The 61,713-nt window shown below is 44.2% G+C and overlaps 4 protein-coding genes and 1 pseudogene across 17 annotated transcripts; 3 read left to right on the top strand and 2 right to left on the bottom strand.

Moving 5' to 3' along the window:
* Positions 1–7,912: 7,912 nt before the first annotated feature.
* FAM200A (family with sequence similarity 200 member A) lies at positions 7,913–12,398 on the bottom strand. 3 transcript variants are annotated; one of them, XM_057695327.1, is made up of 3 exons: positions 12,297–12,398; positions 11,483–11,935; positions 7,913–9,834 (listed from the first exon to the last, which is right to left on the bottom strand). In XM_057695327.1, the coding sequence occupies exon 3, from the start codon at positions 9,732–9,734 to the stop codon at positions 7,998–8,000; it is 1,737 nt and encodes a 578-aa protein (XP_057551310.1). In that variant the 5' UTR covers positions 9,735–9,834; positions 11,483–11,935; positions 12,297–12,398; the 3' UTR covers positions 7,913–7,997. The 3 variants fall into 3 exon arrangements, with proteins under 3 accessions (XP_057551310.1, XP_057551311.1, XP_057551314.1); XM_057695328.1 differs by having other exon boundaries at positions 11,483–11,863; XM_057695331.1 differs by lacking the exon at positions 11,483–11,935.
* A 4,529-nt stretch (positions 12,399–16,927) lies between these two features.
* On the top strand, positions 16,928–21,809 carry LOC130829276 (zinc finger protein 205-like). Of its 3 annotated transcripts, none has more exons than XM_057695625.1 (5): positions 16,928–17,073; positions 18,060–18,222; positions 19,401–19,486; positions 19,882–20,008; positions 20,976–21,809. In XM_057695625.1, exons 2-5 carry the CDS (start codon positions 18,087–18,089, stop codon positions 21,170–21,172), a joined length of 546 nt encoding a protein of 181 aa, XP_057551608.1. In that variant the 5' UTR covers positions 16,928–17,073; positions 18,060–18,086; the 3' UTR covers positions 21,173–21,809. The 3 variants fall into 3 exon arrangements, with proteins under 3 accessions (XP_057551608.1, XP_057551610.1, XP_057551609.1); XM_057695626.1 differs by lacking the exon at positions 16,928–17,073 and adding an exon at positions 17,080–17,292; XM_057695627.1 differs by lacking the exons at positions 19,401–19,486; positions 19,882–20,008.
* On the top strand, positions 18,093–61,059 carry TMEM225B (transmembrane protein 225B). Of its 10 annotated transcripts, none has more exons than XM_057695624.1 (8): positions 33,128–33,263; positions 48,464–48,656; positions 49,869–49,949; positions 51,570–51,719; positions 52,387–52,597; positions 53,510–53,656; positions 54,393–54,530; positions 60,684–61,059. In XM_057695624.1, the coding sequence occupies exons 2-8, from the start codon at positions 48,519–48,521 to the stop codon at positions 60,854–60,856; spliced, it is 1,038 nt and encodes a 345-aa protein (XP_057551607.1). In that variant the 5' UTR covers positions 33,128–33,263; positions 48,464–48,518; the 3' UTR covers positions 60,857–61,059. The 10 variants fall into 10 exon arrangements, with proteins under 10 accessions (XP_057551599.1, XP_057551598.1, XP_057551597.1 ...); XM_057695621.1 differs by lacking the exon at positions 51,570–51,719 and adding an exon at positions 38,149–38,254 and having other exon boundaries at positions 33,149–33,263; positions 48,464–48,593; XM_057695623.1 differs by lacking the exon at positions 51,570–51,719 and adding an exon at positions 38,149–38,254 and having other exon boundaries at positions 33,149–33,263; positions 60,746–61,059.
* Positions 25,657–30,238, top strand: LOC130861066 (zinc finger protein 655-like). Its single transcript, XM_057749557.1, has 3 exons — positions 25,657–25,675; positions 25,947–26,051; positions 26,506–30,238. The coding sequence occupies exons 1-3, from the start codon at positions 25,657–25,659 to the stop codon at positions 27,942–27,944; spliced, it is 1,563 nt and encodes a 520-aa protein (XP_057605540.1). The 3' UTR covers positions 27,945–30,238.
* LOC130829277 (ragulator complex protein LAMTOR5-like) lies at positions 55,074–55,554 on the bottom strand (annotated as a pseudogene).
* Positions 61,060–61,713: the final 654 nt, after the last annotated feature.

The raw sequence follows: 61,713 nt of genomic DNA, 5'->3' as shown, positions 1-61,713 counted from the left end.
GAATGCAGTTATTTAAAGCAATAGAGAACTTAGTGGTGATTAATTGTAATAGATAGTAGGACTAATTAATCTTTTATATGATTCCATATGTTTAATAAAGAAGAAAAAGTAAGAGAGAATACAGATTTTTTTAAAAGCCTGTACCTTATTTTCCATACATGTAAAGTGAGGATACCAGTACTATGAATTTCATAGAGTCTTTATTAGTATTAAATGAGTTAATATATGTGAAGTGCTTAAAACAATGCCTGGCACACAGTAAATGTTCCTCACATATTAGAGAGAAAACCTTCAGTTTTCCAGATATCTTTGGATGAATACAGACATTCATTGACTCAGTGTTGTAGCAGTTTGAACTTCCATAGGAGAATTTAAAAAATCAGGAAATACAATGAAATTCATTAATTCAGTTAATGTTTATTGAGTGCCTAGAATGTGCCAGACACTATTAAATTTTAAATATTACACATTTAAATGTTACTCAAAGCATTTAGGACTTGGTCCAGGCAAAAGGCTGTTGATCTCAGACAGAAAAATGCTCACACGGTTGAGCTTTTGACAGTCATGCTGTGCTAAAGTGACAACGTCAGAGGCCTGGGGGCCTCAGACTCAGGGGTAGTTTCCCTATCAAGGTATTTACTGATATCTGAAGCTACGTAGAGCAGAAGGCTAAAGAGCTGTACTAGAACATTGGGCAAGGAAGAGAGGAATTTTCCAGGCTCCCCCTGTTTACGAGATAAAGACCACTGTGGAGAGGAGATCAATAATTGTAAGTCTTATAAGCAATAGTTCCTGTTGCTACTCTCTAAACTTACTGATCCTTTCAGATATTGGTGCTTTTTAATATCTCTACAAGTTCTGTTTATTTCTTTTTATTATGTTGTACTTTTCTGTTCATTATGTTTATGCTTTCTTTTAAATCCTTGAGCATATCCATAATAATTGTTTTAAAGTCCTTGTCTCCAAGCTCCATAATTTCTGTTCTTTCTGAATTTGCTCCTACTGACTATTTTCCTCATTTTGGATTATATTTTCCAGCTTCTTTAGGTATCTATTAATTTTTTAATGGATGCTAGATATTATGAATTTTACATTGCATGTTAGAGTTTGTCATCTTCCTTTAAAAATCATTAGACCCATACAGTTCAGAAATTCCACTTTGGGTAAGTACCCCACAGACTTGAAAGCAGCAACTCAGGCAGATATTTGTACACTCATGTTCATTATTCACAGTAACCAAAAGGTGACAGCAAGTGACCTGGACAGATGAATAGATAAACAAATGGTAGTCTACATAAAATGGAATATTGTTCAATACTAAACAGGAAGGAAATTCTGACAAATGCTGTAACATGAATAAACCTTGAGGACATGATGCTAAATGAAAAAGGCCAGACAGAAAAGGACAAATATTGTATGATTCCACTTATATGAGGTACCTAGAATAGCCCAATTCATAGAGACAGAAAGTGGAAAGGTGGTTGCCAGGGGCTGAGTGGAGGAGGAAATGGAGAGTTGGTGTTTAATGGGTGCAGAGATTCAGTTTCTGGAGAGGAAAAAAGTTCTGGAGATGGGACCATGTTGGTGGTTGCACAATAGTGTGAATGTTCTTAATGCCACTGAACTGTACATGTAAAAATTACTGAAATGGTAAATTTTATGCCTTTCCATAATAAAAAATTTCCCCCTGGCCGACAGTTCAAAGTACTTTTATATCACCTGGATTCTTTCAAGGCTTGTTTTAAAGCTTTGCAAGGGTGCATCACCCCCAAGAAAGGTGTGATCTTGGCTGGAAAGCTTGAGCAAATCTTTTTTTTTTAATTAATTACTTAATTTATTGGCAGCATTGGTTCTTTGTTGCTGTGCGAGGGTTTTCTCTAGTTGCAGCGAGCAGGGGCTACTCTTCGTTGCAGTGCATGGGCTTCTCATTGCGGTGGCTTCTCTTGTTGCAGAACACAGGCTCTAGGAGCAAGGGCTTCAGTAGTTGTGGCGTGTGGGCTTAGTTAGCTTGAGCTAACCTTGAAGTACTCCAGGCCTGGGTTAGTCCTTTTACTAAGATCCTTATAGGGTCTTTACTGGATGCCTCAGGGGTTCAGTGAGGACTCTATTACAGCTGGTCAGGACACGAACACCTCCCAGCTCTGAGTGAGCTCTGGGAATTACTCAGCTCACAGCTTCCTGTTCATTGTTTGCCTGGTATCGATTCTGCCAGAAACAAACCCAGGAGAACCCCTTTTGGAGATCCCCAGAGCTTTTCTTCTGTGCAGCTTCTGGCTCTCTAGGCGTCTGCTACCCAAATCCCAGCTCCCTCTGCCTCCTTGAACTCAAATCTCTGTCTCCTTAACTGAGAGCCTGCTGTGGTCTGATTGAGTTCCCCTTCCCTTGCACTGGGGTCTGGAAAGTGCCTCCAGTTAGAAAGTTGTTTCCTTTTTCCCAGGGATCACGGATCTTCCCTGCCTGTTGTCCAAGGTCTGGGAAAAGTTTTCATATACTCTGTCTAGTTTGATAGTTTTTTACAATGAGTCCAATAAGTCAGTCCAGTCCTAGAAACTGCATTGCAGCCAGAAGAGGAAACTCAGTATTGTTTTAATGTGTTTCTTTTAATATGAGTGCACTCGAAGTTTTCATATGATTAAATTCCATTTACACTTTTTAGTGAACTGTCTATAATTGTATTTGGATATTTTTCTCTTGGGGTATCAGGTTATGGATTTTGGTCTCAACACCTCTGATGTTTGCTCAGTATTCCAACCCCTCCCCAACCCATTGGCTGAAACGTAAAGGTAGGAAATGAGAAGTGAGAAGCCACACTCTTATGTGAGGGTGCTGGGCTACCTATCCAATACCACGCTGTTTATCCCAGGGTAAAGGAAAACAACAGAAAGCTTTGTTCATGTGTTATTTTATTCACAAGACAAGTCACCTGTGGGTCGTGGATTCTCTCCTTTGCCTGGTGTAGTTGCTTATGACCAAGGAAATCTAACCTTATAGAACTTTTCCCTGTCAAACCATTCCTGAGCTGTGAGTTTTCTGGTATCTTACATAGAAGAGCTACCATCACACCTCTTCTCCTATGTACAACACGGGTAAGTTTTCTCTCCTGGTAGATTCTGTAATGTAAGATTAGGCCAGTGCCATACATCCACCATAAGCAGGGTTTCTCTCCTGTGCATCAAAAAGTTATGCTGAGGTCAGAGGCCTTCTCACACCCACCGCACTCTAGGGTCTCTCCTGCAGTTGGTTTTTCTGGTGCATGGTGAGGCATGAGCTTTACCTGAAGCTTTTCCCACACTCCCCACAAGGATGGATTTCTCCTCAGTGTGGCCACCTGGAGGCGATGAGGGTGCTGAACTGTGCATGACGCTTTTGCCACTCTCGCTACAGTTTGTGGTTTTAGTGTGGATTCTCTGATGCACCTTCTGGGTGGTGCACGTGAGTTTTTCTCACAGTCAAGGCAATGATGTGGCCTCTCCCTGGTGTGGGGCGTGGCCAGGCATGAGCCAGAACTAAAGCTATTTTTGCGCTCACCGCATGCTCAGAGACTCTCTTGGGCGTGGACTCCCAGCTCTGCTCTGGCTGGGGATTTCCCCACATTCCTTACAATGATAGGGCTTCTCTCTGGCGTGTGTCTTCTGTTGGCACCAGAGCTGTGTCAGAGCCCTTCCCATTCTCCCCTGTGTGGTTTATGAAGACAGCAAGGATCCTGTTTCTGGGTTGTTTTCCCAGGTGTCTCTGTAAGCATCTCCACATGCCCAGGCTTTCACAGCCTGGCCCATCATCAATGGCATATTGTTTCGTTTCTCCTAATAATGTCCTGGAAGTTTCACTTTTTTTTGCCCACCATTTTCTGCCTTGAAGCCTTTTCATTTGTTTTTTCTTTTTTTCTTTTCTTTTTTTTTTTTTCACTTTAGAATCTAAAGGAAAAAGTAAGAGGTAAAGATGTTAGTCTTGAAATAGGATTTGGAACTGGAGGGAAAGGATGGTTGGAACAATTACATTAGACTAAGTTAAAGTACAAGTTCCTCTGAATACAGGAATTTACAGAGTTCAAAGGCAAAGACAGCAGAAGGGATGCTTGGGTGACTCTGTCCAAACAACCCCTGAGTAAGGTCTTTTCATATGCTGTGTTCATATGGACGGTTCTGAATGTTCAAACTGATGGTCTGTTTTGTATTCACCTCTTCTATGAAGACTTATTTGGTTAATTCCACCTCATTCTGCTCTAAAGTCTCTCGTTTAATTGAAATTATTCATTTGTAATCCTCCCTTCCTCCTTCTCTTCCTCTCTCTCTCCCTCCCTCTCTCTCTCTCTCTCTCTCTCTGTGTGACATGTGTATAGCACTTACTGTATGTCAGGTACTCTCCTAGGTGCAATACATATATATTAATATTACTATATTAATTCTTATGGCAGCCCCATTAGGTAGGGCCTATTACTGTTCCTATTTTATGGAAGAGAAAACTGAGGCACACACATGGTTGAGTATCTTGCCCAAGTACAGGCTAATATGTATGAGACCCAGGATTGCATCCCAAGCTGAATGGCTTCAGAATCTGTGCTCTTCAGCCTTCCTGTTTGGGTGGTCTTGATCTCTCAAGCTTAGAAAGCAAGTTTTGAACACCAAGCATCACGCCTCTGATTTTTTCAAGTGCTTCATAGAGTCTGAATATATATTTGCAGAAACCCTAGGGGAAAAGGTGTATTATGTGCTTAACAGGAAGGGTGTAGAATCCTTCAAATTGGTTGACGAATAGATGTTCTCCTGTTGGCTGAAACTGAATACTCAGAAGCAATGGAACAATTTGGGCTCAGGCAGCCCAGCCTGGGACTCCTGCTTACCTTTTTTTTTCTCAGGGGAGAGAGGCTCACGGGCCCTCTCTTAATTCTATTGAGAATCATCTTAAAGCTAAACATTTGAGGATCTGGCATTGTGAACTGGCCACGGTGTCCTCTGTTCTGCTACCAACCTGAGGTCTCCAAAGTCTCCCTTACTTTTCTAACTGCTCTCCACCTATTTTTCTACCCTTTATTCTCTCTCCTCAAAGACCCATGTCTTTCCTCCTACCTTCCTACTAATTTTTGTGTATGTCTACTTATTTATGTCAATTTCTCTGTACATCGTCATAATGCACATCTCTGAGAGATACCTGCATACCTGGGGGAGGGTGGACATAGACATAAAATGTGACTGTAATTGTATTTATTTATCAAGAGGTATTTTTTTCTTCCTTGCAGAGACTAGTGGCTAGGAAAATACTGGGCTTATGAGTAGATATAGTTGCATATGTCAGATTGTCAGCTATTTCTTTTTATTTTCATGATAAAACTAAAAGTAGTAATAAAACCAATTGATTTTTCAGTTATACACTAAGCCATACAGGTTACCTACTAATCAATAAAAGTGTGGTATAAGCAGAAAAATGGAGGGAATCGATGGTCTAGAAGATTGTTGTAACGTGATTTTTGACGTGTATCATTATATATTCCCTGGTCACTGTTATACTGTAATTTCCAGGTGTTTTCTCGCCATACAGTGTAGGCTTTTGCATCAGGTAGGCCTTGGTCTGAATCCTATCTCTGCCATTTGGTAAATGTGACAGTGGGCCAGTTATTTAGTTTCTGAGCATTTTCCTCACCTGTGAAAATACAAAAATAGCTTCCTACTGTGTTACTGTGAGAACAAAAAAATGAAAGCACCTAATGTGGTGTGAGACACGTAGTAGATGCTTGGTAAATGTGAGTTTTCTTCCTTCCCTCCTGTCTCTCTTCCATGCTTGTCCCCCATCAGCTTCTGGCTTTGTTCCCATAAGGAAACAGAGCAGCACTGGTATCGCCATCACCCTCAGTTGATTAGGGAGTGAATCTTGAGCAGCGGGGCATCAGCACTAAGATTGTTGGCTTGGGAGGAGATCTCATGTGTCCTGGAGGGAAATACGTTAGAGAAATGTCCTATAGTTGATTCTTCCCTCAATCCACAATGGTGACCCAGCTTACCTTCTCAAACCCAGAGGGTAATCACCAACCAGGAGGACAGGAACCCCCAGGCTACAGTCTAAACAAGCCAAAAGACTTACCTAGTGAGAACAGTTGTTTGGGTGCTCCTTCTGCATGGTGACCTTGATAAAATCCCTGTGAGGGAGAAAGCCAAAGCTCCTGCCTTCAAAACCTAGAAAACCTGGAGACAGATTACATGGCAGATGGCCTTTGAAATCACAAGAATCTATTTTCCCAAAAGTAACAAGAACCCTAACAGGAAAAGGGGGCCAGTGTGGTGTAGTGGAAAGGATGTCTGCGTTGTCATCAGATTTGCTCACCCTTACTTCCCCTCCCCCATTGTTACGGTCTACTGGCCCTTGTATTCTTTTATTTCTCCTTGGTTTTAGCTCCTGGATCCCCATAACTCTTTAAAACTAGTTCTGTCTGAACTCTTGGTAATTTCTGTATAGACATGAATGGTTCTCTAACATCCTGGTCTGTCAGCCCTCTGAATTCTCTCCTCCATGACCTTGTCCTCCATCCTACAACACGCTCCCATAGTCAGACTTCAGACCTTGTCATTACCTGAAACTGTGAGAATGTAAGAAGGGTCCCCCCCCCAAATAAACCCCCCAGTGTCAGTGTCTGGTGACAAGAACAGTAATCATCACAGCATGTAACATATGGAGATCATTTGCAAAGCATCCTTAGATTAAAAGGATAGGCTCACAGCAAACCTGGGCCAGTTCATTTAGGGAGTGGACTGGACTGGTGTCCTGACTCTCATCTGTGGGACCTTCTGCCATCACTCACCTTCTAACTCCAATTCCATCTCTCCTGTTAAAAATTCTCAATTGCAGCACAGCCAGGCCAGGGCCAGGTGCTGCATCACCACTTTTGCGTGAGTCCAGGTTGGGTGCACTCAGGGCAGCCATTGGCAGCGCTCGCTGCCTCGAGGCTCGGGAGGAGGGGGCTCGGGAGGAGGGGGCTCAACGGGCAGGGGGAGGGGAGGGGAGAGGGAGGGGAGGGGGAGGGGGCCGGGCATGTGTGGACGCACCGCCCACATTTGCTTTGTTCAGACTTGACTGGGAACTGAGGGTCGTGCTGGAAAGCTGGCAGACCTCCGGGGAGGTCCCATCTGGCTTGGCTTTCAAAAGAAAAATCAATGTCATGATTAGAATAGTTTCATTCCTAAAATAGTTCTCTTTCTAGTCAAAGAATTTACCAGAGTACAATGTGATATTCATCTTCTGCTATAATGCAGTATTATTATCAGGGTCATATGGTCAGAGAGGTGTCTGGTATAGAAATAAATAAAACAATTCGTAGCAAATTGTTAAAGTGACAACCTTTTAAGAATGAACTATGAAAAAGTTGGGGGAATTTTAATTTTTTACAATTTTGTACTGGGTTTATGGTCGCTGTGTTTAGAGATTAGTGTTATTGTTTTATTTTACAACAAGCATATTAGTTTTATAATAAGACCTCATAAAATAATTTTAAAATAAACTAAAAATCTATAGGGAAAATAACCTAAAATATTCAACTCCAGAATCAATTCTGAATTTTGTCAGTGATTTTAACTAGTATTAATCAGAGTTTGTTTGGCATTCTGCCCTTTTTCCACCTACTTAACATTATATGTAAATAAATGAATGTTTATTACTTAAAAAAAAAAGCACATAAGCACATAGATGGTGAGAAACTGAACCTGAATGGGGCTTTGCCTACAAGAAGCAAGAAAGCAGCAGTGGACAGGGCGACAGATTTGAGTATAAAACCAAGAGTGCTGGAAACAATGCATAGAAATATATTTTACATCATTATCCTTCACACACACACACACACACACACACACACACACACACACGTATTCATGTAACAAAGTTTCGCGAAACAATCCTTACTATATAGGAAAATGAAACCTAGTAAATCCCAACCATACTTTTATTAATATTTAAATACAATATACAGAAAGTGCCTAAGAATGTACAAAAACAAAATTGCATAAAGATTGCATTTAATGTGATGGGTGTGCCTGCCTGTTCATGAGTTCGTTCCAGTCAGGCACACATGAAGATAAGGCGACACGCATGTCAGGGGCGCTGTTGAGCCTGTTTCTTTTCTTTGTTTTTAATCGTGTCAGGATCGAAAATCCTAGTTCACACAAGTAGGTGGATGTGAATGGTAATAATAGCAGTATACTCTTTCTACTTAGCAGTGGGAATTCATCTTTAATCTTAATCCAAAATGCTGATAAACTTAATGTCTTATAATAATTCCTCAGTGTGAAAGACGAACTGAGCTGCAGTAATTCATTCTCTTCTTCAGGCACCAAGTTTAACTCAATGATTGATTCTGGCGTTTGAAAAGCAAATGGATCTTTCATCCAAATATTTTCCTTTAACGATGCAAATTTCTCTTCTGGAAAGTAATGGTTAAAGGTTTGAGACAAAGAAGTGAGATGAACTAATATCTCTAATTTTATTTCTCGTAAGCTGTCTTCATGAATAATGTTCTCTTCAACATGTTGCAATAGTGTTGGGAACATATAGTAGCTAGGACGATTGCTTTTAAGTCTTGCTTGCCACAACAATAATGTCATTTGGAATCCTTGAATGTGTTCAAGATATTGAAATATATCATTGTTTTTCCCTTGTAGCTTCAAATGTAATTCATTTAAAATGCCAAAAATATCACTTAAATATGCCAGTTTGGTTACCCAAATGTCATCTTCAAAGATATTTGCCAAATGAGATTGCTTTTCAATCAGAAAAACGTAGATCTCATTCCTGAGTTCATATACTCTGCTCAGTACTTTTCCTTGAGACAACCAACGAACTTCTGTATGAAACAATAAGTGGGTATGGTTCACTCCGATCTCTGAACAAAATATTTCAAGAAGTCGGCTATTCAGTGAGCTTCCTTTAATAAAATTAACAATTTTCACTGCATTTTTCAATACATCCATTAGGCTCGGTGGAATTTCTTTGGATACCAAAGCTTCTCGGTGAATAAAACAGTGATTCCAAACAGCGTTGTTATGGGTGGCTTCTAACAATTTTTCAATAACTCTGCTCTGTCTCCCTGTCATATATGCTGCTCCATCACTTGAAATTCCTTTACAATTTTTCCAGTTTAATTTATATTGACCAACAATGCACTTTTCTAATTCAGTGAATAAATCTAACCCGGTTACATGTGAATTTAAATTTAAACAACACAACAGATCTTCTATAAAACCATCTTGCCACACATATCTGACATATACCAAGAGTGTGGGACAACTTGCGATATCTGTGCTCTCATCAAGTTGGATTGCAAAATCTATACCAGACTGTAGCCGTGTCATAAGCATCGCTTCTAAGTGTTTCGCAATAGTACAGATTCGACGAGATATCGTATTATCACTAAGAGGTATGGTTCTTAATTTATCAGCTGATTTGTCATCAAAGATGGTCCGCACCATATCCATACATGCCGGGAGAATAATTTTTTCAGCAGCTGTGTGAGCCATTTTCTCTTTTGCCACTCGATACGCCACTAGATAGGATGACAATAAGGCTCTCTCGTTCATAGTTGTGGAATGACTGAGAAATTGTGGTGATAACTCTATGCTATTTCTTTCTGTTTGAAAATGGTCTTCCTCATCTTCTTCCTCTTCCTCTTCCTCCTCCACTTTCACTATCACTATGCTTTCCATCTCCTGGGGAGCCTGGGGAGACAAATCTGTAGCATTCCTTGATTCAGGAGTCATCGTTCAGGTTCAAAGATCTGGCTCACTTGATCCAAACAGGGTCTGTGTGCAGGACTTGCCTTTTTGTCCTAGATGTCTTATGAGATCAGCTTTTGCTATCCTGCAGGGTAGAAAAATTTAGTAGCAGTATTAAAAGGTAACATTGTATTGTTATGCTGCTTACACCTCATCCATGAAGACAATTCCCTACCTCCATCCGTGTGAGGCAGTAAATGCTGAGTAACTCTCATTCATGTTACCTGTGTACCAGGCAGATATGGTACATTACATACACAGCTCATTTAATTCTCATGGAAACTTAATGAAGTACACGATTATTATTCCTATTTTAAAAGCTGAGAAATTAAATAATGTGTCTAACAACATAGTGTAGTGGATCCAGTACTCAAACCCCGAGTTTGAAGCCCAGGGTCCTAACTACACTGCACACTGCCATGTAGTCACTCTTAAAAAGTGATCACCAAAGTACAGTGTACACGACCATCCACCCCGGCACAGGGGAACACAATTAAGCTTGTATTTGTATTTTAAAAACACTGAAACCCAGTTAAGCTTTCCTCATAGCCATCTTACAGCATTTATATTCTGTCAGCATTTGTGTTGCCGTCCTTATTTTCATCTTCCAACTATTTTATTTTCTTTCCTCATTTCCCTTCATTTTTAGTGATACATTGTCTGAAAATCTCATTCTTTCTCAGATATTGTAAGATCAAGGAAAAGGAGTCTTGGTTTTTGACATCTGGAACAAGGACTTAAAGGTGGGCTGTGGGGAATAACACATTCCTAGAGGCCTTCCCTCCCACTGGCAGTATGAATCAAAATGAAGTGACTCCAAGAGAGTGAAACTCAAAGACACAGGGCTGAAGTCAGGAGCTGGACAGGCCCTTCTGGAGTGTTTTCCTGCTCATATTCTAGGCAAGTAGCAGTAGAAAGACTGGGTTTTATTTTGCATTTCTTGAATGATTCCAGCAATCATCTCTTGACTTTAAGCTCACTAGCTGTCTCCATCACCAGTCTGGTATATAATATTTTGATGGTTTTCACCCTGAAATTTAATTTCTAATGCTTTCATGCCTTATCTCAACTAGACTACTCCTCAAGAATAAAGACTGTCTTTTACTTTCATTGTGGCCCTTAAGTCACTTAATGTAGTTCCTTGCAACCAGGAGACATTAAAAAAAAAAAAATTGAATGAACACAATGTCAACATTTTTTTGCCCATTTGTAGAAAGTTCAACAAATTCATTATAGGTCTGGTATTTCAGTACTTGGGAGGGCATGTCATTTAGAAATTAAGAGATTCTACTCTATTGCAACTGTCAGGTTATTTATGAAACATCTGAGTAAGAATGGGAGGAATATTATAGCGGCACAGGTTTTACATAAATAAATAATGTGTCCATAAGTAAGTTACTTATATGCCTCCCAAGACAGTGTGTGACCAACCTACTTCTCCAGCAAATAGTAAGGAGGTTTCACTGATCTGCTTACAAGGTATTCTCCACAACTTATTGATTGCAAATTATCTGTGTAGCATGGGCCTGTGTAAGTGTTTTCTTTGGTCCTCTGCCACTTAACAGCCTCTCTCAATAATGACACTGTCTTTGTGTATACTGCTGGCACTTCAGGAAATGGAGGTGGGGCATTAAGTTTGGCCTAGCTGGATTTTTCAGTTAATTTTCCTCTACCAATGAACGTCCAAGTTGGAAGGGCTCTTTGAGATACGTAGTCTAGTTTATTTTACTTACGATAAATTTGAGATTTGGTGTTTTGTCTAAGAGCATCCTGCTTCATCAGCGGCAGAGAGAGTGCTGGTGATCAGTCTCCCAACGCCCCAGCGCACTTTCCAGGGCACCGCCACAAACTCCATTCACTACTCAGCCCTCCAAGTCAAGCACAGTTGCCTCCCACAACTGAAAAATTCACATGATGTCCGAAATCACTCCTTTAAAAGAGCCTTCAGAAAGTTCACAACTGAAAGGAAGACGGTGAAGTGTATGTAATCTTTTCCTATCGCACTCAACTCATTTCATTCACAAGGCTTCCAATAGTCTTTAATCACCGCCATTAACGGTGGCGGATTTGGGGGTGAGCAGGTGATCTGCAAACACGAGTCTTGAACTTCTCCACTAACAAAGCAAAAACAAAACCGTGGAGCTTGGTAGCCTCTCGGGTCTTCCTCATCTTACACCTCGAGGTCCCTAGGAACCCAGGAAAAGAGCTCTCACCAGAAGGAACGCAAATGGGGACGATCGGGGAGAACAGAGATTAGACTAGGATCACTGGTTCGCGACCCCGTGGGGTGAAAAACGAGGACCAGGCGGCGTAGACGGGGCGCGCAGGCTGCCCCCTCCCGGTCCCAAAGGTATCTCGTCCCAGGGCTGAAACCGAGGGATCCAAGGCTGTCTCTGCAGGGAGACGGCGCGTCCTACGGCCGAGGCTGGGACACGGACCCTCCACCCCGCCTGGGGACGCTCGCGGGGAGGGGATCGCGGGACACGGCCGTACAGTACACATCCACCTGCGTCCCCGCCCGTCCTCCCGGCCGGACCCACGTCTCACCGTGAACCCCGGAGAAGCCTGGGGTGCTGGGACAGAAAAGGGAGGGGACTCCGGGGATCAAAGGCGGCGGGCTTGGACCCGGGCCCTCGGATCGCCAGAACCCAGTGTCACAAAAGCCGGAAGCGCGTCAACACCCCCCTTCCGGGCCTGCGCTGCGCTTTTTTTGGGGGGGGGGGGGGGGAGTCGTCCTCTCTAGGAAAGCGGGAGGACTTCGGTCCCTGTTCCCCAATTCGTGGCTCCGGCTTTGGGGATGCCTTTCCTTAGCTCCGCTTTTCCCATCCAGGATGGGGGGTTAAAGTTCCCTCGGTAACGTCCTGCTCAGATACACAATTCTCCTACTTTTTCTTATTGATGGCAGTAATCGTCATAATTCTAGTTATCATCAAACAGTAATAGTGACTGTGTGTCTGTGGCAGAGGAACTGAAACAAAAATGTAAACAGAAGATCAAAGCGAAGTCAAGGATGAATGGGTGCAGGAAACCGAAGTGGTTGCTTCTCCGAGGACTCTGATTGTGTATTGCCACTTGAACGGACACACTGATGCAAATTTGCTGCCATAGCAGTAAACAAAGGGTGCTACGGCCATCGAGCCAGCAGCCACTGCAGCTGCCCCCAGCTGTGCTCCCTGAGGGGACTCAGGATGGAGAGAAGCAGGGTACTGGCCCCAGACAGCTGAGGTGCACATCAAAGAAATGATTTCAGTGAGCCCAGGCTCTGGCATCTTCCCATATATAGAAAAGCACTGAAATCATTAACTTGAAACGTCTGGTTTTCTTCAATTAACAGTAATCTTGATGTTCTGGCCACATGGTTTTTGTTGCAAAACTCATATATCCCGGCTCCTCCCTTACCTCTTCGGAGTAGCCCCTCAGAGCTGAGAGGCTGTCTTCGGGCGTGTAAGTCTTCAATTTTGTCTGCCAAATAAAACATAATTCTCAACTTTTAGGTTCAGTCGACAGACAGTATTTTCAAATATTTGATAGGCAACATTCTTTTCAACACTAGATAGTTACAAGATTTTGAACTTGGCTAATGTTTCCAGGGAGTTTTGAGAATGATAATATTGGAATTACTATAGTAATTCAAATTTGAGGCATTTTTGCTGTCAAAATGTTATCACAATAATTACGGCTTTAAAAAAAGTTCGGCTTAAAAAAATTACGGCTTTTACTATTACTTTACCTTCTATGAAACAGTAACGGAGACCTTGAATGACTGTGACATGGCTCTAAAGTTCCAAGACAAGTTTGAGGGCAACAATGGGAAGCCCACAAAAGGAACAGCCACCTACTACAGAGGCTACCAATGACTAGGTGATATTCCGAATAATCTTCCAAGCCCTGAACAATGTTCCATTCCCAGTGAGGGTTGACCCTGCTGTGGTTGCCATTGTTTTCTCCTTCTTCTTCCCTGTGACTCTTCAATAATCCACTTGTGTAGGTCTTTGCTCCTTTATCACTAGCTGGCTCCGACTTCCCTGAATGGTCCTCCTTGAAAACATATTCCCAGAAATTCTGCCTCCAGATACTTCCTTGTATTTCCTTCCAGTGTTGCAAGTCATCTCTAAGAGCCATTACGTTGTTATACATTGTATTTTTCTTTATCTAAACCTGCCCTTTCCCCTACATTCCTACCCCATTACTACATCCAAGTGCCTCACGGATCCAGGAAAGTAGGTTATTGAATGCAGCCAGCTGGGTATGTTTTTGTATTTTTGTATTGCGTGTAGAAGGGACTTTATGATAACTCCATTCTTTGCCTGCTGATATACTGGCACAAGGAAGTGCCCTGGTGGCATTCTCAGTTTCTAGTTCAGTGGACCACTCAATGTATCTCCTAGAAGAAATGTTCTTCCTGAGAATCAAGACCATAACCCGGCAGACTCTAGACTGGAGACAGGAAGCAGCACTTCCACAAACAGGTTGCTGGTTGTGATGGTAATAGGGGCCACACCTGTTTTGACCCCTTTGTTCCTGTATCCATGTAGTCTTTCTATTGGAGACACAATACCATATATATGTTTCTGGTTCAATGCATATGCTGTATCCTGGAGGACAGCTCTCCAGCTTTGCAAGGTACTGCATCTTGTATTAGCAATTTAGCTGAGTCTTCAACATGCCATTCCACAGTTCAACCACGCTAGCTGTTTCTGGCTGAAGAGTAAACACCGCGAATTCTGTGGTTACAAGCTCATTGTCACACCTCCTTGACTATAAGATGGGTTCCTTGGTTTAAGGTCTGTCCAATAGATAAGGCATCTTATAAGCGATCAGATGACAGTGCTGATGGAGGCAAAGCAGTCAGGGAGGACAAAGCCATATTCAAAGCATGTATCAATTCTGGTGTGATATTTTCCTTCTTTTGTATCTATCCATGCCTAGTGCAATGGTGGGCATGTGGGAAAAAGTAGTGAAGTGTTCAATCCCTTGGGAATAGTTGCTCATCCATGTTCTTTAAAGCAATATAGTTTAAGTTAAAAATCATAAATTTTGTGAGTGGGTTGTTTCCATCTGTGTCATCTGAAGAGCGGCTGAAAGCAAATTTTGCTCAAGAGCAAAACAGTAGCTGCTGTTTCTTACCATCCTTTGTTAGGGATTGGTGCCTTTTGGTGGGAAGTGGACTCTTAAATGGGTGTCTCCCGTGGTCCCCGCGCTAGAGAAAATTGCCCGAGTCAGGCAAAACTTAGACACAAATGCACCATTGTCATTGTCTGCTCACCTCTGCTGTACAAATGCAACACTCTGCTGAGAGGTACAACTTGTGGGGAAATGGCAACTCAGGAAAGAACCTCAAACTTATACCTATCCTAGAATATTAGAAGAGCTTGAAATGGTGCCCAATTCTTGAGCTTGTTTTACAGAACAGCAGCTGAAGGAACAGCTTGTTTAAAGAACCCTCTGCCTTCACCGAACAAGCATGCCTAAATTTTAATTTTTTTTTAATTAGATACCCTCCAAGCTTCATGTAGCCTAGATAATACACCACAAGACTTCTCACCTACCCCTACAGATAACACCTCTGACATATAAGTCGCTATGGTAACAGGGGCTTAAGCTGTTTTTCAGAAACTTGGAGTCAGCTCTTGTCCAGTTCAAGCTGGCAAAGACTGGTTGGGGCCACTGATCCTAAAACTAGACCTGTGCAGGTGTCTGATGAATGACTTTTGACATGAGAGGGGCAAAAACTCAACCCTCTTAGATCACGCTAGTTGCCTGCATTTTTGAGTATGCATCCCATTAAGAAGCCTATTACTCAGATATGCCTGTGCAGGACACTGATTACCTCACCTTTTCCCTGCCTCCAATCACCTTTCCCCACACCTAAGACCAACCGACTTCTTTATCCCATAGAAATCTCAAGCCCTTCACCTTCAGGGAGGTGGATCTGAGATTTGTTCTATCTCCTCACTTGGCTGCCTTGTGAATAAACTCTCTGCTGCAAACTGGTCAGTCTCTCAGTGTTCACTGCTCATTGGGCAGACGAACCTGGTTTGTAACAAGTTAGTAACAAGCAGGAAGTAATGTCATCTGTTGTCCCAGGGATATCAACAGGAATACCACACATCACCAGGAGTTATAGTTCTGTTTAACACAAAAAAGTTTCTAACTGGATCTGTCCAACAAGCAATTGACTAAGCCGTGCACTTTTTTTTTTTTTTTTAAAGCAGTGCATTTCCTATCTGTGATGCTGACTCCATTGTGACAGAGATACTGTAGGTAGATTGATTGTATCATAGTAGAAAGTTGCTTAAGATCCCGGAGATACTCAAGGAGGAAAGAAAGGGAGGGCATATCAGAATCTCCCAGAGGCTCATGTAGATTGAAAAAGCATAGAGAATGTCACACTTCATTTTTCTTATATTTAACTGAAAATGTCAACTATCATTAAAGGGTAATATCTGATTTGTGAGCTTAAACAAAGGATTAGTATCTAAAGTCCCTTCCAGATCACTATTTGGATTCTTTAGGCGACTTGCCAGTCCCTGGCGGACCTAGTTCCAGCACAGGCCATCACATTCCCTACGGACGCAGCAGTCCTAACGCCCGAGGGGCTTCTGTGCTAGCCCTGGGCCTGCCTGTCCACGCACCCCGTGCTCCACCCATCCCTGCGTCCGCACAGTCCCGTCTTCCCACCAGGAACACAGCTCTATTCCAGTCTGTTTCTCTCTTCCACAACAACTTGCTCAAAGCCCCACCTTCCCTCAGGAACCGTAATATGTTTCGATCCTACGGTTTTCTCAGGTTCACATATCACAGAAGCGCCTTCAACCCTAGCTTTAATCAACATATTTTCTACCCCTGTGCTAGTCCCCGGCCGGCTGACTCATGGAAGTCAGCGCACCAGGTCGGCCATTCGTCCTCATCCTCCACACGCACCCCCAGCGGAAGGTGCACCACCCCGCGGGGAGTCTCGAGAGTTGGCTGGAAGCAGGGAAGAGCCAGCGAGGGCGCCTTCCCAAGCCCGGGGCTGTCGCGGTCACTACCGGTGTACTGGCTACACAGCGGCCAGCCGGGTCGGCAGGGAGGGTGAGACCTGCAGAATGACGTGGGCAAGCGTCTCAAACAAGCCTCCGCAACTGCCGCCTTTCATCCGGGGCCCTTCATCCGGGGCCCTTCATCCGGCCCTGCCCCCCCGGCCACTGGACTCCGCCTCCGGAAGTGCCGCCGAGAAGCGCCGGCCTCCGAGAGGTCTAGAGCGACCCCCGAAAAGCTGGGGTTTCCCCGAGAGCCCGGTTGTCTGCGACGGGACGGCCTCCTGGCCCTCCCCTCCGCTCGGGTGAGTCCCCGGAAGGCGGTCTGGGGTTGCGGTGGGTCGGCCGCTTGTTTAGCCTCCCGTGGAGGGGGCGGAGTCTCCCGGCCCCGGCAGACGGCGGTTCCCGTCCGCAGCAGCGCGCGGGGCCGGGGCGCGAGGGCCCGTTTCTCTTCAGCCAGGGTTCGCCCCGACGCTCCGCGGACCGAGCGCCCCGCCATCAGGAGCCGGTGACCGTGCCCTGTTGTGAGCTGGGTTTCTGGGGTCCGCTTCGCCCTTTTGGGAGCGTGTCTTGACCTAGCAGGGAAGTGGGAGGAGGGCAGCGCCGGGCGAGGCCTTCTGAGGGCCGGGCGCGAGGGCCCTTTCTGAGGGTGTGGAAGGGGACGGAGCCCTGCCGCGTCCTTGGGTGTGAAGGACAACCAGTCAAACCTGTTTGAGTCGCAGCCCTCCCCTGGGTTACTGTTAGGGTTGTGGGAAAGGCCTGCCCACCTGGTCTGAGCTATTAAAGGGTCTGACCGCCCCCCCGCCCCCCCCGCAGAGTGGAATTTGGTTATCAGTCAAGGCCATTCAGTAATTCAGAATGGGCTGGCCGAGTGTTCACCAAGTAAGTCCTCAGCGGCCTGCTTTAAAAACATAATAAGTAATCGAGACTAGGAAATTTCTCTGGGTACATGGCTTGAGCCTTGAGAGAAGTTTGTAAATTTCAAGTATTTTCAATTTCCAGAGGAATCTTTATTAAATTGTACTCTCTTGATTAAAAAAAAAAATTCCACAAATTCTGACTTAGCGGAGTTCAAATAAACCTGCATACTTGGACCATGTGACTTGGTTCTTAAATATCTGAAAGTGAATAATGTCCATTTTTCTTCCTGCTGTTTATTTTAGGTGGTTAATCATTATTAAGTGTTTTCACCATGTCTGCAGTGGGCAGGATACTTTGCTAAGTCCTGAGGATGTAAAATGATGGGCTGTCTTAACTTGTTACAATAATTTCTCTTCATCTCACCCCACAGTGATGGTCATTCTCCTCCAGAACAGGGATGGAGGAAATATCGGCTCAGGAAGCAGCAGGACCTCCAGGGGTCCAGTTTCAGCCTTTGGAGACCCACTCTGAGGGTCTGTCTCCAGAGCCTCAGTTCGTGCAGGACACCGACATGGAACAGGGACTCACTGGGGGTAAGGCAGAGAGCGCTTTCATCCAGGAGAACGGGAGTGCCGAGGGGCTCCTGGGCCCAGCCTGGTATGAGAGAAACCAGGGACTTCAGTGAGAGATTGGCCCCTAGAGGGAGGTCTGGAAGGGAGGGACAGACATGACTCAGCTCAGTCCTGATCTGGGCCCCTCTGTTGAGGTCAGCCTGTCCTCCTTTAATAGGCAGAGTGGTCGTCACTCACTCTGCTCTGGCTGTTTTCCCTTCATACGACTTTCACTTCATCCCAGTTACCACGTTCAGAATAGCTTCTAAAAAATGCTGCTTTTGCCGCACTTCACAGTCCTTGCCTTGCTTTCATTTCCTCTTAGGTTTAGGGCCTGTCCCTCCCCCTGTTCCCTTAACTTAGTTTCTTCCCTCTTTGACCTTTGTGCTTTGCCAGCTGCCTTTCTGTTGCAACTGCAGTGTTTATGACTAATTTTGATCAAGAAAACAACCATTTAATTCCTTGGTGGAGTCCAGGGCTTGTAACAATGTGTGCATATCACATATTGATTATAAAAACATTTTTATGTGTTGTATAGATAGGTTGATCTGTCTTGTACTTCCTTTGTTTTGTATGAAGTTTGTCTGAGGTTACTTGTGGTTGCCTGAAGCCCCTGAAATAGCTTGTGTGTCAGGAACACCAGTCGAGTGCCATGGTGTGTAGAGTGCTGTCGGGCATCGTGAGAGTGTGGAAAGGATCATGAGGAAACAGATGACCATTGCTTATTCTTGAGGGCCTTACACGCTGGTTGCAGAGACAGTGCCCAATCTCAAAAGAAAGGCTTAATGAAGTATACAGAATAGTGTCTGGGAGAGGGTCAAAAATCTGCTAAATAACTATGGCTCCGGACGAGTCATTGCAAATCCTTATGCTTTGCTTTGCCCACTTGCAAAACAGGTAACAGTCTTACCCTTCTGTCAGAGGAATGTCATGTTATGGGAATATAGTGCAATATGAGATTTCCTAATAAAATCCTGTATCACGCATCTAAATATGTGTGAGGAGGGCATGCAGGTGCTGAGAAGGTGCAGAACATACTCGGTAAATGTTCATTGGTTTCACTATAAAGTTGATGTGAGGAAGGGTCCCACTGACTCTCTTTTGTAAGGGAGCCCTGGGGAAGGGCTGCTCTCACTCTTGGCTCCTTTCTCCCCCCTCAGCTCCACCTGTTCCCCAGGTGCCTGCTCTTCCCCACGAGGGAAGCCCAGGAGACCAGGCAGCTGCGCTCCTGACAGCCAGGTACCAGGTGAGCTGAGGAACCCTCTGCTTTTCCTCAGGGATTCTTGCTGCTGATTGAGTGTGGCCCTTTCCTCATCCCATCCGTAATCCTTGCCTGGATTTTTTTTTTAATAGCAGACTCCAGGTTGGGTGCTGATCATCTTCAGAGACCTGGACTTCAGAGAAAGCACCTTGTCACCTCCCCAGTACCACCAGCAAACACTGTTCCTTTATCCTTGGTGCTATCATGGGTGCCTATTAGATATTAAAGGGTTGTGGAACCTTTTCCCTGGATTCTACTCTGTTCTGCCTCCTTTCCAACATAAATGCACACTGCAAACCCTCTGTATCATCTCCTTCATTCTCTGGCCATGATGCTATGGTGGCCTCCTTCCCCAGAGCAGCCAGGCTGTGTTATTTCAGGAGTTTGTGACATTCGAGGATGTGGCTGTGCACCTTACTCGAGAGGAATGGGGATGCCTGGACCCTGTTCAGAGGGCTCTCTACAGAGAAGTGATGTTAGAGAATTATGGGAACCTGGTCTCACTGGGTAAGGATTGCCTTTCTTATTATTTAGTTTACCTGTTAGGATTTCTTTACTTCCTTTTTGTTGAGTAGGTGTGAGGTCTCTGAGTGTGGCTCAGATTCTGGGTCTTAGAACCTCCGATTCCTCCTTTTAGGTCATCTCCTCTGGGAGTGGGTTTCCTTTGGGGGTTTCAGGAGGAGACATTCTACTCCTTATCTTCAGTTAATGTTTCTCTCTTTTTGTGGGGCATGTGTTCCCTGTTAGAAAAGGGAAACTTGCTGGTGCTTTGCAAGCTCTTACTTTCCCTATCTTTTCCTTTTTTATGAGAGAAACTCTAGGGCCTCCCAACCCACAACCAGACAGTTTCCTTCCTGGTAATTCAGTGCCCCTGTATCTGAGAGTTTCCCATTTTTCTCGGAAGAAGAAATGCCTTTTTTTTTAAGATAGGCCAAAGTCTCTGTTGAATAATTCCTCCCCTCTTAAAATCCCTAAATTCATCTGCAAGCAGGCAGAATTTGAGAGACTTGACTTCAAGGCATGACTCACTGTGAGTACATTTCAGTGAGTCACCCTGACGGTAATCCTGCGTAATCTCACCCAAGCAGCAGAAGTCTCAGCCTTAGACTGAGTCTCTCCTTTGCCATTTGGATGGTGCAGTTGGCAGCTGAGATTAGGCGACCTGTAGTGCTGCAGAAGAGCATCGGTGGGAGTTGTCGGCATCCCTCTCTGCGTGAGCATTGCTCCTCTCTTTTTTTTGCCTCTTTCTGCTACTCTTTTCTTTATTATGTATGTATGTACTTAATCACAGGTTTTTTTTTTTTCTTTTTTCCCCCTCTTTTTTGCTTTGCCTATGCTGGTGGCATCCAGGGTGTTATTTTGTCTCCTTGATTACACTCAGGATTAAAGAGGTCTTCTTATCTGTGGGGAGGCAGCCTGCCCACTGGCAAGGTTTTTAGTGTGTTTTCCATTCCTGGCTCTTTGATCTTTGTAGGCATACTTCTCCGCCTTCCCACCACCCGGATTCATAGTGTGAATTCCTGCCCGGCCCTGAGTCATACCCAGGCAAGTGCTTTCTCTGGAGAAACACTTGCAGTCCTTTCAGCAGGAATCTCCAAGAGATGGCCCAGGTATCGGCTTCCCATCGATAGTGCTCAGCCCTGCTCGGAAGCTCCTTTTCCACGATTATGAGATATTACACTTGATTGATGGAGTAGATGCTTCTCAGGATACCACCACTATGTAAAATTGCAGCTCCTCAGATGACCTTTGATAAATTTCAAAGGGCCAAAGAAGCCCTCCGTTGCAACCACAATTTTGAACCCTGAATTCTGAGTTCAGTCAGAAGCCATGGTTGGTGGTCCTCGACTTGTGTTCTCAGAAACCACAAAGTTCGACTCCAGCTCTTCGGTTATGATCTTTTCATGTTAACTTAGACTGTGAAACATATACTGTGTGCCCCTCCTTTTCTGTATTGAACTCGACCTGCCCCTTCTGTTGCCTAGATCTCCTGAGACCCCTGGGCCTTTCTCATATTTAATCGTTTAGTCTTTTGCTTCCTTTAAATCCCCGTGGCCCCCTCCAGGGTCCTGCCTTCATCCCCTTTATTCTTTGTGGTGCTGTACAGATTGATGCATTTATATGACCTTTCCTGATCAAGTGTTCCTTAGCTTTTCCTTGATGGAGGGGAAATGGGAGGGCAAAAGCGTTCAATTTCTTTATTTCAAGCTATCAAATTGAATGTATATTCAACAACTTGTAAATTGTAAAGTGATATGTAATTGTAAACTACTGTTAATTTTATCTGATAATTACATAATTTCCAACAGTTAACCTGTCTACTTTTTGGAGTAAAGAAACTTCTTAGTAATTCAGTCAGCCTACTAGCACAGCATGCTGTTAGACTGAACTGTATCCCATTTCCTCTGTCATCTCTGCACACACATACACGTATGTACACTCACACATGCTGGGCTCAGTTACATACAAGAAACCCTCCTACTCAACTTGCTTTTGTGACCAAGTCAGTAGCCTCTCCTTAGTAATTATTTTTTACAGTCTTTAGGAAGTAATTTTCATATTTGGGGGTTCAGCAAACTTCACCTGAAATTTAAGTTTATATACTTAGTTAGCTTAGTGTCTGGTGTTGTAAAGTAAGGACTTTATAATTCAGTCTCTGACTTGGCAGCCCTGTTTTCCACATCCTGTCTTTTTCCCATAATAGTAGCCCTGAGTTGTATTTGTCACAGGTATCAGAACTTTGGTCTTTTGGTTAAGTGCTTCCACTACACAGTAATAAATATACACAGTATGAACAGAGTAAAAGAATAAAAAAGTAGGTAAAAATTTTTATTACCCAATCTAAAAAGAAGCGAATACTATTGACAGTGAGTGAATTACTGGCTTGGGGGTCATACCTGAAGGGAAGTTACCTGTGACTTAGTGCTGAAGATTAAGACTGGAGAAAAAGGCCTAGATTGCATTTCCCATGGGGCAGTATGGCAGGTGCCCTATTAGTTGACAGCATTAGAAACCTGCTCACCAAACTCCACTGGATGACGAGTGAGTTGGTAAATCAGGACTGTTTGACACACCGCTTGCTTTTTGAAGTTGATGTCATGAGGACAAAAATGATTTCGTATAGAATGTCTTTCACTACGACAGCTGTTTACTATTTATTGAGCCACCAATATGTTACTAGGTACTTTACATATATCTCATTTAATCCTTACCATAACCATGTGAGCAGGTATTATTCTGTTTTACACCTGAGGAAGTTGAGGCTAAGAGAAGTTAAGTGATCCACCCAGGGTCAGAGCTAGGCTAGGGATTCAGATCTGACTCTGAAGCCCATGCTTTTTCACTGTTTTGTGTCTTAGGACAGTTAGTCCAACCACACGTGGTTTCTATGGCTCTGTACTCTGATGATAATTTAAAATAGCCATGATAAATTGGACAGACAGGCATGAGATTGTATAGTTTGGGAGCAGAAAGTACATGCATTCAAGAAAAAGTAAAGTTGTTAAAAGATTCATTCCATTATAATAGGTATCTACACAAGAACAATATTGCTAAGGATAGATTTTATTTGTGTGTTTATGAAGGACCAGGAAGAAAAGCGTGAAGTTTTCAGATAGCTAAAATCTTAGCACAACACTGGTACAGGCAACAAACAATGAGGTAAATTTTAAATGTTATTTTTAAAGATCAGATTAAGTTAAAAATAAATCTAATTAGAAAACTGTCAATGTTTAAATTTTGAAAATCAATTGTTTTAATAAAAAATTAAGTAATTTTAGATGGGAAAAGTTTAAAGGAGATGCATATTTTGAAAGCGTAGATTTTTGACTTAAAGCTAGGAAAAAGGCATTCAGGCCAGTGGTAAGAAAACCTGCTTTAATGCTTTCTGTGACCCTTAGTATAGATTGGAAAAAATATTAACTGTGGGTTCCATTTACTCTCTGTGTTTGAGCAGGTTATTTAAACTGATCATAATGATTCTTTTTCATGTATAACACATAAAAAATAACGTCTGCTTCCTGGGTTGTGCCAAGGATTAAATTAGGTTATGTATGTAAGTACCTGGCTTGTGGTAGTTACTTAAATGTTTTTTTTTTTTGGAAAGGACAGCAAGTAATATGAGCTACAGACCAGATTTCTTAATACAAACAAAAATTTCAAGAGAGTATTCAAATTATGTCTTTATGATGGAGTTTTCTCAAATTGGATATTGCTCAGACTGTGCCTATTATGAAGAGATTTTCATTCCTTTGACACTAAATGTTCTTTTAGATCCCTTTTAATTAAAAGTCATGATTCTAAGTCTGTTGGATCCTGGCTCTCCATGTATTGTTCTAATTACTATTTCTCTGTTCTTTTTATTATTTTCACCTTTTGCTCCATTGCCAATATGTTGGTCTTCTGTTCTCTTTCTACATATTTAGAGGAAGGGATGGATTTCATTCACAATCATTTTTTACTAGTAGATTATTTAAAAAGCTAGTTTCTGAATTAAGTCTGTCTGTTTGAGCCCTAGCTTCACCAGTTATCATGACCTTGGACAAGGTGCTTAACCTCTCTGAGTCTTAGTTTTCCCATTTGTAAAATTGGTACAATAATAATTCCTATCTCATGAAGGTATGGTGAGTATTAAATGAGTGAAAGCTTATAAAGCTCTTGGTGTGGTACTTTGCACCTACCAGTGCTTAGTGAATCTTAATATTTTGATGATACAAGTGACTAAGTCTGTATCTTGAATCCTGTTCTCTCTTCTAAACTGCAGTCTTGTATCTCTAACTGCCTACTAGGCATTCTCTCTTATACCTTCCTGCATTACCTTACACATGTGTCTAAAATCAAACCCCTAATCCCACACGAAGACCATCTTTTTTGTTGTGTTTATGTGATTTAAGGGTATATAGAGTAAATAACCAAAATTAATTTCAATTATCAAATACTTAGAAACACCTTAATAAATATCTGTTAATAATTGCAAATTATATTTTCAGAATTTGAGCAGAGTAGTTGCTGCTTCATGCCATGTTAACTTTTTTTAAACTTGCAAAACTATTTCATTTGACATGGAGGACCTTAACTAAAATAAGTGTCCAAAAAGAGAATTGACTCTATTTATGCCCAGCAGGAATTCAGAAACATAGTAAATGCCTTTCTTATATCTGTTCTGATCTCCCTGCTCATAGGCTGTCATGTGGAATCCCATAGGGCAGCTATTGGTTTATCATATTTTTCAGGCCCAGAGCCCTTTTTAAAGCATTGATTATCTGTTGACACTTGGGCACAGAATTGGCACTCAATGAGTAGCTCTTAAGTAAGCGAACGAAAAGACGTGCAAGATAGAAGTTACATGGTCCCTGCTATCAAAGAGTATATAAATCAAGTAGGTATGCTACTACCTGAAAACAATTTTTAAAAATCTATAAACTCCACTATATATAGAGACATGTCAGGATAAGAGGAACAAATAATACATTTTGTAGAGTACAAATACATTCAGTAAGTGGAGAGAAAGGTTTTTGGAGATAAGGGGCTTGAGCTAGACCTTGTATGTGAGCTACTATAAGCTTTATGGGCTGAATATGTGTGAAAAACTGCCCCTTTGATACCATGCTAGTTCTGTCCCCCTCAGAAGCAGACTGCCTCTTGCTTTTGCTTTAAAAGAGATGAGTTCCTAGCAGTCCATTATGCAAACCAGAGAAAGGCCATTTTATGTGAACATGCACTTTTGTTGCACTTTCCTCACTATCATATTATAGTAAGTTGTTCCTGTCTCTGCAGTTAAGAGTATAAGGTCCTTGAGGGGATAGACTTTATCTGCTTGGGCTCTTTATCTCCTACATAATTTGCATATAGGAGGCACCCCATAAATGTTTGCTGAATAAACAAGAGTATAAGCTGCTAAGGGGTAAAGATGTGTCATGTTATTATTTGTTTCCTCATGTGCCCTGAAATGAATTGTTTCTTGAGATTGGTCCTTGGAATGTTTATTCAGTCTTCACTGATTCTGTTGCTATAGTTTAGCTCACCATACAACAGGTTCTTGAGAATTCACCTTTCTCCAGTCCAGCAGAGTTATATTTTGATGATCTCCAGGTCTAATATTTGTAGACCAGGTCTCACACAAAGATTGGTCTGTAGGCAGCGGATGAGGAGTGATGATGGCTTCTGTGAAGGCAGGTGCGCACTCGTGCACACATTCCCTGGTCGGCGTATGTACAAATCAGTGCTTATGCTCCCAGAAGCCATCAGCTTGCCCCTTAGCACACCTCTTTCTAGAGCACGAATGTGAACTCCTTGTAGAAGGTCTTTGGCCTTTCCCTCTCCAGGCCTTCTTAATGTCTTCTAAGAATTTACTTTCTCTCTCCATTAACCATTAATTAAGAGAAAAAGTGGCTGGTATAGTATCTGGGGATAAATTGCCACATCCCATTTCCTTCTCTGTGAGCAGGATTTCCAATTTTCAAGCCCGATGGAATCTCCCAGCTGGAACAAGATCTACAGGTCTTTGATCTGCAAACTAAGAATAGAGAAGTCTTAAGAGATGACTGCTCAGGTGAGTAAGGCAGAATCAATCAGATGAATAAGTAGGGAAGTAAAGTCCAGCTGTTGAGTAAAGCTGTAGCTGCTGTGGCAGTCAGTGAAGAGCTCTGTCTGTATCCCAGAATGAAGAGCTCGTTCCTTTTCCCTTCAGTTTTGATGAACTCTTTGTTTTGTCCCTTATCCATAAGTTGTGCTAGGTCCCTATTCAAGTTGCTTGTCTATAATTCTGTTGAACTAGTTCCCTGTTATCTCTGTTGAAACACCTTAATTGGTTCTCTTCGTACTCTGCTGAACCTGCCCTCTGTTTCTACCATACCCTGAGCCACTTGGATGCTGCCTCATTGCTCCTACTCATGCCCTGACATCTGCTGTTGAGATTTTGTGCCTGTGTTTCAGAGTAAATAAACTTCTCTTACCCTGGTAGATTGTAGATTATTTAGTTTTCTCCTAAGTTTTCTTTTTCTAAGCACAGGGTACAGATTACATTTGCATTTTCTATTTATATATTGAATCAGATGGAGAGACCAGAGAAGAGAGCAAGCTGTTGATTCCTAAGCAGAAAATTCCAGAAGAAGTACATTCATACAAAGTGAGAGTAGGAAGACTCAAAAAGGATATTGTCCAAGTTCCTGAGACTAGAGAAGTGTATAAGCCTGAGGACAGATTAGAAAGGCTTCAGGAAATCCTAAGGAAATTTCTCTTTCTGGAGAGAGAGTTTAGGCAAATAACAATCAGTAAGAAAACCTTCACCAGTGAGAAGAACAGTGAATGTAATGAACCTGAAAAAAGCTTCAGTCTGGACTCTACTCTTGATACAGATCAGAGAGTTCTTAGAATACAGAATGTTGATGACATTGATAAGTATGACATGAGCCCCATCCAGGATTCAGCTGGTAAACATGAACAAGTAAATCTAACGCAAGATTTTCAGAGTAATGAATATAAGGAAAGTTTAATGGAACTCTCCCACCTTAATAAATGTGAGAGCATTTCTACCACTGAGAAATCCTATAAATGTGATGCATGTGAGAAAACCTTCCATCAGAGCTCAGCCCTTTCTAGACATCAGAGAATTCATACGAGAGAGAAACCCTACAAGTGTAAGGAATGTGAAAAATCTTTCAGTCAGAGTTCAAGTCTCAGTCGACATAAAAGAATACACACTAGAGAAAAACCCTATAAATGTGAAGCATCTGATAAATCCTGCGAGGTGTCTGACAAATCCTGTAGTCAGAGCTCAGACATAATCCAGCATAAGAGGATTCACACTAGAGCAAAATCTTATAAATGTAGCAATTGTGAAAGAGTCTTCAGTCGTAGTGTACACCTTACTCAACATCAGAGAGTTCACAGAGAGATGCCTTGTAAGTGTACTGTGTGTGGCAGTGACTTCTGTCATACCTCACACCTAGCCGAACATCAGAAGGTCCATTGTGAAGAGAAATCCTATGAATACAATGAATGTGGTTTGACCTTTATGAAACATCAAGGAATGCGTCTCAGAGAAAAGCCCTATATATGTAATGAATGTGGAAAAGACTTCAGATTGAATTCCCATCTTATTCAGCATCAGAGAATTCACACAGAGAAACCACATGAATGTAATGAATGTGGAAAAGCTTTCAGTCAAACCTCATGCCTTATTCAGCATCACAAAATTCATAGGAAAGAGAAATCCTATGAGTGTAATGATTATGAGGATAATTTCAACCATAGCTCAGATCTTGTCCTGCAACAGGAAGTCCTCACCAGAGAAAAAGCCTTTGATTGTGATGCATGGGAAAAGAACCTCAGTCAGAGAGCACACCTTGTCCACCATCAAGGAATTCATACCAAAGAGAAACCTTATGAATGTAATGAACGTGGGGAGACATTTAGTCCAGTTCAGGCCTCATTCAGCATCTGAGAGTTCATAGCAGGGAGAAATCACTTGCGTCCTGAGTGTGGTAGAGCCTTCAGTCCTAGCTCAACCTTTATTAGTCATCGGGGAATTCACACCAGAGAGAAACATTCTGAATGTGAAGAATGTTGGGAAGCTATTAGTCTGTGTTAAACTCTTGCCACCTGCAAACCCATACCAATGAGAAAACCTTCAAATACATTGAATGTGGTAGATGCTTCATGCTATTTTCATACCGTCACCACTGGAGAATTCATACTGGAATAAAATTCCATTGCTGTAATGAATGTGAAAAAGCCTTCAGTCAAAGAAATTACCTTGTTGAGCATCAAATTCATTTCATGCAGAATACCTATGAATGTAATAAATGCGTATGTGTGGGAGGATTCAGCCATATTCCAACCCTCACAGCAAAGAATCCATACCCAAGAGAAGTCATCTGGGTATAGTGAATGCGACAAGTCTTTCAGTAGGAGTTCAAGTCTTTTCATCATCAAAATATCCACACCAGACCAGAATTTGATATAATGCAAGTGGAAACATTTAGCACCATATTTCAGGCTGTATTCAACATCAGAATATCAAAGGGAAAATTGTTATTTGCGTATGAAATTGTTAATATATAGTCCCAACCTTTTTCATTGGAGAAGAATCTAGTCAGAGGAGTGACTTGGTGAATGCAGTTCTGTTTTCTCATGGCATTCTTTGATTTAATAGGTGTTATAAGTAGGTATGTATACTTTATTTATGAAACTCATTTAAGCTATTTTTGTTTTAATGTGGCCTATAAACATTTTTATTTTTCCTGAAATTGGTTCTTATTGTTCACAGCTTCCCTAAGATACATTAATACACCAGTGTTAAAACATATCAACTTATGGAAAGTTTTTCATTTAGCTTTTTGTGCTGTTCTCAGCCAAAGTTCTCTCCAAAACAGACTTGTGGGCCTGCTTTTTTCTGAGGACCCTATTCCTTTCCAGCCATAACATTTGGATTCCTGTTGATTTCTCCATTCTCTTAAGCACCTTCAATGATGGTTTCCTAGTTTTAAGCTTTACACTAGCAGCTATGTCATCCCTACTTTTGTTTTTTTCTTTCTTTTCTTTTTTTTTTTTTTTTTGGTGTCTTCTGTCCTAATGCAAAGTATCTTTCTTTAAAAGAAATGGATTGACACACCTGTCCATCCACGAGTGTGAAGGATTCTGTTTCCCCTGCATTTGTGGCAGGAAGCTGAACATTTTCAAGTGACGCCCAGGTTCTTAGCTGTGTTAGCATTCACAGCCTTCTAAAAGAGATGAAAAAGACATTAGAAAGCCAACAAGACTGGTGGTAGCCTAGCTGTATTCAGTGCCTATTTTGCATATCTAAGTTCAGAATTATTTTATATATGTCCATTGAAGGCCAGCAGAATGCTCAAGTCTGCTTTCGATAAGGCAAAACATAAAGAATGTATATTAAGAAATCAGAGATCTTCATAAGGGAATGCTGCGTTCCATCAAAGGTATTGCTGTTCTTGTGTAATATCTCTAGAGGGAGTATTTTAAGAATGTCAGATATGCCTGTAAAATTTAACTGTTACAGTTTTTCATTATCTGTTTGCAGTTGTTTACACATCATCATATTTTTTGTATTCTACTAGAGTCTACAGGCCATATAAAAGAACATTTTTGGGGGGGGGGCGGGGAGCGGTTGATGAAACTGATCACAGATGTTGCCTCCAGAGTTCAGGGTCACTGTTGTAACACCTAGCAAGAGTTCATGGTTCTTTAGATGATGTCAAAGCATTTTATTGTATTTTCTCATCTTAAGTATCATAACATTTTGTGAATAAGACAAGTGTTATTTAAAATTCTAGTTGTTCCAGCGATTAAGGCTTTCATAGTTCATATGTTAAAATGTTCACTAGGGATCCTCAACAAATATATAAAAATTCATTGCTTACTCTGTAAGCCTCTTATGGCTAATAACCTCTAGGGTAGTTCTACCACTGTATTTTACCTCTTAGCCATCAGCAAACATAGGTTCTCATCAGGGCAGGGTAGGGACCTAAATGAATTGATCTAAATGTAAAAGCATATGAAAAATGCATGTTTTTGTTTTCCTGTCTATGAACATGTATACCTTATGGTTAGAGACCACCGATAGTCACCTCTGGTGATTACGAAACAGAGGATTAAGTAATCTCTTAATAGCAGAAAATGTAAAAATCACATGTATGCATTTGGTTTAGGAATGTGCTTTTGTACTTCCACTTGAATAAAGGTGTGTTTGATACTCTGAGAATCTGTTTCAAATAAAATCTGAAGTCCTCAGCCAGAAGCTTTTGGGAATTTTAGAATCCCCTTCCTGGCTGCAAACTCAGTTCCTTCTAGAAACCTGCTTCACAGCAAGAGTAGATCACTCTCCTTCGTGGTACAAAGCTTGCTCTTCCACAGATCTCGGGAATAAAGTCTGAATGTATACGATTTAAAGGGTTATTCGGTTGGGATGCTGTCGGCACATGAAGTAAGGGTAAGTGGTTTGAGATTTCAGTAGAGCTAGGCAGAATGTGTTTTTTAAATAAATTAAACACATTAAAAAAAATGAGAAACGAAAATAATCCTTGAGGGCAAGTAACTTGTCCCTTTAAGCTTACTGACATTTAATCAGTCCAATATAATTTGTGTTCTTAGTCTTTTTAGTCTTGAAGGACGGGGAAGGGAAGAGATAGTTGGGATACCTAATTTTACCTATTTGCTCACCTACCTACATAAACATGTATGTATATATGCCCATCTCCTGCCAAGATACTCCCACTGCCATCACTAGATTTATATTTCCATTTTGCGATGCCCCAAATGTGCTGTTAATTTTTTCTGCCAACTAGAACTTACTAATGGATACATATCCTTACCAAGATTTACTACCACGTCTGGTTATAGTGGTGGAGCAGAGTGGGTAATGGGAAAATCAAGTTTGATTCCTAGGTTTTGGGCTTGAGCAAGAGTGGATAGAGGTAGACTAGAGAGATGGAGAGCAGGGAGAGTGTTTCAGACAAAAGAGCATGTCAGAAGGCCTGCAGAGGAAAGTATGGCATTTTCAAGGCAATAATAAATGAGCTCTTTGGAGAATGCCTCACCTTAGGAAATAGTACGTGGGTAACTGAGGATTTAAGAACGAAGTTCAAAGGAAGCCCCTGGGGTGTTATCTCAGAAACAATGGAATTTCTCATATGTGCTTTCATTCATTTAGTAATACAGTTGTCAGGCACTGTGATATTTAGTGGTAGCCAGTGGATAATTAAATGAATTAATCCACTGAGTGAAAAAGATTAGTAAAAGCAGTGACTTTGGAATGAGACATACCTGTGCTTGAACTTTACTAGCTATACGACTTTGGACATTTTACTTAGCCTTTCTGATTTCCTTGTGTATACAATGTGGTTAATAATAGCATGAAATTAAATGTAAAAGCTACTGGTCATATACTAAGTGCCCCAAAGTTTTTAATGTAAATACTAATATTAAAAAACACTACAATAGAGAGGAGATACTTAGACAAAAATCTTAGCAAAAAATCTTAAAAAGGGAATTAATGAGCAAGCGTTTACCAGTGTAGTTCTAGCATTGTCCAGGGAGGGACAACCCTGCTTTGGAGAACATAAAATATGACTAGAGAGATCATGAGGCACTGGGCTGTGTGTGCCTCCTGACTGGCACTTCCTGCTGGAGTCAGCAAACTGTGACATGTCTCTAACATTTCGTATCATGTGGCATCACATCTTACACTTCCTTCAAAATATGAGTGTCTGAAGGAACCATTGTTAAATCCAAGATTGAGCATGGTTTCAAACAGGTGGCACCCTGTACAAATCAACAAAAAAATATTTGGGAATTATTTTGCTGTCTCATCCCATTCACTCTCTTCACTTTAAGAAAATGGTTACCCTCTTATATTTGTATATCATCCGTGGTTATAAATTTACAACCTGGGCATAATTACCAGCACCTTTTTTTCTTTCCCGCAGTTGCTCATGTTAAAGCTCCCCCCTACTCCCACCTCCGCCCGGCCCCCAGTCTTCTTCCACTGTCCTTCCTGTGGTTAGCCTCCAGGCTCTGGTTTGAACGGGCCAGGGTTCAAGTCCTGCCTCTAGTTTGCCCTCGAACTCTGCAGCTTCTGGCATGTAAGACAGTAAAAGGTATCACCTTCGTGGGATTGTTGTGAAGGTTAATGACATAATGTCCGTTTCAGTGCTCCTTAACCGGTAGCTGTTATTTTTGAGTTTAGCAGGAAAATACCCTTTATCATGAACACCTCATTTCCTTAACCCATTTTCCTGCTTCAGCGTATCAGATACGCCTCTGCAAACCTGTACTTGAGGTGCAGTAGGTGTTTGAGTCTTGATCTTATCTCTGCGGCTTTTCTTCCTCTTTCAGCCCTTTGGTACCAGTATGTTTCTCCTCTGCGTTTATAGGCTCCAGGCAAAACTGGGAGGCTGGGTTGAAGCGACAGAGAGGAGGACAGGATGGATAGAGGGCGTAGATAACAGGTTTTGGCCCAGCAGGGTCAGCGTGACTTGTGATCCTGAAGAAGGAATGTGGAGATGGGTGGAGCAGAGCGGAGGGGGCAAATGGGGTGCACACGGGACAGTGGGGATGAGAAAGAAGAAACAACCAATTTAGATCCCAAGTCCACTTGGGCGATGAAGGGCAAATAAAGAAAGAAGCCTCTTCCGTCCTCCTTCAATCCCTCCTTGAGAAGGAGGACAAACGCCGAAGGAGGCCCCCCACGCGATGCCTCTCTGGACCCAGCTCCCCAGCGGTCCCTAGGGAACCCGCGATCGAGGTTAGACCTCCGAGCTGCCTAGATGGGCCCCGGAAGTGCGCGCGGAGCAGCCGGCGTTTCCAGTCCGGCTGGCGGTGGAGGTCGCCGACGCACCTGAGCGCGCGGCCGGCTGAGAGAGTGAGTGTCGGGGCTCAGCGGCGGGAGAAGGTGAGGCCGGGCTGGGCCGGGAGGACCCCCCGTGGGGCCGGGGTGGGGCGCGCTGCCGGCCGGCCTGGCGCTCCCCGCTGCGGGGCCCAGCCCGCCTGCAGGGAGGACGAGGCCCACGGGCCGGGAGCCTCTCGAGCAGCGGCACCTGCCGCTTTCCCTACATCTGTCCCCTTCTCGCTCTCTGTCCTGAAGTGACTGCCCGCCGCTTGTGTCGGGTTCTGAAGACCGTATAGAGAAGATTCTGGCCTTGGAGCGGCACTGGGGACTGGACCCAGCCCATGGAGAAGCTGCCTGAGCAGATGCCCCCGGAGTCCCCGTGTCCATCCCCAGAGCAGGAGCCTGGAAAGAGCAAGGGTGAGGAGAACTGACCTAGCTGCTTTCTTTATCTAAACTTTGTCCCTCCCACCGCGGCGTCAGGTCAGATGCACACTATTAACCGTGCGCTTAGAATTACGCTGGTGCAGGACACTGGTTTTTTTGTTTGCTTTTTAACCTAAAGCTCTATTACACGTAAATAAAGCCTATCACTAATGTTTCCTCTCTTACTGTGTGGAGCAGATCTGCAGACCTGCAGCAGTTTTGTCCATAGCACTAAATCTTGAGGATCTGTCATTTCAGCACCTGTTAACTTGCTTTGCCTTTGAGAGGCTCAGTACATTTTGTGTGAATAAATGAATGAATGCACCCAGCCAAGTGTGTCCTATACCCCAGGTACCAGGAGAAGAGTGGGCATCTCCCCGCAAGCTGTTGTTCATCATTAGGGAAGATACATTTTCCACCCAGGGTATAAACATCAAGCGAGTGCCTTGCCCGTGGCATACTGTAGATGGCCCAGACACCTGCTGATGGAAAATAAGGTTAAACTGGAAACATCAGCATTTAAATTTCAATCTGCCATCCCACCATTATCTGGTGTATGCCTGGCCTTAAAAAAAAAGTGGATTTAGATTATTAAATTGAGAGACAAAGGCTTAGGTAAGCTAATCATGGGTTTTTAGATGGCTTATGTTTGGAGGATTTTTCTTCCACACATGTAGCCTTCTAATTCTGTTTTAGGCTAATTTTTAACTCAAGTATTTATTGAGTTGTCATTATAAGCTGCTGAGACTAAGTTGAAAGAAAACCTAATCCCTAGCCCCCTGCCCTCCTCACCAGCTTAGAGTTGAGTTGGAATAGTTCTCTGTGAGAGACTACAGGACAATAAAAATGTGGAAGTTCACAAGAAGAGATCCCTATTAACTGGGTGTCGGCCCAGGAGGCCTTAGAAAGTCATATATTTGGCCTTGAAAGAATTTACAGTAAGAAAATAATCAGGTTTTAGGTAAGAGGGGATAGGCCCTTACCAGTTTCCTCGCTGCTAGTCTTTCTAAGGCCGAGTCCCTTAGTTGCCATCCTAAGATACTAATTTATTTGTGTTAGTTTTCAGTGCCCACTGCATTCAGTCCATTCTCTACAGCCTGGCCTTCAGGGTCCTCTACAGTGTGGTCTCAACCCAACTTTAAAGTCTTTATCTCAGTGTTCCCCCAGACAGACCCTACAAGACTGGTGTGCCTTCACAAGATAATGCTGAAAACACCTTGCACCGTCCACCACTGTGCCTTTGTGTCCTCTTTGTGTGTCACTCTCCCCTATGTTCTCTGCCTACCAAAACCCCACACATCCCAGCGTCCGTTTTTGAAAGCTCAGTGCAGGGCAGCCTCCTCCATCAAGCTTCTGAAGCGGACTGCTGACTGCCAGCAAGGAAACAGACACACGCCAGAGACGTTTACGTGGAAACATGCGGGACGTGGTTGACTAAGCAGTAGAGGGAAGTTGGGTATAATCACCTTTGTTCCCTTTGCTCTCATACCTCTTAAAAAAATCTCCACCAGTTGCTGTTAAGCTTGTAACTGCCATTCACTTAGCGCGGGGCACCGCTTCTGTGCCACCGAAACTGATTATATCCAGGGTACCAGTGGCTTAACTAATGAGTCCACCGGGCACATTTTTTTTCAGCCCTAATTGTTTTTGACCCCTTAGTATTTCTGTTGATGTGATTGCTCTTCCTTGAAACTCTTGTTCTTCGCTTTCGGAAGCACCATTTTCTCCTGGTCCCGCCTCTTGCCTTCTCAGGGTCTTTCCCACTCCTGTTTCTCTACCCGTTTCTTTCTGTTTCTTTTCTTGGCTGCACCAAGCACGTTGCAGCATCTTAGTTCCCTGACCAGGGATTGAACCTGGGCTACCACAGTGAAAGTGCTGGCATCCTAACTATTGGACCGCCAGGGAGTGCCCTCCACCTGTTTCTTAAATATTGATTTTCTCCAAAGCAGTCCTCAGCCCTCTTCTCTTTTCACTCTCATGGGTGATCCTGTCCGCTGCTGTGACTTCGGGTTCCCGCTATGCTGCTCTGGCTTCCAGCTGACTCCTGAACCAGACATTCGTGGGTGTACTTCTGGACTCATTCTTTTCTGCCAACCCCCACCTCCCTACCTTCCAGTGACTCCCTTGGCTAATTTTAGGAGGTGGTTTTCCCAAGCCAGAAAACTTGGAGTCATCCTCTATATTTTCCTTCCCTCTGTATTCATTTGCCACCAGATCCTGCCAGTTTTTCTTCAGAAAGGCCTGACTCTCTTGCCTGTCACCCCCACTTCCTCATTTATATTTCCTTGGATTATTGACACATCCCTGTACTGTTGGTGATTTCCCCCACACTCGGCTGCCCTCCCTACTGCTGCCAGAATGAACTTCCCCAGAAAGAAATGTCACCATATTATTCTCTGCCTATGGAATAAAGTCTAAAATCCTGAGTGCGGCGTGTATGTCTCTTCATTATGTTTTTCTAAAAAAATTGTTTAGAGTGACTTTATTATTATTATTTTTTGCCCTTTCATTATCTGGCTCTACTCTGTTTTTCTGCTCCATCTCCTGCTTCCTGCCCACATGGAGCATACATCTCACTGAAATTTTTTATCATTACTCCTTAAACTTCATATTTCCTTTTATGTTTCTGAGTCTTAACATATGCTGCTGCTTTTGCCTGCAGTTTTCTTTACCTTGTTGATCCTGATCATAGTTCAAGACGGCTCAACTCCATTCTTTGAGGATGCCGTCCGCGGTTCACCTGCGGAGGGCTTGTCACTCCTAACTGTGCTTTGAAGCAGCATTATACTCTCTTTCCCAGAATCTCGCACGTAGTAAGTGGTACATATGTCTGTTGAATGATTAAATCAAACAGCAAGTATATTAGTTTCCTAGGACCACTGTGACAAGTTACTGCAACTGCATGGCTTGAAACAACAGCTGTGTTCTCTCATAGGTCTGGAAGCTAGGAGTCCAGGAGGGCTGGGCTCGCTCTGAAGGCTCCAGGGAAGAATCCTTCCTTGACTGTTCATAGCTTCTGGTGGCTCCCAGCCATCCCTGGTGCTCCTTGGCTTGTGTCTGCCTCACTCCAATCTCTGCCTGCATTGTCACATGGCCTTCTTTCCTGTGTGTTTGTGTGTCTGAATCTTTCTCTCCTTTCTCTTATAAAGATACCAGTCCTTGGATTTAGGGCCCACCCTAATCCATTATGACCTCATCTTAACTAATTACCTCTGCAGAGACCCTGTTTCCAAATAAGGTCATCTTCTGAGGTATACATAAATTTGCGGGAGGGGGCTCTGTTTGACCCAGTACAGGAAGCATTGCTCATGTCTTCTGCTGTTAGAAGTAAACATACTTGGGATCACACAGCTTTGTAGTCAAGCTGCTTGAAGAACTGTGTAGATTTCTCCCTTCCTTTAAATTGGAAGCAAATCAGTCTAGAAACCTTTTTTTAAACCTTTGTCCACGGGGACACATTTTATATGCCTGTTATTCCAGAGGGCAACTGCTCCCTTCTTGGGCTTCTCTAGCTCTGTCTCAGACTGGCCTCTGCAGAGGTATTCCAGAGGTCCTGCTATCCATCAGAGTTTGGATCCAAGTCTTTGATACTTCTCCTATAAGTGGCTCAAACCCATGAGGAGATATACCTCTCTGAGTTCTATTTGAGTCTCAGTCCTGAAGACTTTTTTGTAAATGGTCTACTTGGGGCCCTCAGTGATTTACAGATTCTTCTCTTGATGGAGTAGAACTTCTTTTTAATGGATTGCTAGGAAGTAACTAGGAGCATTTTAAAACACCTAATACGTGCAGAGTTCTTTACATAGTACTGGGGTTGGAGGAAAAGAAATGGAAGACACCTTTTATTCTAGAGGTACTTTCAATATAAATTGAAGGGAATACACACATACAGAAAACTAAACATATTTCTAAGGAGAGGCCCAAAGTCAGTGTGGTTAAATGCCACAGGAACTGTATGCTTTAGAGATTCAGAGGAAAGATCGCTTCCAGGAACTGTATGCTTTAGAGATTCAAAGGAAAGATCGCTTCCAGCTGGGGGTTGGGGCAGGGTTAGGTTTGGGGAAGGAGGCTGCCTTTGATCTGTGTCTTGCAGGGTGGATAGGATTTTATAGGTGAAGTTGGAAGGGAGGGTGTCCCAGGTCGGGGAGGAAGGTTGAGTGGAGAAGGAATTGGTGGGGAGGTAAATGTTCAGGAAACAGTTCATAGTAACCGGAACACAGAGTAGATGTGATGGAGGATGAGACTAAAGGCAGAGTGGAGTACGATCGTGGAAAATGAATGCCAGGCCATAGAGTTTAGATTTTGTTTGGCAGAAATTGAGGTATGTTAGCTTTGCTTAACAGGAGGCTAGCAGGTGAGTATTGCAAATCAAGGAAGAGATTCTGTTTAGTGTGCAAGGCGATTAGGATCTGACTTTAGGATATTAGCAGGGATACCAGGAAGGCAGGGACAAAGTCAATAAGTATGTTGTAAGTAGAAGCAATAGTACTTGTTTACTGAGTGGATGGGGGGCCGAGAAGAGAGTCACTGGTCATTGTCGCCCACCCTCCACCACTTCTTATTTTGAAAATTATTAAAGCTACGGGAGAGCTGCAAGGCTATTATACCAGGTACTCACACCAGAAGTGTATGTGCAGGTATGAGAGCCACCACGTGGAAGTGTCTTTTTCGATTATTGGAGATGCTGCAGCTGGTTTACGAATATCCCTCATCTCAGTAGATGGGAACACTGTCCCTCCAGCTACTCAACCTGGAGAGAAGCCTTTGTTCCTCTCATATCCATATCCATCAGCCAGTAATCTTGTCCATGCGACCATCAACATTTCTTTCCAGAATCCAAGTACTTCTTACTACCTCCTCTGCCACCTTCTCGGTTCAGGTCACTGTCATCACTTACCTGGATTATTGCAGCAGCCTGGTTGATCGTCCTGCGCCTGCAGGTTCCTCCCTGCAGTCCACCCAACATGGCAGCCAGCGCGATCCAGGTAAAGTGTCAGATCTTGTCTTCCTCTGGTCAGAACCCTCCAGTGGCTTCCCATGTCACGCAGAGAAAGAAATCTCTTACAAACCTATAGCCTACAGGGGCCTGTGTTCTCTGATCCCCCACTTTATGTCTCTGACGTCACTTCTTACTTCTCTCCCCCTTGCTCATTCTGCTCCAGTCACACTTGCCTCCTTGAACACCCGGGGCCTTTGCACTTGCTATTTCTTCTGTGTGTAATGCTCTTTCCCAGATATCCTTATCTTCTTCAAGTCTTGGCTTCCATGTCATTTTCTTAGTCCTCCTTTGGCTGTGATATTTAAAATTACAACCCTTTTGCCGACTGTCCCCTGGCACTCTAATCCTTGTTCCTTGCTTTTTTCCTCTATAACACTTTTATGACCTTTTACTAGTATGTAATTTACATAGTTTATTATCCATCTCCCTTAGTAAAATGAAAGGTCTTAGAGCATGTTTGTGTTTTGCTCACTGATGTATCTCAGAGCCTGGAACTGTACCTGGCATGTTGTTCATGTTGTTGGTGCTCAGTAAAATGTGCCGAGTGATGCTTACGTGACTTAAAGATGAGGAGTATTTTAAGAGATGTACGGAAAGGATCACCTTCAGCTTCACGCAGAGGGAGATACTGAACAGGGCCTGAGAGCAGTGAGATTGACATCCTTGACTACGTTGGGCAGGCTGTCAAATCTCGGGCAGTAGGCAAATAAAAGGCATGTCCTCTAGAACATCTCAGCCTTACGTGTTGTGAATAGAGTGGTTCAACAGATAGTAAAGAGGCTTTGTATGGGGAGCAGGTCAGATGAGGCTGGAAAGAGGTGGGGGCCAGGTCGGGGAGGTAGAGAAGAAACCCTCATCCCTGCTCCCCAGGAGCTTGCAGTTTGTCTGACAGGTGAGGTAAACACATGTGCAGGGGGATGTAAAAACATTAAACCAGCAATCCGTTCACACCTGGTAGAATAACTATGATCAAAACCAGGAAATAACCAGTGTTGGCGGGGATGTGGAGAAGAGGGAACCCTCGTGCACTGTTGGTGGGAATGTAAATTAGTGCAGCCATTATGGAAAATGATATGGAGGTTCCTCAAAAAATTAAACATAGAACTACCACGTGATCCAGCACTTCTGGGTATTTATTCAAAGAAAACGAAACCATTATCTCGAAAGGATATCTGCACCCCCAAGTTCACTTCCGCATTACTTACAATAACCAAGATGTGGAAACAACCTCAGTGTCCACCAACGGATGAACACATGAAAACATGCTATCTGTATACACAATGGAAGATTATCCAGCCATAAAAAAGATGGAATTCCTGCCATTGCAACAGCATGGATGGACCTTGAGGGCATTATGCTAAGTGAAATAAGTCAGAGAAGGACAAACACTTGTATGTAGAATCTGAAAAATCCAAACTCATAGATATAGAGAACAGATTGGTGGTTGTCAGTGGTGAGAGATAGGGAGAGGGAGAACTGGATGAAGAAGTTCAAAAAGTACAAACTTACAGTTGTAAGATGAATACGTCCCAGGGATGTAAGGTGCAACATGGTGATTATAATTAACAATACCATATGGTATTATTTGAAAGTTGTTTAGAGAGTAGATATTAAAAGTTCTCATCATGAGAAAGAAATGTGTAAAAAAACAGATATCCAAATTGAATGTACAGAAGAGGGCATATCTGGAGGTGGAGAACAAGTGTAAATACAGCTCTATGATAGCAATTATTAAATGCCTTAAAGACAATGACCATTCCCTACTAAAATCTGGGCTCTATATGTTTTAGACTCTCACTGCTGATGGAAATGATATTACATTGGATATTCCTCAGCACCCCCTTCTTCCAGAAAGATCCCCCTAAGCAGAGGGCCTTCTTTCTGTAATATCACTGCACTTCAGTAGGCCACATTTAGTAAGTAAAACTCAAGAGGAGAAACATATTATAGTATACAGGAGATGTTTTTCTATCATCTCGCTTAGATACAGCTAGGGTGCAGAATTGGTTTTTGTATGTTCTCTTAGATGTTGAAATAGATTTGGAAATATTTCTCGCTACCCCGTGCTTCATATTTTAAGCAGCTTTTCCTCCTATTCTCCCCCTCCCTTCCTTTATCAAATCCTCCCAGTTTGCACCATTTCTAAAAGGTGCAAGTATGTCATGTAAGGTCTGAGTATGTCATGTTTATGAGTGAGCATGTGAGCATCTGTGTGTAGAGAGAGACTCTCAAAAGGAGTGAGGGAGGTGCTGGTGTCTGTTTACCAGAAGGGAGCCTTTCCTGTTACCATGGTGACAACCCATGCGGCCAGGGTACCATGTGGACAGAACCTCTGCGTGAGGTTCTCTTCCTTTATTATCTGCTCAGTCCCTGCCCCTCCCTACACATCGCCACAAGCATCACCCTCCCTGTGTTCCGGGATAATCCCACTTCCCTCAAACTCTGCTTTCCTGTTCTGCTAGTTCCAGTGTATCTGTCCGGTCAGGTACTTCATGTATAAATCCTCACTTTAGTTTCCCCACCACCTTCTCCAGATCTGCTCAGCTTGTATCCATCTTTTCCCTATATTGCAAGGCCATTTTTCATACTTTTTGAACCAGATACCATGGAATACTTTGATCGTCCTGTTTCCCACCGGGAGTTTTTATTGTTACATACACTTTTTTTTGTATTTTCCGTCAGATGGTGAGACCTGGACTGAGGATCAGTTAATTATAAAGCAGAAAACTCTTGCAGTAGGGACACAACCACATGATGGAGATGCATGTGAACAAAGCAAACACAAGGGACCCTATGAATATGGGCGAAACTTCGGTGATGCCTCAGACTTTATCCAACAGCCACATGTTCTTATTGAAGAGAAATCTCAAATGTGTAACACTTGTGGGAAGTTATTCAGGCGGAACGTGTACCTTATTCAGCATGAGAAAATCCACACACAAGAGAAGCCTTATGAGTGTCATGAATGTGGAAAAGCGTTTGGCCATAGTTCAAATCTCATTCAGCATCAAAGAATTCACACCGAGGAGAAACCCTATGCATGTGGTGAGTGTGGGAAGGCCTTCCGGCGCAGCTCACACCTCATCCAGCACCAGATTGTTCACACAGGGGAGATGCCTTACATGTGTAATGAGTGTGGAAAAGCTTTTGGACGGAGCTCAAGTCTCCTACGACATCAGAGAATCCACACCAGGGAGAAACCGTATGAATGTACCGAATGTGGGAAGGCCTTCAGCCAGAGCTCAAATCTAACAGAACACCAGCGAGTTCACACCAGAGAGAGGCCATACGAATGCAGGGACTGTGGGAAAGCTTACAGTCGTAACTCACACCTCATTGAACATCAGAGAGTCCATACAGGGGAGACCCCTTATGACTGTAAAGAGTGTGGGAAATCTTTCAGTAGGAGTTCACTCCTTATCAAACATCATAGAATTCACACTGGAGAAAGACCCTATGAGTGCAGTGAGTGTGGGAAGGCCTTTAGTTGGAACTCCCACCTTATTCAGCATCAGAAGACTCACAGTGGAGTAAAACCTTCCGAGTGTAAAGAATGTGGGAAAACCTTCAAGAACAGTTCATACCTTATTGATCAGCTGGGAATCCATACGAGAGAGAAACCATGAATGAAGTGAAGGAGGTATAAAGTCTTTGGTTGGAGTTCAGCTCTTAGTGAACGTCAGAGAACTCACGCTGGGGAGAAAACCTTTGGCTGTAGTGAGTGCAGACGGCCTTCAGTCCTAGTTCAACTCTTACTAAGGCCTGAAAATCCTCATCATGGACAAATCTCATGGATGTGTTCAGTGGACAAGTGCCTTTAGACAGAGTTCCTACCTAGTTCAGCATCCAGCCGGTTCGCTTTGGGGGAATGGTGGGTATTGGGAGAGCCTTGCTGTGTGTCGGAGAGGGGCACGAAAGGGGCGTCGTGTGACACCACTGAGGGGATGACTAAAGGGGAAGCTTTAGATTGCACTACTTTTTATTTGATTTTGAGGATCTACATCAGAGGGAGATTCTATGGTTTGTTTTTCAAATCTCCATAGTCATCCTCCAAAAATGGAGTGAGTTCAGTCCATTCCAGAGAAGAAAGAATCAGGGGATTCTGGATTCAGACTCATGGATCAGGAAAGCAGTGGGGTGACCTTTGAACCCAATAGCTTTCCTTCTATCTCATCTGTCCTGTTAATTGTAACTATACCTGGAAGTGGCTCTTGGGTCTTCTTGGACCCGCATTTTCGCTCCTCAGTGTCCTGCAGACTACCGACTCTCTTTTTGTTTTATACAACATAGATGCTTTTAATAAATGGGCAAATTTTCTAAGCCAAATAATTCCTCAGTATAACATGTCACGGGCTTTGTTATGTGTCAACTCCAATAGGCTGACCTGCATTTGTCAGACTTCCCTTTTGTGTATTTTTTGGTGTGTGTGGGCTACACGGGAGATTCTCGGGAGAGCTGGAGGGCAGAAGAGAAGCAGCAGTAATTTTGTAGCCTGGTGTGTTGTCGCTGGTCTGCTGACTCACCTCACTGGAGCTGCGCCTGAAGCTGGTCTACCTTCCCCTGGATTCTTTTTGGCTGTACTGGGCCAGGGTGTGTGTGTGTGTGTGTGTGTGTGTGTGTGTGTGTGTGTGTGTGTGTGTGTGTGTGTGTGTGTGTGTGTGTGTGTGTGTGTGTTTTTCCTTCCCTGACTGAATCCTAGTCATACACATGCTTACGCTCCTATGACAAATACACATTTATTTCAGGTTTAGGTAGAGAGAAATGGTTAACTTCTGGCTGTTTTCAAAAAAGAACCTCAATAATAAGTTTCAAGATTTCCTGTCAGGAAAGGTACTGTTCAAATTCCTTTATAACAAAAATTCCATCATAACCCGAGGCAGACCTTCACTACTGTGTAATTAATTGTCAAGGGAAAAGTCTGCAGAGCAGTTGAATAGTGTGATACATGATTGATGAAATTTTAAAAAATCCAAATTTTGAGCTCCCATTTATCATGAATATTTTAATCATTAAAGGAAATTCCCAAAGTACCTCTAGTAGGCAGTATATTTTAGATTTATTCTAGGTATCTGAGACAAGTACCTACTTTGTTGTAAACACTTATGTTTTGATTACAAAAAATCAGATTATTTTTCCTCCTGTCAGTCTGGGTTAGTGATTATCTAAAATATCGGTGAAAACTATACTTATGCTGTAGACTCTTGAAATTGGAAGTTGCCTGTCTTGTAGCCTTTTCCCTGCCTGGTCTGGTGTGCACACAGGTGTTCCGTGGCTGTGGAGTGAATCTGTTTACTGGAAACCAGCGTCTTCTTGTTTGTCTCACCTCTCCCCTCTGCACAGCCCCCTTCCTCCCCTGTTCTGTAGGTGATTATCACACTAAACAAGGGTCGCCTTGCCATCTCATGTCCTGAGCAGCCTCCGTGAGGTCAGGTCTGAGCCCTGAGCCAGTGGGCCCACTTACTCCACTTGGCACGTGACCCCCTTCGAGTCCCTCCCACCCCCTTATACCACAGAAAGGGCCCTCTCCTTCTGTGGGGTCTGAGAAGCTTCTGGAACAAGGCAGGGCTTGATGAGTTGGGTTGGATGGCTGGGTCGGATTCTGACCGGCGGAGAAAATAGGAGAGAAGGGCACCCCAGGGCAGGGTAAGTGTGTGGGGTTGTGTGCCAGGCCTCAAGGGCGGAGGCGTCCCTGGAGGCCAGGAGAGGGGAGAAAAGAGTGCCTGGCAGTATCAAAAGCATTCAGGCGGAACTCTGGTTCTTCAGGCACAAATATTACTAGTGGACAGACTAGTTCATCAAGGTGTTAGAGCTCAGGTGAACATGAGGGCAACCAGCTCATCCCAGTTTGCCAGGGCTCTCTCAGTCTTAGCATCGAAAGTCCCACATCCAGTAAAACGCTCAGTCCTCTGCAAACCAGGATGGCTGATCACCCGAAGCCATCGTGACCTCATCCCCCCGCCCCCCTTGGCTCCTAGCTGCAGCAAGATGGAGTAGAGCAGAGATGCTCAGCCTGGGTTGCCTACTGGAATCACTTGGGGAGCTTTCAAAGCACTGGAGCCTCAGTTTCTGGGGCTGTGTGTATTTGGTGTGGGGTATGTCCTGGACATTGGGATTTTGTGAGCTCCCAAGTAATTGTGCAACCAAGGTTGAGAATCTATACAGTAGTGGCTATCAATGCTTCACAGGTGCTAAGAGGACACAGAGAGGACATGGGAACTGGTGGCTTAGTCACTGAGGGTTGGGCTGGGAGTATGGAGGGCATCCGGGGCCTGTGTGAGAGGAGATGAGGTGTCCCAGGCTAGGTGGAAGGAGGGGTGGGAGGGGCCATTGTGCTGGGTGGAGCCAGCTATGGGGTGGGTGCCCTCAGGGCCTGCTCAGTGCTGAGTTCTGGTTCTATTATGTGCAGTAAAACTGCAGTTTGGGTAAATGGGTTTTCCCTTTGTAGCTCGGGACCAAGGAAGCACAGAGCCTGGGGGAGTCAGAACTCTGAAGACTTCAGCCCCAGCTCTCTACCTACTTTTCCAGCAGACAGTTCCCCCTCTTCCCTTGCCTGTCCCTCTACCCTAGACCCGGGAAAACATGAGTGCTTCCAGAGGAGAATATAACCTAAACTTATACTTTCTAAAATATCCAGTCCTGGGAGGGGCTGGCCTGGCAGTCCCAAGCCAAACTTTGAACATGGCCCTGGGCCCCTTGGGTGAGAGGCATTTCCTGTGCTCTGGTTGAGGAGATAGGAGTCTTTAGGCAAAGGGGAGAGAGGAGGAGGAGGAAGATGAATTTTGGCAGTGGCACCCACATGTGACTGCTTTCATCCCACCGAAGTCCCGTCATGGCCCTCAGGATGAAATCAACAAGACCCTTCACATCCCAGCTCTGCCCACTGACTTCTCCAGCCCTCTGTGGCCACCCCTTCTCCCAGTCATTCTGAAATTCACTGGGTCCCTGAACACAGTATTTTTCAACGGTAGGTCAGGAGCCACTAGGGGGGTCTTAAAATTAATTTACTGTAATGAGTTGCGACCAGCAAAGGGTAAAAGAAAGAAGTAGGCAGAACTAGAATGGAATAGAAAACATTTATCACAAAGGTAAGTCAGACTTTTGTTCTGTTTGTGCGAAAGGGTGCATGTGCGCAAAGTACAATGTACAGTATTTCTTGCTGTAGAGCAGGTAAAAATCTTTGCACACTGCAGTCCCTTTTTGGGAGTAAGAGTCTGTCTAGATGGGCCTCCTTGGCAGGTCTTCCCCTGTTCTCACTCTGTAATTCCCAGAGCGTGCTATACTTCCTTTGTGCACTGATCACACTTCAAAAAAAAATGACATTCAGTTGCCTGTCTTCTGTGTAGTTGCAAGCTCGATGGGGGCAGGGACCATGTGTACCTAGCCTGGCATCTGTCATTAAGTGTTGAGTGGCTGAATGATAAACCCCGTTCAAGGTTCCAGCTGTGTGTGTTCTTAGACAGGGTCTCTTTTTATTTTTCCTCATTTTTTATCTGATTTATATACAGAAAACTTGAAAGAATAGAATGAACACCCTATAAATCCTCCACTTAGATGAACAGTATTAATATTTTTCCATATTTGCTTTCTACCTATCTATATGCTTTTTTTCCCCCTGAATCATTTGAAAATAAGCTCAGATATAACCTTTACCCTGAGTACTATGGCATGCTTAAGAGTAAACTCATTCTCCTACATAGTCACAAACTATTAACATACCCAAGAAAAGGAATTTAACTCTATAATACCATCTAAAATTCAGTCTGTATTTAAATTTTCTCTAGTTGCCCCAAGAATGTGTTTTATAGCTAGATTGTTTCAAATCAGAAAAAAATCAAGGGTCACATTACATTTGGCTTCATATCTCTTTATGTGTGTATTTGGCCAAACAGTGCAGCATGTGGGATCTTAGTTCCCCAACCAGGGATCACACCTGCACCCCCTGCAGTGGAAGTGCAGGGTCTTAACCACTGGCTTGCCAGGGAAGTCCCAGAGTTTCCTCTTTAGTTTCTTTTAATCTAGAGTAGTTCCACCTTTTTTTTTCTTATTTATTTATTTTTAATTAATTAATTAATTAATTTTATTGGCTGTGTTGGGTCTTTTTTGCCGTGCGCAGGCTTTCTTTTTAGTTGCGGTGAGTGAGGGCTACTCTTCGCTGTGGTGCGCGGCTCCTCATTGCCGTGGCTTCTCTTGTTGCAGAGCACAGGCTCTAGGTGCACAGGCTTCAGTAGTTGCAGCACATGGGCTCAATAGTTGTGGCTCACGGGCTCTAAAGCGCAGGCTCAGTAGTTGTGGCGCATGGGCTTAGTTGCTCCGCGGCATGTGGGATCTTCCCGGAGCAGGGATCAAACCTGTGTCCCCTGCATTGGCAGGCGGATTCGCAACCACTGCGCCCCCTAGGAAGCCACCTTTTTTTTTTTTTAAATGGCAGTGACTTTTGGAGGAGTCAAGAACAGTTATCCTTTATAATTTCCCACAAAACTGATTTCCTTGTTTTTTGCGGTGGTATTTAGCTTCCTTCTCAGCCCCCTGTATTTTCTCTAAACTGGAACGAGGTTTAGAGGCCCATGACACATTTTTAGCAAGAATACCTCACGGGTGATGTCTCCTTCATACTCTTGTCACATCAAGAGGCACATGATGTCAGATTATTCCACCCCAATTAGTGCTACTTGTTCACCTCTTTAAGGTAGTGACTGCTAGATCTCTCCTATGTAAAGATACGTTTTCCTTTTGCAATTACTAATTTGTGAGGATGATGAACTCCAGCACCATGTGAAGAATCTATTCCTCTACAGCCTAATGTTTTTAGTAATCATCCGTGATCCTTTAGCAACCATCCATGTGATAGTTTGGGCATGTTCTTAACCTGAGACTCAGTTTTTTCATCTGCAGTCCGGGCATAATAATTCCCGTGATTTGGATTTGCTGTGTAATGACATTTGAAAGTATGACATAGACTGCCTATGAAGATGCTGTCACGGTCTTCCATTATTTCTCCCTTCTTCTGAGAACACCATCCCCCTTCCTTTTAGAAAGTTCTAACACTGCTCCAGATAAGTGGTCCAAATCTCCTGCATCTTAGATGATCCTACCTGCCTGGCATAGATGATCCTATCTGCCTGGCATCTGTGGGGCACAGCTGACTTATCTTCTTTGGCCAGAGTGGAATGAGCTTGTGACTAGAGCTGAGCCAATCAGAATGCTTCCCTAGGAAATTTCCAACCAAGTAGGGGTGGGAATAGGGTGAAGAAAACATTCTTTTTCCCGAAGGTGGCCTAATGTGAGGATGTGAGTCTGGAATTTGACTATTTCCCCTGCCACCTGGAGGATGAAAGCCTATGGGGTGGAGGGGATCAAAGCCATCTCTCTGAGATCAGGGCAGAGGAGGTCTCCCTGGCCTGGTTCCAGGCCTCCCCAGCTGTACCTCTGCCCTGCCCCAGCCAAGGCAATAAAGACCCTGTCTCGCCTGAGCGCCTACAAATCTGGGTCTGAACCTTATGACAGATAGAATCCTGAGTAGTACAAGGGTCTGTCATGTACCTCTCACATGATTCAATAATAGGTGATTCAATAAATAAGTGGTTCATCTGCTCTCTTCCCTTCCTGTTGTCTTTGAATATATGCTGGCCAGTGGAGGGGTATGAGGAGGTGCCAGACATGGTCCTGGCTTTTTAAAATCTTATGAGTTATAAATGCATTTTCTTGGTGAGCATAAGTGCAAAGCAAGGGGGGCTGGTGATTTATCCAGCTTCAAGTGTGGCCGCTCTTGTCACTCGAACCAGTCCCCCAGCCCGACCCCCAGGGCCAGGAGCCAGAGTGCCTCTCTTGGAAGAGCCTAAGTTTAAAAGTGTAAAACCAGCCCGCCTGGTGAGAGATGCAGACACCCTTGTTAGGCGAGGGCAGAGAAGCGCAAAGGAATGTGAGGGCCAGAGGGGGCCTAAAGCAGTCAGAGCGCATGCGCAGGGCAAGGGCGCGGGAGGGCCCGGGAGTGGGGGATGGGGGTGAGCGAGGGTCGTGGGGAAGGGGAGTGAATAGGCAGGGCCCTGGGGAGTCAGGAAACTGGCTTCTTTCAGACTCGCGGTCCAGGCCGCTGTTTGTGTAGCGCTACCTCTGTGCGGGGGCCACAGCGATGTGTCTTCCAGGCAATTCCAGCCACCCCCCAGGAGGAGTTAATATTATCATTCCCGTTTCACAGATGAGAAAACTGACACCCGGGAAGAAGTAACTTACCCAAGGTCATCCTGCTGGTGATGGCAGAGCTGGAATTCGAATTCAGATCCGGCGGACTTCGGGTTGCTTCAACCCCCGCCTTGTTCCGCGCACCAGTGAGCGAGGCCGGGGCCGCGCACCGCCCCCCCGGAGGCCAGGTTGCCCCAGCCCAGCGCCAGGTGAGCGGCGGGCGGCGGCCGGGCGGGGAGCTGAGCCCCCCGCCCTCCTCCGCAGGGTCCCGAGGGCTCGGTGGGCTCAGCCGGGAGACGGAGCATCCCCTCGCCGGGCGTCGGGGGCCAACGGAAGGTTCGGACCGAGGGCCGAAGGGGCGGGCGTGCGGCCGCCTGGAGGGAAGCCCCGCCCGGGAGACCGGGAGAGCCCGACGTTGCCCCGGCGGAGGGACGGGTGGGGCCGGCGCGAGCAGAGTTGCAGCTACGCGTTGGGAGGGGGAGGGCGAGGAGGAGGCCTTCAGGCTAAACTTTACTTCGAAGGGCTGTTGGGACCGCGGGGCTGGATCTGGGGTCAGATGTCTGGGTCAGGACCCGTCTTTGGGTCTGGGAAATGTCACTGGGGCTTTGGGGCCACAGAAGGGCCGAAGAGGGATGTCAGCAGAAAGGAACCTCTGACCAAACCTAAGTCAGTTTGCAGCCCAAGTAGCCTCAAATTACGGTCGGGAAAAGTGGGGAGTGAGACTCCCCGCGGCCCACACGGTTCCCTGCTGTCACTTCCCCGGTCCAGCCCTGGGTGCACTTTATGCTGCTCCTCTCTTTCTTCGCCTAGTATCATAGGTCCTTTTCAAAATAATAATTAAAACAATCGGTGGTAGTAGATGGCAGTAGTTTTGCTTTGTTTTGAATGCTCTTGGCAAAGTAAAAAGTTGGCAATCCTGTGTTCCCCCATTCTCTCCCCCTGCCCCCCACTTTTGGGAATCCAGAACTGAACTGCTGGCCAGTGTCCAGGTGAGGAGGTGAGGAGGGAGGGGCACTGTGCAGGACTGTGGTCCCTGCCTCCACTCTGACTGACTCTGGGATGCTGGACCAGGCAATTCTTCTTCCAGGTGTTTCTTCATCAGTACAAAGGGCTCTGCAAATCCCCCTTTATATGAACATGTCTCTGGTGCTTTGAGTCTGGCTTATATCAGTGTGTCCCCAAGTTGTCCCAAGTTGTATATCCCTGGAGCACAGTCATCCAGAACCAGCACTGAGGGCTGCTCTGTGCAGGATGCGGGCCTATCCCCGGAGAAAGGCCCACAAGGTCCTCCTCACTGGAGAGCAGCCTGGGGTCGGAGAGTGGCCAGACAGCTAGGAGGTGGTGCCTGGCCTCTGAGTCACCCTCGGCGGGGAGGGAAAGCACTGTATCTTGTGACAAGTTTATGTGTCTCTTCTCCCCAGTCGTTATCCAGAGCCTGCGAGTTCCTGTCTTTTTTCATCCCAGATTCTCCCCATTGGCCTAAGCTGGGCATGGGGCGCCCAGTAAGTACACAGTTCACTTTTGTGGAGTGAATGGATAATGGTTGGTGGCAGGGGTGTCCATGGAGTGGACAGGAGCAAGCTGAGCTTTGCAGAAGATGTGGGATTTAAAAGGTTTGGAGGTGAAGTGAGGGCACCCACCCCCGGGAAAGAACGCAGGCTGGAGGTGCTTGGGGTGACTGTGGTGCTCCAGGTTTGGAGGGAGATGTGGCGGATGTGGGGGCAGGAGGGCGGGTGCGTGGGAACCTTTCTGAAAGAAAAATCGGGAAGATGATGGCTGATGAGGTGGAAGTGTGGGAGAAACGGCGAAGCCGGCCTGAGCTCCAGTCTAGACTGTGGGTGATGGAGAGGATGATTGAATTAAGGAAGACACCGAGGTCAGCTTTAGACAAGTTGAGGTTCAGTGGGGTGTTGGTGGGGGGACAGGAAGGGGCTCAAACCATCCATGAAAATGTCCAGGGTTCTCCATTCCATCCAGAGGACGGGGGTCAAGTTGCACCCATGACTCCTCTCTGGAGAGCTTTCTTATTTAAAAACACAAAACAAAAAAACACATTTATTTATTTATTTAGGCTGTGCTGGGTCTTAGTTGTGGCATGGGGCATCTAATTTCCTGACCAGGGATGGAACCTGTGCCCCCTGCCGTGGAAGTGCCCACTGGACCACAGGGAAGTCCCCTGGAGAGCTTTAGAGCCGGGACTCAGCACTCTCTGGTCTTCATCCGAGGCCCTGAAGTTCAGGTGACTCATCAGTGCTGCCCGGAGGGTGGAGGGAAGATGGAAAGGGGAGCTGTGCAGAGGGCAGGATACATTTTTTAGGTGGGAGGAAGAGAAAGTACAGTAGTGAATGGCAGAAAGAGGAGAGAGTGCTTTAGAAAGTTTCCAAGCACTCTGACAGCGAAGAGGAACAGTTGTTAACCTTTTTATGAACAGCGGATTTCCTCTGCCCTCTGCCATCAGGCTTGTTCTGCTGTGGTGATCAGCAGATCTCAAAGCCTCAGAGACACTCCTTGCCCCCAGCTGCAGTGAGGGGTCCATGTGGGGGCCGTGGAGGGGCCCCAGTGCCTGGGCACACACGGGGTGGAGAGGAGGGGAAGCCCCTCACTCCGGGGGTCTTGTCTTCCCCTCTTGCCATGTGCATCTTGGAAGCTTGGTGCTGCCAGGCAGTCTGCTTAGGCAGGAGCCTCCAAGCCAGGCTTTCGGCATGATTTGGAAAGAAGGGCTGTTGGCTTGGGGTGTTCCCCACTTCCCTTGTCTTGTCTCTCACCTCCTGATGCTGCCTTTCTGCACCTCCAGGTGGCCAGGGTCATTGGGGGCCATCTGGACAGGGCCCACCCTCCCGGCAGCAGCCAGGCTTCCAACCACCCCCTCTCCTTCCCCTGCTCATCCTGCTTCATCTCTGGAAAACTCGTTCCTCAGGGCTGCCAGGCGCAGCAAAGCCCGGACAGGAAAGCAGACTAGTTGAATACATTTGCTCTTAGGTTGTGAATATGAATTTCCCTCAGGAATGTTTACATTTTAGAAGTTGATCCCCCCCCCCCCCCCCACCAAACGTTAACCAAGCACCTGGGCCCTCAGCACTGTGCTTGGCACTTCATTTGTGGCATTCACTTGGCCTTCCCAGGGACCTCCCTTTTCCAAACGGGGGACCCATGGTCCTGAAAGTTTTAGCGAGTTCCCCGAGATTACCCAACCAGCAAGTGATAAAGCTGGGACACAGTCACAGGCGTCTAGAACCAAATCCAGCTGCCGGCACTTAGCTTCCACATCACAGGTGCTCCTCCCAAGCAGACATCCTTAATGACAGCTGCTGCTGATGAAGTTATGAGGGATCCTTAACTGAGGGTCTTGACCTCCAGGCCTAGAGGGTACCTAGGGTTTCAGAAGGGTCTGTGCAACTCTAAAACCATTTTTAAAACTTTCCGTGTGCATATTTTCTGCTGATTTTTCAGCAGAAGGCTCCTCCTGGCCAGGTTGGACCCCATCCGTCTAAACCCTGGGTCCTGAGTCAGGAAGGCCAGTCACTGAGTAAAGGCACCTCAGGCCCTGGTTTTAATCTCTCCCCTGGTCCTCATTCTGAAATCTGAAAAAGCACATAGTAGCTGACAGCTGACTGGAAAGGTTCTTCTGTGGCCAGTGCGTGGGTGTTAACAGAATTGAGAGGTTAGAACTTTAGAGCCGGGAAAGGTGGATATTTTACAGAGGGAGACATTGGGGCTCAAAGAAGGGACCCCACATGCTCGAGATCACCCACTGAGTTAGTGGCAGAACATGTTTATGGATTGTTTAGGCCACTGAAGAGGTCTGTAAGCCTTAAGTTTAATCAAGGCGAAGAAATCAACATTTCCGGAGCCTCACGTGTGCTAACGTGTCCACGGGCATCATCTCCTTCAGCCCGTGCTGTGTGAGACCCTCCCCCCCCCCACTGTTCCCTTTCACAGGTGATGCTGACATTAGAGGACAAAGACATGAAGGGGTTCACCTGGGCCATAGCCCCTGCCTTGACCTCCCTGGGCTACCTGCTTATCCTGCTGGTCTCCGTCTTCCCCTTCTGGGTGCGTCTGGTGAACGAGGAGTCCCAGGAAGTGTTTTTCAGTGGCCTGTTTGAGAACTGCTTCCATATCAAGTGCTGGAAGCCTCGACCCTTATCTGGTATGGAGGGATGGAAGCGGAGATGGGGAGAGGGAGATGAGGCCAGCGTGGGGGTTGCGGGGTGGCCGAGGACTGGTGGGGGCAGATAGGACAGAAGTGACTACGCCCCTGCCTTCTTCTTCCCCCAGGTTCTATTAGCACCCCTCCCCTGCCTTAGTTGTGACAGTCACAGTTACCTCCCAGGATTGCCAAGTATCTCTTGTGGGGGCAACACTGCCCGCACTTGAGAACCACTGGTTTAACCCCAAGGTAGATTCTAGAATATCTGGGTCTTCAACACCTTTGTCTCTTTGTCCCACCCCCAGCCGCTCCCCTCTGTGTGCTCCGGAGGGCATACAAACTCACCTTAACAAGGTCTGAGTCACGCGGGCAGTAGGAGAATGAAGCCCCTCAATCCTGGGTCTGTTTCATTGCTCCTGTTAACCCGGGTAATTGCATAGGGGTGGGGGAACGCCCCCACAGAGTTCAGCATATCCTGATCACAAAGTTCTGATTTTCCACCAGTGACTTGTTTCAGTGTGACCAGTACAGATGCAATTCTTCACATTTCCACGTGCAACAAATTTTATCAGGACAGTTTCATTTTATGTTGTTTATTAAAGCCACCAGTTTTCCCCAAACAGACGATACATGGTTTTCCCACACTCTTTGATACAACCAGATTCACATAACAGTATTTGTTGAGAATGGATTAATAATTTCAGTGTCTGAAATTGCCCATCTAATTTTTTTTCACGTCATGGGGAACAAGCAGGGCATGCTTGGGGGCAAAGCAGCTAGGCCAGAGGCTTGGTCCCTGGCTACGCTTTGGGACCTGAGGGTGGCCAGGCTCCGGGGCTACCCCTGCCCAGGCTCTGCGGGGCTCTGCCCTCTGGGCCAGGGTACCCGGAGCCAGCCCGCCCTCCCTTGCAGTTTCCATCATCCTCGGCCGTGTTTTCCTGCTGTCCGCCGTCATCTTGTCTTTCCTTACCACCTTCATCATGGTGTCCTTTGCGGCGCAGCTCTTTCCGAGGACCCGGAAGCACAATTTTGTGTCAGCCTTCGTCAGTTTTCTCACAGGTGGGGAGCAGCAGGTGGACCCCAGCCTGGGGAGGGATCCAAAGGCGGGGAGGGGTGGTGGTCAGGAGGGGGAATTTTTAGGGCCCCTCTCCTCTGCTGACTTCTCCATGAAGCAGCCCACCCCACACCTGCCCCCTCAGGGTCTGTGACCCCCTGCAGGGCCCCTCCTAACTCGGCGCTGCCAGCGGGCACAGCCCTCACCATCTGGGGGTCTTTTTCTCACAATCTCTATCCCAGCAACTGTCATGGAATCTGGTACAGGGTTATAATATAATTGAAATATTGAATAGAAGTGAAATACAGTTGTTTCTTGGATGAACAAATGGAAGAGACCATCTCTGCCCTCTGGAACCTTTTGACTTTAAAAGGCTGACCAAGGCCCTACCCTGGGAGGCTTCCATCAGCTGGAGGAGGTGGAATGCTCACAGTGGGAAAATCAGGTTGAGCTTCAATCAAAGTGACACATGCAGGGGGCCCCATTTGGAGTCAGCCAAGGGCACGGGCACAGAGGGCACCTGGGAAGGGGATTTCTGACTGTGGGGCCCTTGGGTGGTGAGGCACACGGGCTTCGAGATGAGTTGAGAAGGAGGGCGAGACAGGCATGTGGGGTGGAGGTTATTGGCTCTGAAAGGGCAGGAGAAAGGGGCCTCACGCAGGAGCCACACGACTGTAGGAAGGCTGGAGCGGAGGTGGGAGCCATGGGAGGAGAGCAAGGCTGTGTCCCTGTGACCCGCAGGGGCCTGTGCCTTCCTGGCCTTGTTGCTGCACGCCCTGGAGATGCAGAGTCTGCGGATGAAGCCCAGCCCCCTGCAGCTCTCTGTGCAGTGGCCTTACTACGTCCTGGGCTTTGGCATCCTGCTGTTCATAGTGGCTGGTGAGTGTCCCGGGGCTGGCGCCCTCTCCCCACCCTCTGTCTGGATGCAGGAGCTGTGGACGCTCTAGAGCTGTGCTGTTCAAAACCATAGTCACTTGTGGCTATTTAACTTTAACTAATTGAATGAAATAAAGTTAGAAAATGAGTTCCTCTGTCACACCAGCTGCACTTCACATGTTCAGAACTGCATTATTGTGTGCCTAGTGGCGTCCACATTGGACGGTGTGGATGCAGAAGGTTCTGCTGGACAGCACTGCTCTAGGGCCTCAGCCCTGTCCCCGACCCTCGTCCTCCCATTCTTATCCTCCTCGACTTTAGAACCAAGCTTGCACATGTTTATACTCTCCATCCTGGTTCTATTTCTAGAGGGCTTTCTATTCCTCTCTATCTTGAAATCTGTGATCTTTTTTTTTTTTCCTCCAACCAGTTTTATTAAACATAACAAAATTCTATATACAAAGTGACCTAAACCTGCTGCTTCAAAACACGATACTTCCCTTAACTAGTATTTTGTTAAGTCAATCCATAGAGTCTCAAAAAACAGCTGACTCTAAAATTAATAGAAAAGTGCCCAATGCACATGACATGAATGGCCTAATTACTGGAACTCTAATAGTTCTATAAGATAATTAACATAAGGTACAGCTGAGTCCCTATGACACGCTGCTGGAGAACTGATAGGAGATGTCAAGAGGCCATTTGTGCACTGCCACTTTGATGCCATCATGTTTCCGGATCATAACATTCCCATTATCTGATTCTAGACAAACCACAGGAATATCAGTGGGGTCTCAGGTTAGCTTAGCTGCTTGCTGAGCTAGAACAGGTATAACCCCAGCATGCTCATCTGATAGGGTTCCGCGGCAGCCCAGATTGAGTCCTGGTGAATCTGTGCATAGGACTCCAACGATGGATGGATTCTTCATTGTGTCCTCCCAAGTGCTGCTCTAAGGTCGCCTCCATCCCGCCACGCCTAGCTTCCTTCTTTGCCGCTGGTCTCGGGTGCCCCTTGGTCGGTCACGTGACGCAAGTGGGCAAAATCTGTGATCTTATTCCTCACTCGAATCGCTTTTTCTTTACCTATCATTAACACCATCAAAATTCTTAATCTCATCTAATTTTATCCCTACTCCTAATCCTCTTCCCACTATATTAACCTGACCCATAATCATAACCTATTTAAACTTGATTTCATTATACGCTGACTATATAACAAAGAATATATCTGTAAGATATTGAATACAAGTAATTATAAATAAACTGTATGCCCATATTTCCACCATATAGTTTAAGAACCAGCCATATTTTGTCAAATCCATTGTTTATAAGTTACACCCTATTTTATGTACCACTGAGAAAGAAAGATTGATGCCAAGTATAATTCTAAGGTGCTATAGCTTGTAAGGCACATCCTCATTTCAGAGGTGTTAAAATGTGAAAAAAAAAAATGGGCTTGTCAAAATCAGTGAAACATGTTGGAACATTAAGGGTGTTTGAAGTCTTCTCCCCTCCGCCATGTGGCTGTTCTTGGTCTCACCCTCTTCTCTCCCCTCAGGATTCAATTCTTCTGAAATTTTTGCCAGTCATGTTTACTACATGCATATATATCCTTAAACAATGTATTGTGTAGTTTTGCATGCTTTAAAACTTCATATGAATACAGTCATACTGTATTTTTTTCTTCTGGGATTTGCTGTTTGATAAACATTATAATTGTGAGATTCCTCCATGTTAATATGGAGAACTAGCTTCATTCACTTTTACCACCTTGAGTATTTAATTGTATAACTAAGCTTTCCTGTAGAAGTATTGCATTTCTCTATGGGAGAATATGATTTAGTTTTTTTTAAGGTTATAAGACTATTCAGGTATTTTATTTCTTCTTGAGTCAGTTTTGGTGATTTATATCTCTCTCTAAACATATTTTTTATCTGTTTTAAATTTTATTGACATAAAGTTACTCAAAATGTTTTCTATTTTAACTTTATAATTTGTGCTGCATCTGTAGTTATGCACTTTTTTCAGACCTAATTTTCTCTTTTTTCATTACTAAGTTTGTCAGAGGTTTATCAGTTTATCTTCTCAAAGAAGCAGCTTTTTAGCTTTCTTGAAAACAAGCTTTCTTGTTTGTTTTCTATTTAATTACTCTTTGCTTATTTTGAACTTCCCTCCTTACTACTTTGTGTTTATTCTGCTGTTCCTTTTTCAACTTTCTAAATCTGAATCTAAGCTCATCGATTATTTCTTCTTTTCTACGTAGGCATTTAAAGCTTTAATTCTCCTCCAAGAATTGCATCTTTATTTATAGCTCTCATTTTGATGCGTAATTTTTTTTGTTTTTGTTTGATTTCAGATATTTTCTAGTTCCCCTTATGATTTCTTCTTTGATCCATGAATTATGTGAAAGTATATATTTAAATTTCCAAGCATAGAATTTTTATTGTATCTTTGTGTTAATGATTTTAAGTTAGTTTCAAGTTGATGAAAGAGCATGGTTTATACAGTCCTAATATTTTCAGATTTATTGAGACTAGCCTTATAGGCTAGTCTGAGGTCCATTTTCATGTTTCATGTTGAATGCAACCTTTTATCTATAAACATTACATCAAGCTTTTTTATTATCTTGTTTAAACCGTGATTTAGAATTGTTATATTTTACTAGTGGATTGAACTTTTTTTCATCAACCTGTGATCCTTTTTATTTCTAGTAATGCTTTTTGTTGTAAAGCCTGTTTTATCTGATATTACTATAACTACCTACCTCTACAATCTTTAGGTTAGTATTTGCCTATTATATCTTTTACTTTAAGCATGTCTCTGTCTTCATGTTTTGGATGTCTCATGGTAGTTTATGACTAGATTTTTTCATCTAGTCTTATTATAACCTTTGTCTTTTATCTGGAGCATTTAGTTGATTTACATTTATTGTGACTACTGATATATTTCTGTTTTTTCTACCACCTTAGTTTGTGCTTTCAGTTTTTTTCCGTTCCCCAGCCCCCACCTCTCTTGCCATGCTTTGGCTTGATTGAATTTTATGTATATAATTCTCATTACATTTCTTCCGTCTTTAGTTTGGAAATTATACAGTCTATTTGCATTTGTGTCATAGCTACTCTTGACATTTTAACATGCTTAATCAGCATGTTTATTCTGTTCATAAATAATTCAAGGACCCTCCCCCCCTACTTATATGCTATTTTGTCCAGTGTTTTGGTTTCTTCTGTTTAAAAAAATTTCTATACATTATTATTATTTTATGCATTTAATATTTGTTTAAATTTACTCACATATTTATCAATTTAGTTGCTCATCTAACCTCAGATGTTCTAAGATCATTATCCTGAAGTACATCCTTTGTACTGCTTTTTTTTTAAACTTTGTATTTTATATTGGAGTATAGTTGATTAACAATGTTGTGTTAGTTTCAGGTGTATAGCAAAGTGATTCAATTATACATGTATCTATTCTTTTTCAAATTCTTTTCCCATTTCAGGTTGTTATAATAATAACAACATAATATTGAGCAGAGTTCCCTGTGCTATACAGTAGGCCCTTGTTGGTTATCCATTTTAAATATAACAGTGTGTACCTGTTAATCCCAAACTCCCTAACTATCCCTCCCTCCCCTCCCCTTCCCTGGGCAACCATAGGTTTGTTCTCTAAGTCTGTGAGTCAGTTTCTGTTTTATAAATAAGTACATTTGTATCATTTTTTTAGCTTTTCAATGAGGATGAGTTAGAGATACACTATCTCATATTTTGTTTGTATGAAATTATCTTTCACTTTTATTAGTTTTGCTGAACTTACATTTTGAAGTTGACAGTTATTCTCTCAGCATTCAAGATATTATTCTATTACTTTCCCACTTCTGTTCTTACTGTTGAGAAGTTGGCTTTCTTTAAAAATATCATTCTTTTTGAGGCAACTTTCTTTTCCCCGAGACTTTCTTTGGTATTTTGCAGAGTACGGATGTTTGTGTGATGATTTGATGTGTGAACTGAAGCTGGAGTGGTAACTTTCAGCATTTCTGAAAGCATTTTTATTTCCTCCCCATTTCCTTTCCCTTTCTTTTTGTCCTTTGTGGAACTCCAGGAAGATTTCTGTTAGACCTTGTTACTCTATCCTGCATGTCTTAATTTCTCTTTCATATTTTCTGTCTTTGTCTTTCTGGGCTGCATTCTGAATATCTTATATAGATGTATCTTCAGTTTTACCCATTCAGTTTTACCCATTCACTTTTTGGCTGTGTCTGATCTATTTAACCTAGCTGTTAAGTTTTTATTTCAATTAACCTATTTTATAACTAGAAGTTGTATTTTCCTTTAAAGCTTATTATTTTTATACTCCTTTTCTTTATATTTAAAATCTATTCTCCAAATATATTATACATGTTAAACATACTTATTTTATATTCTGTCTTATAAGTTTAACAACAGAATTATTTGCTGCTATTTCTACAGCTGTTTCAGCAGGCTCTTGCTTGTGATGCCTTGTTTCTTGGTATGGTCTGTGGTTTTTGACTGTGAACTCATTTTCCTTGGAATATTTTTGTTGTTGTCATTGTTGGAAATTCTTTGAGGCCTGTATTTAAAAGTCTTTTCTCAAAAAAGGATTTGTATTTGCTTCTGCCCCGTGCTTGGGTGCAGAACTACCCTAGGATCACAACCAGAATACTTAGGTATTGTGAGTGTAGCTGCAGACCCACATAACAGCTAGCCTGTGTTTGTGAAATCTCAGCCAATGCAGGTAACTTTCAAGTTCCAGTTTCATGTGGCCGACTCTTATTAGGTTTCGCCATTGTGAGCAGGACCTGGGTTTTCCTTTTATTCTCTGTGTCCCAAATGGCCAACAGAATGGAAACTCAGGGTCTCCTGGGTTGAGTGCATGTCTCCAAGGTGAAGGCTAGCTGTGTGCTTGCTTAACCCTCTAGATTCCTGTTATCGCTATGGTTTTGGCTTCTAGGAATGTCTTACTCTGATGCCAGCTTGATGATGCATTTATAAATAATAGGTTTTTGAAGAAATGTTTAGAATTTTTGTTGTTTTTAGAGGGAGAGTATCTAGTCTGCTATAAAGCTGAAAATAGAAGTTGTCTTTTATCTTAGTCTCAGCCATAATACAGCATTTATTATTCACTCAAGATATCTCCATCTGTTATTTAAAAAAAAAAAATTTATTTATTTAGTTGTGCCAGGTCTTAGTTGCGGCAGGCGGGCTCCTTAGTTGGGGCTTGCCAGCTCCCTAGTTATGGCATGTGGGCTTCTTAGTTGTGGCATGCAAACTCTTAGTTGCGGCATAGCACGTGTGATCTAGTTCCCTGACCAGGGATCAGACCCAGGCCCCCTGCATTGGGAACACGGAGTCTTAACCACTGCGCCACCAGGGAAGTCCCTCCATTTGTTTTTTTATGTAAATTTATTTATTTATTTAATTGGCTGTGTTGGGTCTTTTTTTTGCTATGCACAGGCTTTCTTTTAGTTGTGGTGAGTGGGGGCTACTCTTTGTTGTGGTGCACAGGCTCCTCATTGCCGTGGCTTCTCTTGTTGCAGAGCACGGGCTCTAGGTGCGTGGGCTTCAGTAGTTGCAGCACATGGGCTCAATAGTTGTGGCTCACAGGCTCTAAAGCGCAGGCTCAGTAGCTGTGGCGCACGGGCTTAGTTGCTCCGCGGCATGTGGGATCTTCCTGCAACAGGGATCGAACCCGTGCCCCCTGCATTGGCAGGCGGATTCTTAACCACTGCGCCACCAGGGAAGCCCCACTCCATTTGTTTTTATGAACATTGGTTCTCTTCTTCCTTTCTTTCACTTGCTGAGGGTCTTGAGGGAGTTGGCCATGAAGAAGCCTAGGCTTTGTGTTTGACCTTCCTTCCTGAAACCTTGTTTTCTTACCTATTGATGGTTAGACAATTGCTAAGATGCCTTTCAGCACTGGTCATGGTTCCATGAGTTTATCCATCTATTCACCTGCCTTGTCCTTCAGTGCATTGTTTTCCCTTCTGTTTCTGTAATACTCTAAATTGGAGGGGAGAACTAGGAGGGCAGGTGCAGACCAAAGGGAGTCAGGGCAGAGGAGGGAGTTTCCGACCTCTAGGACAGGCACAGAGCTTGACACTTTCTCTTTCTCCTGACCCAAACTTTTGCTGTCACCCAGGTGCCATCTGCCTCGTTCAGGAAACAGCCTGCCTTAGCTGTCATTTGTTGCCCATTTCCCAGAGTACTGAGGAGACCCAAGAGATCTTGCACCTGGAAAACCTGGAGAGTTTGGGAGGAGAGCTGAGCTCCATCCAGAAGGAGACACTGATGAAGGAGGAAACAATTATCTAGACCAGCTATCTAGATAGTCTGTGCCCTGCCCTTCGTCAGGCTGTGTGAGTCCACACGTGTCAGTGTATGTGGCTTTCCCATCTCTGCTACTTTTGATGAGGCTCTTGAGGGTCAAATCAACCCTCCACTTCACCCTACTCACAATGATTCTATCTTGCGTGTGTTTGAAATTTGTTAAAAGTTTTTTGAATTCTTCTGAGCTTTCTGAGTGATTTTTTTTTTGGACAAGTGTTTTCAATAAAAGGATGACTACTGTCTGTTAATCCATACCTCAGAAAACAAACTGGGGACTTCCCTTGTGGTCCAGTGGTTAAGACTCCATGCTTCCACTTCAAGGGCACGAGTTTGATCCCCGGTAGGGGAACTAAGATCCCACATGCCACGAGGCACGGCAAACAAACAAACAAACAAACAAAACACTGGCCTGCAGCCCTGAGGACAGGAGGGGAGGGAGAAATATTAGGAAATGATCAAGTGACATGAGCTTTTGTAAAACAAAAACTGAACAGAGTATAAACCACAACAGAAGGTTTTTGAGTTAGTGACATTAAAAAGAAATGCCCCCAGACAAAAGTGTAACTCAGTACAGGAAACTTCTGTCATGTATGTGTTGGAGGGAAGGGTTGGGAGTGGTTAAAGGTGAAAGTTTCCCAAGTCCGAGCTCCCAGATCTGGAAGTCTGAGTCTAACAAGTCTGTGCCTCTGGGGAAAGCACAGGCAAGTTAGCCAGTCCACACATCAGCGTTGCATCCTTTCACTGGAGCTGGAGGCCTCCTGCAGGCAGCTCTAAAGTGCCCCCCTCCACAGTCCTGAGGGTGCTTTCAGACTTGGGAGCACTCAGCCTCCCAGCTAGGATGG

Source organism: Hippopotamus amphibius, chromosome 9 (assembly GCF_030028045.1).
Source record: "Hippopotamus amphibius kiboko isolate mHipAmp2 chromosome 9, mHipAmp2.hap2, whole genome shotgun sequence".
Taxonomy (NCBI): Eukaryota; Metazoa; Chordata; class Mammalia; order Artiodactyla; family Hippopotamidae; genus Hippopotamus; species Hippopotamus amphibius.
The sequence above is the reverse complement of the archived record's forward strand: the minus strand, read 5'-3'. Positions and strand labels throughout refer to the sequence as shown.

Coding starts and splice junctions, on each gene's coding strand:
- FAM200A (XM_057695327.1), bottom strand. CDS start 9,734: ATGACTCCTGAATCAAGGAATGCTACAGATTTGTCTCCCCAGGCTCCC.
- LOC130829276 (XM_057695625.1), top strand. CDS start 18,087: ATGGAGGAAATATCGGCTCAGGAAGCAGCAGGACCTCCAGGGGTCCAG. Junction 18,223..19,400: donor GGAACAGGGACTCACTGGGG/GTAAGGCAGAGA, acceptor CTCCCCCCTCAG/CTCCACCTGTTCCCCAGGTG. Junction 19,487..19,881: donor TCCTGACAGCCAGGTACCAG/GTGAGCTGAGGA, acceptor GTGTTATTTCAG/GAGTTTGTGACATTCGAGGA.
- LOC130861066 (XM_057749557.1), top strand. Junction 26,052..26,505: donor CTTAAGAGATGACTGCTCAG/GTGAGTAAGGCA, acceptor TCTTTTTCTAAG/CACAGGGTACAGATTACATT.
- TMEM225B (XM_057695624.1), top strand. CDS start 48,519: ATGGCAGAGCTGGAATTCGAATTCAGATCCGGCGGACTTCGGGTTGCT. Junction 49,950..51,569: donor AGCTGGGCATGGGGCGCCCA/GTAAGTACACAG, acceptor TGGCCTTCCCAG/GGACCTCCCTTTTCCAAACG. Junction 54,531..60,683: donor CCTGCTGTTCATAGTGGCTG/GTGAGTGTCCCG, acceptor GCTGTCACCCAG/GTGCCATCTGCCTCGTTCAG.